This window comes from Nicotiana sylvestris, chromosome 11 (assembly GCF_000393655.2).
Source record: "Nicotiana sylvestris chromosome 11, ASM39365v2, whole genome shotgun sequence".
NCBI lineage: Eukaryota > Viridiplantae > Streptophyta > Magnoliopsida > Solanales > Solanaceae > Nicotiana > Nicotiana sylvestris.
Window position 1 is genome coordinate 57,968,697 of NC_091067.1, and position 72,089 is coordinate 58,040,785.

Consider the following 72,089-nt stretch of genomic DNA (forward strand, 5'->3'; position numbering starts at 1 on the left):
GAAATACAACCCAAGCAAGAAGCGGTTCAGTGGAAACTGCTACAACTATGGAAAAACCGGACACAAATCTACGGAGTGTCGTGCTCGGAAGAAAGACAAGAAAAGGGGTCAAGCAAACATGGTAGAAAAGCATGATGATGTTGATGACTTGTGTGCCATGCTTTCTGAATGCAACCTGGTAGGAAATCCTAAGGAGTGGTGGATTGATTCTGGAGCCACTCGCCATGTTTGTGCTATGAGGGAAGCATTTTCTACCTATGCTTCTGCTGGACCCGAAGAGATACTTTCTATGGGAAATGCTGCTACAACAAAAATTGAAGGATATAGGAAGATATTTCTCAAGATGTCTTCTGGCAAGGTCATGACTTTGAACAACGTCCTTCATGTTCCCGAAATTAGGAAGAATTTAGTCTCTACTGGACTTCTTGTAAAGCACGGTTTCAAGTGCGTTTTTGTATCCGACAAGGTTGTAATAAGTAAGAATGAAATGTTTGTAGGAAAAGGTTACCTCACCGAGGGCCTTTTCAAGCTCAATGTAATAGTTGTTGACAATAATAATAAGACTTCAGCTTCTTCTTACTTACTTGAGTCACATGATTTATGGCATGTACGTTTGGGTCATGTCAATTATAAAACCTTGCGGAAAATGATTAACTTGGAAATATTGCCTAAGTTTGAATGCGAAAAATCAAAATATCAAATATGTGTGGAATCTAAGTATGTTAAACATCCTTATAAGTCGGTAGAAAGGAATTCAAATCCTTTAGACTTAATTCACACAGACATTTGTGATATGAAGTCAATACCATCTCGCGGTGGAAAGAAGTATTTCATAACTTTTATTGACGATAGTACTCGATATTGCTATGTTTACTTACTTAATAGTAAAGATGAAGCAATAGACGCATTCAAGCAATACAAAAATGAAGTTGAAACGCAACTTAACAAGAAAATCAAAATGATAAGAAGTGATAGGGGTGGTGAATATGAATCTCCTTTTGAACAAATATGTTTAGAATATGGAATTATTCATCAAACAACAGCCCCTTACACGCCCCAATCCAATGGGATTGCGGAAAGAAAGAATCGTTCATTAAAGGAGATGATGAACGCATTGTTGATAAGTTCTGGATTGCCACAGAACTTGTGGGGGAAGCTGTTCTTACGGCTAGCCGAATACTAAATCGAGTACCCCATAGTAAAACACAATCCATTCCATATGAAAAATGAAAAGGAAGGAAGCCCAACTTGAATTATTTTAAAGTGTGGGAGTGTTTGGCAAAAGTACAAGTTCCTAAACCTAAAAGGGTAAAAATAGGACCGAAAACAGTTGATTGTGTTTTCATAGGATATGCGACCAATAGTAAAGGATATCGATTTCTGGTTCATAAATCAGAAAATCCTGACATTCATAATAATACGGTTATAGAATCAGATAATGCTGAGTTCTTTGAAAATATATATCCATATAAAAAGGAATGTGAGTTGTTTGGTGAAGGATCTAAACGACCTCGGGAAGAAACAAAAGAAAGTACATTTTATCAGGAGGATCTAAGACGTAGTAAACGTCAAAGAACGTCTACTTCGTTTGGACCATATTTTGTGACTTTCTTATTGGAAAATGAGCCTCGAACATTTAAAGAAGCTATGTCTTCTTCGGAATCATTGTTCTGGAAAGAGGCAGTCAATAGTGAAATAGAATCCATATTGAACAACCATACATGGGAATTGGTTGATCTTCCTCCTGGAAATAAACCTTTGGGTTCTAAATGGATTTTTAAGAGAAAAATGAAAGATGATGGCACTATTGATAAATTTAAGGCAAGACTTGTTGTCAAAGGGTATAGACAACGAGAAGGTCTTGACTACTTTGATACATACTCCCCAGTTACAAGGATTACGTCCATACGGATGTTAGTAGCATTAGCTGCAGTGTATGGTCTTGAAATTCATCAAATGGATGTTAAAACGGCCTTCTTAAATGGAGAGTTGGAGGAAGAAATTTACATGGAACAACCTGAAGGGTTTGTGGTTCCAGGTAAAGAAAATAAGGTATGTAGACTTGTTAAGTCCCTTTACGGACTAAAACAAGCACCCAAACAATGGCATGCGAAATTTGACCAAACAATGTTGTCAAATGGTTTTAAGATAAATGAATGTGATAAATGTGTGTACATTAAAAATGTTCCAAATCACATAGTCATTGTTTGCCTATATGTGGATGATATGCTGATAATGAGTAATAACATTGCCAACATAAATGCTACTAAGCGTATGCTAACTAGCAAGTTTGATATGAAGGACTTGGGAATTGCAGATTTAATTCTGGGGATTAAGATCCAAAAGACTCCTCAAGGCCTGGCATTGTCACAATCTCATTATATTAAGACAGTACTTGAAAAATTCAAGCACTTGGGCTTTAAAGTTGCAAAGACTCCAATTGACGTGAATCTTGCACTAGCAAAGAACAAAGGCCAAAGCATATCACAATTGGATTATGCTCGTGTGTTGGGATGCTTAATGTACATCATGAATTGTACACGACCAGATATAGCTTGTGCTATAAGTAAACTAAGTCGATACACGAGCAATCCAGGCCAATCTCACTGGATGGCAATGAAACGAGTTTTGGGATACTTAGAACATACCCAAAACTTTGATTTGCACTACAGTAAATATCCTGCGGTGATTGAAGGATATTGTGATGCAAATTGGATCACCGGTTCAATGGAGGCTGAGTTCATAGCCTTAGATAAAGCCAGCGAAGAAGCTGAATGGCTCCGGAATTTCTTGGAAGACATTCCATTTTGGCCTAAACCGTTGGCACCAATATGCATACATTGTGATAGCCAAGCAACAATTGGAAGGGCTAGGAGTTTTATGTATAACGGTAAATCTCGTTATATACGACGAAGACATAAAACCGTTAGGCAACTACTCTCTAGAGGAATTATCACGATTGACTATGTAAGGTCAAGTGATAATGTGTCGGATCCACTTACAAAAGGCCTAACTAGAGAGGTAGTTGAGAAATCATCGAGAGGAATGGGACTATGGCTGAGAACAAGTCATTGTGGCGGTTACTCTACCTAGAAGACTGGAGATCCCAAGATCTATGTTCAAGGAGATCAAACAAAGTCATTAATGACGATTAAACATTGTCAACAAAAATTTTTAGTCCATTCTCGTGATGAGACAATGTTCAGTACCAAGGATAAAGCATTAAGGCTTTTTAATGATTTCTAAATTTGATACAGGGTATATCAAATAGTGTATCTACGGGATGACACGTTTAGGAATCACCTATGTAAGTGTGAAGTGTTAGCCGCTTCAAGGAGAATTTTGCAAGGCCAATTCTCTACGCACTTATGAAACCAGGCAGTGTTCATGGCTGAAACGAACACAACAATGAGAACCAAAGACGGTTAAGGGATTGATTGTGTGACTTATGGTTGTCTAGGTATACACTAAAGTTCGACGGTTCAAAGATATCAAATCTACCGATTGACCGAGTATATCCGACATAAGTTAACTACGGAAAGTTCAAAGGGAAACCTACTTATCCAGATGCAATTAATCCTTGCTTACAAATCACACAAGTTTTTCATGCATACTTCCATGATATAGCCATTCCCCATTCATGTGGGGGATTGTTGAGTTTCTTTTTAATATAGAAAGGTATTAAAAAGAGGGTGAATGGGAAATGGAGGGAAATGAAAATTTTGAGTAAAATTTTAAGTTTCCCTCTCCTTTTAATGAGACATTATCCCTCATTGGTAGAGGAAAAGGAGTTTGGTGGGTTTATATACAAATGCACTTCATGTAGCTCTTAAAGAGTTAGGAAGAAGGCAAGCCTCGCGCCGTCGTCATCGCTCGCTCGCTCGGCTCGGCTTCGGCTACGACTACGACTTCGGCTTCGGCTTCGGCTTCGGATTTGGATTTGGATTTGGATTTGGATTTGGATTTGGTCAAATGATAGATTGATTGATTAATTTTTTGGACCAAATTTATTTGTTAATAGTAAATATTAACGTAATAATATTCGTGTTTGTAACGGATATGTTCCAATCTGTGGATTTGTGCGTCTCCCACCATTGCCAAATGCTTGCTCCATAATAGCAAGTGATTGCTCCATTAGTTAGCAGCCTGGTGCTCCGTCCACCATGGCCAAGTGCTCCACTAAATGAGTGGTAGTGGGTCCGTGTTTAGCAGCTAACTGCACTATAAATAGATGGTGCAAGTAGCTTGTTGAAAACACACCGAAACAGAATTGAGAGCTATTGATCTTCTCTTCACCAAAAACTCAACGTTGGCTATAATTTGCATTCCTTCCTCTCAGAATTTCCATTCGACTTCTGAGTTTTCCTCCCTTGTTCTGCATTGTTTTAAACTACAAACAAAGCATCCGTAAGTATGATTTGCTGCCGAACTTTGTATTCGCTGAAACACTGGGGTTTGAAGTACCGCTACATCAGTGTGTAATTCGTTCTATCCTGGGAGGAAATAATCCATAACCTTGGGTACTAGGAGGGGATTAAATTCCTTAAGGAAACACTGTGAATTCAGTGGGCTCGAATTAATTTTTGTTTCAGTTATATCATTTATATTTACGTATGTTACTGCTGTATTTACAAATACAGGCATAATAATAACAGGTTCTTTTCCTCGTTGTTTTCTTTTTGTAGGCGTCTTTATGTATTGTAGGTGTCTCATTGTAGTTTTTTTTTAAAAATTTAATATGTTATTAAAATAATAAGGGTAAAAAGGTATTTTAACTTTTTAATTAATGGGCTCTTGCTTTTCATATAGTACTAGTCTTTATACTCGTGCGTTGCACGAATATCTCAAGTCAAGTATTATATAATTTGTAAAAAAGAAAATAAAATTTTTATCGTTGTTATAAATATATTATATTATGGATGTTCATTTAGTACTCCGTTGTAAATAATCTTCCTGAAGAAGCTTATCCATATGGGACTCCACCGTAAATATGTTTATCTATTTAGTACTCTATTGGAAATAAGCTTCTTGAAGAAGCTTATCATTTCGGTACCCGGTTATGGATAAACATTACCCTAGGTAGAAGATTATCCATACCCGGTATAATAAGCTTATCCATTCAGTACTCCGTTATGGATAAACATTGCTCTCAGTAGAAGATTATCCATATCTGGTATAGTAGCAGCTTACACAGCAACTTGCAGTAGCAGCTTACACAGCAACTTGCGTAGCAACTTACACAACAGCTTGTAGTAGCAGCTTATACAGCAGCTTGCGTAGCAGCTTACACAACAACTTCCTTTCTTCTATAAATAGAAGAGATTTCAGTTCATTATGTATATCAGTTTGAATTCGAATAATATATCAGTTTCTCTCTATACTTGTCTTTACTTTATAATCTTTATTTTATAACACGTTATCAGCACGAGACTCTGACATCTCGAGCAAATAATTTGAAAGTATTAGAGGTAAGAACATTCTTTTCCTAAATAATATCAAATCTTTCTAAACTTGAATTTGTAGCCTTGGATATATCGGGCAAAAGCTACATGTCTTGGGTGCTTGATGCTGAAATTCATCTTGATGCGATGGGTCTGACAAACACCATCAAAGACAAAAATCAGGCATCAAACCAAGACCGTGCCAAAGCAATGATATTCCTACACCATCACCTTGATGAGGACCTGAAAATGGAATATCTTATTGTTAAAGATCCAGTCATACTGTGGAATAATTTGAAAGATAGATATGACCATCTGAAGATGGTCGTTCTTCCACATGCACGATATGATTGGACTCATCTAAGGCTACAAGATTTTAAATCTACCAGTGAGTATAATTCTGCTATGTTCAGAATTATTTCCCAATTGAAATTATGTGGTGATAATATTACTGATCATGATATGTTGGAGAAAACTTTCACCACTTTTCATGCCTCAAATATGCTCCTGCAGCAGCAATATCGAGAGATGGGATTTAAAAAGTATTCTGAACTTATCTCACATCTTCTTATTGCAGAGCAACATAATGGGTTATTAATGAAAAATCATGAAAGTCGACCTATTGGTTCTTGTCCATTCCCTGAAGTGAATGAGACGAACTTCCACCAAGCTAAACGTGGAAGAGGTTGTGGCCCCAGTCATGGTCATGGCCGTGGTCGGGGAAGAAACCCCAATCATAGTAATAATAATGCACCAAAAAAGCCTCCTCACCACCAGCAGTGGTAAAGGAAGGAACAAAAGCATGAAGCGGTGCAAGCGCCAAATGCAGAAAATGCATGCTATAGATGTGGAGGAAAAGGGCACTGGTCACGTACCTGTTGTACGCCAAAGCACCTGGTTGAGCTTTATCAAGCCTCCCTGAAGAAGACAGAGAAAAATGCTGAAGCAAATTTTATTTCTGAAGATAATTTAGACTTCATGCATTTGGATGTAACTGATTACCTTGCACTCCCAGAAGGAGAAACAAGTCATGTAATCGGTGGTGAATCTGTAGAAATGTAAATATTTTAATTTTTGTTATTTGTAATAGATAGTATGGTTATGTAATTGTTGTACATAAAGAAAAATTATGATTTGATAATGATGTTTACTATAATATATCTTATTTATGTCATTTTAAAGAATATGGATAATATTATTAGATCAACTTAAACTCTAGCAGAGTTTGCAAGAAATATACAACCACCAGAAGTAGTTATATTTCATATATCTCATTGTAATTATATTTTGTTAACCACCAGAAGTGGTATATGTCTATGATCACCAGAAGTGATAATTTAGGCTTTCTATGGTTACAATTGAAGATAAGCTACATAAATATTCTCTATATTAAATGCACGCCTCGATTTGCTCCTGAAGTAGTAAATATTTTAAAAGAGGTTGAGGCATCACAATTTGATGTGATTAATGCGCATTCAGATAATTATGTTCGATTTCCTGAAGGATGAGAACTTTTGATAATATTAATCCATTCCCTGAAGTGAATGTGACAATACTAATAAGTCGGGTAAATATGAACGCGCTCTTGATGTGAATACATTACAATTCACCTCCAGAAGAGTTAATATAATTGAGAGAATATATACTCAATATTTCGTATTTTAAATTTGCTCCTGAAGAAGTAACACAATTGAAATTGCCTCCTGAAGTGGAAAAATATTATGAAGAGGAGTTTTCGTGTGCTTAAACAATTGTTTTACATTGTTTATTTGATTGTGATTTTCTCTCATGACACCAGCAGTGTCTGAGCAATATTTGATAGTACAAAATGTATCAACAACTCCTGAAGAGCTAAATGTTTGCCTAAAGAATACATGACACCAGTAGTGCCAGATAAATATTAGATTGTGGATAATAAATGAAGGCTCTCGAAGAGCTTATATACAAATATGTCATTCATATTATATGATTATGGTCAAAACATATGTTGTAGTAAACCTGAAGTTTACTAATACAAATGGCTATCATATTGAGACTACAAATGATTGGAAGATTGATAATCTTCATGTTTCCACAATCATAGGGGGTAAAATAATATGTATGTGAGAAGTTACCCGCCTTATTCTTTAATTTGTACTATATCATGTATCACAGTAAACCAGAAGTTTACTAAAGCAAAAGTTTATGCCATAGTAAACCAGAAGTTTACTAAGAGATAGCACATGACATGATAAACTTGAAGTTTTCATTTGCCATTTTTAAATGAGCTATTTGAGAATTCAGATAAGCATATACTAAAGAACTAGAAGATTCTTCAGGAATTCTCATGTGTTGCTTGTTCTCATAATGAATTGATTATACCAGCTAAAGTTGGGACTAAGACCCCTGATTCTGAAATATATAAAAGGTGAATATGGGCCCGTTCACCTATCATGTGAACCACTTATAGGTGCATATATGAGATGGTTACATGTGTAATTATTGTCAACCTGCAGTTTGGCATTTGGAATTGCTTTTCTCGATTAAGAGCATAATTTTCAGATTATGAAATCAAGACAGTTCATCTTGATAATGCTGGTTTATATCCAAGCTGGTTTAGCATTGAATACCTCCTATTAATGGCTAAACCATTGCTTATGAGAACAAAGCTTCATGTGTTGGTCTAAGATTTTCTAAATTGCATATAGCAGCACTTGTATGCATCAGATCAACAATATATGATAAGTCCTCCCTTCACAATTGGTTTAGGATCAGAAACCAAATATTTTTACTATCTTTTGTTGTGTGGTATATGATTAATTTCTCTACCATAATACACAAAGATATGTTTCCCAAAGATGATTGGGGATATATGTTAGTTTTTCTAACATTTGGGGGATGGAATAAACAGTTGAAAAATATGCTATATGAATCGAATTATCATGATCCTCACTTAGAAGATAATTCAAGTCGAATGCCAGAAGCATTTGCTGATCCAAAATTAAATATCATATTTCAGCTGCAAATGCTCCTATTAAAATTAAAGTCCCTGAAGGATAGAGTTTACTGTACGCATGAAGCGTGGTAGACCAATCGGTTCCAAAGGTAACAATCCTTGAAAAATAGTAGGAGCTAATGATCAAAATGAGGAGGAAATAAGCTCTAGAAGAGCCCACGACATAACATTTCATGAAACTCCCGAAAAAGTTCAGGTACCTGAAAATAAAGAAAGTGATGAGATCTCCACAAGTTATGTCGCTTCGGAACTGACACAAAATGATCGTCGACGATATATTTAATACAATATAGTGCACAATATTGTAAAAGATTGTGAGGATCGGACTAGCAGTCCAGACACTTGAAGATGTCATACCATTTAGATACAAGTCTTAACCTATATGACTTATTTGGCTAAATCTATATGAAGATCCTTGAAGGATTGAAAATGCCCGAAGCATATAATTCAAAGTCTTGAGAAATGTACTCGATCAAATTATAAAGATCTTTGTACGGTTTAAAGCAATCTGTGCGCGTGTGGTATAATCGCCTCAGTAAATATTTGCTGAAAGAAAGTTACATAAATTATGTTATTTGTCCATGTATTTTTATAAAGAAAATGTCATCAAAATTTGTTACACTTGCTGTTTATGTTGGTGACATAAATCTTATTGGAACTCCGGAAGAGCTCCAAGAGGGTCTTAAAAATACTTTTACATGGACAAAGTGTACCCATTAAGTACACCAATGAATATTCAATCACTTGAAGTGAATAAGGATCCGTTCCAACCTCTAGAAGAGGATGAGGAGCTCCTTGGTCCTGAAATACTCTATCTCGGTGTAGATGGTGCACTTATTTATCTTGCTAATGCTAACAAAAGTGGTGCAGATCGTATTGGTAATGCAGATGCAGGTTATTTATCCGATACCCATAAAGCTCGATCTCAAACCGGCAAGCAGGGAGTGAATATGATTGAGATCAGTGATTCATTCGAGAAACATGTGGGTTGGAATGTGATAAAAGACCCACAATATTATACGGAGATAATGTTTCATGCATAGCACTATTAAAGGGAGGATTTATAAAAGGAGATAGAATGAAGCACATTTCACCAAAATTATTCTACACACACGATCTTCAGAAAAGTGGTGACATTGATGTGCAACAAATCCGTTCAAGTGATAATCCAGCAAATTTATTCACTAAATCTTTGCCAACTTCAACTTTTGAGAAGATGGTATACAAGATTGGAATGCGGAGACTCAAATATTTGAAAACAAGGTTTTCATCAGGGGGAGTAAAATATGCGATGCACTCTTTTTCCCTTACTAAGGTTTTTTCCCATGGGGTTTTCCTTGTAAGGTTTTTAGTGAGGCACCTAGCAATGTGTATTACTAAATATGTGTACTCTTTTTCCTTCACTAGGATTTTTTTTCCCATGTGGTTTTTCCTAGTAAGGTTTTAATGAGACACATTATCTTTTAATGAACATCCAAGGGGGAGTGTTATAAATATATTATATTATGGATGTTCATTAAGTACTCTGTTGTAAATAATCTTCCTGAAGAAGCTTATCCATATGGGACTCCACCGTAAATATGTTTATCTATTTAGTACTCTATTGGAAATAAGCTTCCTGAAGAAGCTTATCACTTCGGTACCCGGTTATGGATAAACATTACCCTAGGTAGAAGATTATCCATACCGGGTATAATAAGCTTATCCATTCAGTACTCCGTTATGGATAAACATTGCTCTCAGTAGAAGATTATCCATATCTGGTATAGTAGCAGCTTACACAGCAGCTTGCAGTAGCAGCTTACACAGCAACTTGCAGTAGCAGCTTACACAGCAACTTCCTTTCTTCTATAAATAGAAGAGATTTCAGTTCATTATGTACATCAGTTTGAATTCGAATAATATATCAGTTTCTCTCTATACTTGTCTTTACTTTATAATCTTTATTTTATAACAATCGTCAAATAATGCTCATTTAGTTGATTGTGTCAAATATTACGAAAAGCGTACAACAAGTAACAGACTTTCAATTGCACAGATATCCAAACCAACTCGTTAAAAATATTTTGACACAATCAAAGGATTACATAGTTATTGTGATTAAAATTGTAAAATTACTTAAATAACGGAACGAAACTTATATTATTTTTGTGATTCAATAATTTACTTTATTTAGATAAGCCTTAAGTTTTTAAGTATATAGAAATCATATTTCTTTAGATTAAGATACATTAATAATGAACAAAATAAAAATAAAGAGTCATTTAGTCGTTCATGTTTCCTATGACATTACTTTTTGCATTCTGTTGTATTGCACACTAATTTTTGTCAATTATAATAAAATTTTATATCTAAATACAAGTATTGAGAAGAAAATCATTTAACTCCCATCAGCATCAATCCAATCTCTAAATTCAACTTCGATTAGGATTAATCCAATCTCTATTCTGATTAATTTTATCTCTAGTTAGAAAGCACGTGATTCTTTCTATGCTTCGTCCACGAATATACTTGCTCGTGTAAATCTAAAGCTCCGCAACACTTGAAGTGTCACGGATGCAATAAAGTAGCTTCAAGTTGATTCACTGTCAAATTGAAGAGTACTCTCAAATTGAATTATTAAAGATAAGTTAATAGCAAGAAACTATTTTACAACATGACACACTGATAAAAAAAATATATAGTCACCTTAACCAACCTCTTCCATTCAGATAAAAAAAACCTTGTCTGCCAAATTAAAGAAGGCGTATACTTAAATCTTTATACATGAAGTTGAGTGAGCATATTTTGAAGTACCTAAGGCATAAAAGGAGAACGTAGTTCAACTAAAATTTGCACACGTGGATGGAAGCAGATATGTTTGGTTTGTATACCAAAAGGATTCAAACTTGTAAAAATATTTTATTTCCGTGTAACTTTTGCTATGGAAGACTCCTCGAACGACTAGACCAGATACGCCCGATTCAGCCTTATGAGTGATGAATCATTGGCATATAATATACCACTTTCAAGCCGCGTTTGACCATGCGAAGTGATTTGATACTTAAACAAGAGTCAGAATAGACTTTATCCTAATAAAGGGGAAGCTATTTAGGGGTCGTTTGGTAGGATGCATTAGATAAAATAATGCATGCATTAACTTTGTGTATTAATAATACCTTGTTTGGTAGATATTTTGAACCTATGCATTAGTTATGCAAGCATTAGTTATACATCCTATTTGGTATTATCCTATGCATAACTAATGCATAGAAAATAATGGTATTAGCAATGCAATGAGTTTTAATGCATGCATTAGCTTAGTTAAAGACAAAATTGTCCTTCAACATTTATGCTTGATTAAATTATGCTAGTTATTATATTGATGGAAGTTTAAAATAATCCAAATAGTGAGAAATAAAATTATAGCTCTAGTAAATAAATAAATACTTAGCATATTTCCTTTTTTATATATAAATATTTAGTTCTATTTTACAATATAGGTAGACAAATTAAATAATTTTTTTAAAACTTTTTTCCATATAAAAATATTTCTCAACATATGTTCCATTTAGAAAGTTAAAGTGGTGGATTGGTTTTGAGGGCATATTTGTAAACAAATAATTCTTTTAGAAATTGCATAATGATTTAATACATCAAACCAAACAATGGATAAGAAATATGTCACCATAACTAATACCAGCATAATTAATGCAAGCATAACTAATACCAACATTACTAATACACTCTATTCAGCATTATTCTTATGCACCCTACCAAACGACCCCTTAGAGATATAGAGGTAAAATCTGAGTTGGTTTCAAACTCATGAGCAATAATCAGAATCACAAATAATACAATTTTGTCCAATATGAAGTTGAATATTTAAAAGAAGGCGAAATATATAAATGGCATCTTTAAGTTGTCCCTAACAAACAACTACTAATCCTATTTTCAATTAGACGTTTCTAATCAATAGAACTATGACTTTTGAATACCTTAGTTGACCTGGCAGATGCGTGTGTTCTACCAAAACCTTTAGCGCGTGAGTGTCTTTTTGTGGCCTAGAACACTTTTCTCTTTCCCTCCTTCCATTGCCGACGGATCCTCTCCTTATCCACCATTAATGCACCATTTCATATATGTAAACACACCCAAAAACACCACTAAACTCTATTCACTGCAACCTTAATCATTAGACCTATTTCAAAGTCAAAAATCTTTAAAGAAATAGAAACTGAAGCTGAAAATTAAAAATATTTTGACTTGCACTCTTTCTCAACAGAAAATATAGAGATTTCATTCTTTGTAAAAATTTTCGCAATTTCTTTTTGTCTCATATGAGTTATGTATTTCAATAGCTAAAAAGTAACTAAATCAAAAATAAAAAAATAAAAAGCTGAACAAAAAGAAATGGGTTATTGTTGTTTTGTTTGAATTACAAAATAAATTCTTGAATAAATAGTCATCGCAGTGACAAGCTCAAGACAAAGGTGAAGAGGGGAAAATGGGGTAGATGTATTGGAGAAGAACAACAGGGTTACGGGTGGTGGGGAGGGCTTGGAAGAAGAACAGAAATGAGGTGGGAGGTTCTCTTTTCTTTTTAAATTAAATATGGTATAATTTTAACTCTTATTGTTAGCCATGTGTCAAATATTAATTGGTTCTTAAAATAGTCTTCGAGTGTGTATTACACGCGATGTGGCTTGACTGAATCAGATATTTACTTGATATACTTTATAGTCACTTGAAGTGTCTAACTGGAAATGGGCTCAGTTGAAGTATTTAATTGATCGTTGGGGACAACTTAAATGGGTCGTTTATGTATTTCGCCTTAAAAGAATACTTTAATCTTTAAAGGGTATAATTGTCGGTCAATATTTCAGGGATATTTTCATCTTCTACATTTAGCATTTTAACATTCGTGCTTTTATAATAATACTAGTCTCAGGGTACACGCTTTGCACGTGTACCTATATCAATAAATACACAAATTTTAAAAATTACATACATATTATTAGATAATTTATTTTATAAAATAAAATTTAAGAATCTTTTTTAAAATAATAAATATTATTCCCATTAGTTAGCTTAACAAATGAAGGAATTTTATTTAAAGTCTTATTGTGATTTAACCAGATTTATGGCGAAACTTATAAAAATTATTGTTTTTATGTGACCTAATACTGAAAATAAAATATAAAAATATTTTTTATCACAATTTTTTTAAAGATTTGACAAATAACACAAATTAAAAATAAATAAAAAAAGTTGGCATTATATCTTCTTAAAATTTGATAATGACAATGTTAAGTTTAAAGAATGACTAATACTGAACTAATATTTTACAAGAAAAAACTTAGTATAAATATTTAGCGAGACACTTTTATTTGTTGGACTGAATGCAAGAAAGAAACAAATGACAATTTATTTATAATCTGGTTGTCTTCTAAAATTTTATCTTATTGCTAATTTGTACTTTTATCGATTTGAATCTTAATTTTATACTATAATTGATTTTGCTATATTTTATGATTTTTTTCACCATCGATACTCTTCTTATAAAAATAAGGCGAAATGGTTTCCTGGCCACTTAAACTTGACGGGGTTTTAAAAGACGATACATAAACTTATAACTTTCCCATTGGAACACTCGAACTTATTTTTTCCATAACTAATAAACATATTTGACCATTGACCATGCCCATGTAGCGTCAGTTGGTCCTAATCAACAGCCCACGTGAGGAACACGACCCACAGGAGCGTGAAAACCCCCCTTTCCAACGCCCAACAGTACAAAATGGGTTGTGTTCTTATTTGTTCCTTCTAAAATACCCCCTCTCCATTTTTAAAATCTGAAGCTCCATTTTCAATTTTTTTTTTTCATTTTTTCAGACCGTGAAAATGGTGGAAAGTTGTATATTTTATCATTGTAGAGTTGAAGCTAAGTTTTGCATCACTTGGACCAAACGAAACTCGATCAGAACAAGATTAACAGATAATAATACTTGAAGGTGTGCAATCCCGGTCATAAGCTTTTCTTCCACTAAGAATCTCTAGCAACACGATCCCAAAGTTATAGACATCAGTTGTCACATCTCCGTTAATATCCTTCTTATTAGGTGTAAGCAATCCAAAATCTACAATACGAGCTCCCCAATCAGCGTCCAACAGAATGTTCGAACTCTTCACATCACGGTGCACAATAGGAGGAGAAACTTCCTTGTGAAGGTACTCGAGCCCCTTTGCAGCCTGCATTACAATCTTCAGCCTAAGGTTCCATCTCAGACAAGAAAGACCGTCGTGGAAGTGGTCGTAAAGCGTTCCGTGAGGCATGATTTTGTAAACAAGAATCTGCTCCCCCATTTCTGCACAATAACCTAACAAATTAACTATACTGCTGTGGCGAACACTGCAGAGGATCTCTAGCTCCATCTCAAATTCTCGGCTGTTGGTGTGTATAATCGTAGCAGCATTGGCTCTCTTTACCAAATCAGGCTCATTCAAAAGGCTTGCATTAAAGAGGGGACCAGGGTTAGGGTTTTTGCTCCCTTGACGTGTAAGACATCCATTGGTCATTTGCTGACTAGATGGACACGTATGTGTATGTGTAATACACGCGCACATGGTCTTTTGTCAGATGCGTTTATTAGTTATGAAAAAAAATGAGTTCGAGTGTTCAAATGGAAAAATAGAAAGTTTATGTATCGGCTTTAAAAAATCCGACAAGTTTAAGTGGCCAGGAAACCATTTCGCCTAAAAATAAATTAAGTGTTTTGTCAATTTATCAAATAACTTTTCTTATATGATAAATTTGTAAAATAATTGAATTGGATTTGCTAATTAGTTAATTCAATAAATTAATTATTTGTTCTCAACGTTAAAAGAAATAAGTTAGTTTTTATTAATTTAAATTCTAAACATTAGCTTATTCTAATTTTTAAATATTTGACAATAATTATATTTTTTCCAATAAGAATTTGATTTTCATATGTTTTGAATCTTTATGTTTTGAGAGTTCATAACTGTTTAGTCAATTGTAAACACTTTAGTCACTTGTTTTAAATAAAGTGTAACTTCGATGACATGGAATTAGAGGAATGTAATTTACTTTTAATTCTATGTTTAGTCAATTGTTTTCTTAATAAAATAAAGTATTCTAAAATTTCTTAAAATAAAAAAGGTAAAAAAGAAAACATTCCTAGATTTCTTAACATAAATAATAAAAGAAAATACGCATCTAATAACGAATCATTAGTTATTTTGGGTTTGACATCTAATATTTAAAGGTTTTATTATATTGCCTAACGAAGAGAAATTTCAATTTAAGGAAGGTCCTAAATTTTAGGCCAAGTATATTAATGAGAATTAAATTTAAAATTCTAAATAGTAGGAAATTAACTTAAATTACAATTTTGTCCAATATAAACTCTATTTTTAGAGGGTAAAAAATGCGAACGACATTTCGCTAAGGGTTTTTGTGCTTTTAATATAGTATAGATATAGATAAATAAATTTAGTAAATAAATCTATAATATTATATAAATAAAAAAGTATATAATGTACGTCATACAATACTATCAACCATACTCAATGTAAGTAAGTCGATAAAAATATTATAGAAGTTAGAAATCAAATATTTAAGCAAAGAAATTAAATATATACATGGAAAAATAACCAGGGCATCGTATAATGATTATAATTAGAAGTAAATATTATTCATAATCATAGACTTTTGTATTCTTAGTTAAGTCTTGTTCACAAATAGTGTCATATTATTACAAGTAATAGTAGCATTTATGAGTGAGGAAAAGGGAAATAAGTGGGAATCATTTACACCCCCGAACTTTGCTTAAAAATTCAAACTCTCCTCCCAACGTTGAATAATAGACATTATCTCTCTAATATCTCAACGGGGTGTTTTTAAATGCTTATTTTATCTTTTATATTACCAACATTTATCTCTTATTTTTAATATTTTTTAAATTATGATACTAATTCATTAACACATCTTTTTATTTTTTCTAAAATTGCAATAAAAAAGGAGTGTTACTCAAATAGTCAGTCAAATTCACTGTTTACTTTTTCTAGCCGATATATATAAATATACATTAATTATATATAGTTATATATATATATATATATATATATATATATATATATATATTATACATCTACCAACTATTATTACTTTAAAAGATTTGGTGGACGGCTATTTTGGTTAATTATTCATAAAAAAGATGAACCATTTTCTAACGTTGTCTTGTTCTGTCACATACTATTCCTTTATTCATTCATATATTTTTACTGTCAGATAGAAATATTTTTACACCTTTTTCTTTTTGCGAGAAAATATTAAAGTAAAAGCTACCAAATACAAGACAACCATTAAAACCAAAATGGTGAGATAATTGTGACTTTAGACGAAAGAATCGATCTTGTAAATCGAAAAGTTCATGGGTAAGAAAGTGTTAAACTTTCTAATCATTCATGTGACTTCAGCAACACATATAGGCACATTATTGCATTTTTTATACATTTATTATTACTCCCATATTTTATGAGGCAATTCATAATGATTACCTTTATCATTAACAGATGATTAATAATTTCAACCAAAAATACTTTAATGTAACAGATTAAGGGGGGAAAAGTAAAACAGCGACAGTAATATAAGTATAAATTTGTATATTTACCGTAAAGAAAATAAGAAAAATACAATATATATATATATATAATAAAGGCATTAACATTAGATTCTACACTTAGTTTTAAATATTTGTTTACCAATTAAAAAGAAAAAGCTTTTTATATAAAAAATAAAAGAATTCAAATTAAATTCTACACTTAACTTTAAATATTTGTTTCCCAATTAGGCAATGACATTTTACAACTTAAATATCTGAAAAATAAAATTAACATGCTAATAAGCATAAAAATTAAAATTTTAATTATAAAAAAAAGAGAAAAAAAAATACCGAGGAAGGGATAATAAGAACAAATCGCGTATTTTTTAGCCTTAGACCTATCTTTGAAAAGCAAAGAACATGAAATCCAAGACAATACAACTCATAAGCAAAATATTAAAAACATAAGAAGTGAAAAGTTCAAAATATTACAAACCAAGTAAGCACAAAGTAAAAACTACTCTGTTAACCAAACAAAAATTGGAAAGAAAACATATCAGCCACATTAATAGGGTTGTTGATATCCAATTTTTCCTATATATTTTTAATATGCAAAATAACTTCAAAATGATATATATATGCATATGTAAGCATATCCAAGTGTTTTATTATTTTTCCATAATTTTTAAAAGTTTTTAAATCAATCTATTTCTCTTTTTATCCATAAAATCTCAATAATTACTTCCAAGATTATTATTTTTTGGTAATTCATCTATTGGATTTTCATTATTTTTTGCCAAAATATAGCTAAGGTAATTTTACATATTTTTACAATCTTATTTAGTATTTTATAAAGCTAACTGCATATAATTGCAATTTTAACCCTTTTTAAAGTTTAATTGTGTTATATATTCATAAAATTAAGCCTTGCATTTTTAAAATTGTTAATTATATATTACAAATAATTTTAATGCTTTCAAGTTATTTCCAGAATTTATTTACTATTTTTTATAAATTTTAAAGGGGAAAATTGGCTATTTAAATAATAGCCCAATTGCATTTAAATTGTAGCCTAAATCAGACCCCAAATCAGACCCAATTTCCCCGACCCAATTTTATTTTAACCCGACCCCTAACCCAGTTTAACCGGCCCAACCCGGATTCCCCACCTACCCTTTTAAATCTAGGCCGTTGATCATTTAGATCAACGACTACCGTTCACCCTTACCATTGTAAACCCTGAACGACCCCTAAACCTAACTCATTTCCCACCACCCGCCGCCTTTGAATCACTTCCCTCTCAATTCTCTCTACAACCTCACATGAACCCTAGCCGCCGCCATCTAATTCCATCCTAATCCACCTCAACCCCTGCCTAATCCATGGCCTCTCATGGCCATTTGAGATGTATATCGGCCTTTTATGGCTCTTGAGTGTTTGTTTCTATGGTTTCATGGCCAGACCTCGAAGGAATCTGGTCCATTCCTTGCTCGACCTCTGTTCATGGCCTTTCTCTGGCCATCCATGACCTCTCTCCGGCCATTCATGGCCTTTCAAGGCAGATCCTTGACTTTCCTGGTTAGATCGGTAACTCTCAAGGTCTTCCGCATCTTTTATGGGTTTTTTGAAACCCTAATCTTTTAGATCTTGCAATTTTCTTCAGATCTATCTTAGATCTATATTTACTACGAACTTCGTAAGTGCTTTCTCGAAGGTTCTTCAACTTTTCTTTCAAAACGACTCTTCATTTTTCGACGATTAGGGTTTTCCTTTAAGTTTTTTCAAAAGAGATCTTCTCCGATTTTAATGTTGTCTATGATTTTGCTATGTTTAAAACGGTTTGCTCATGTTGTTCTTCTATCTATTTCAGCATGTTAAAAACCCTAGTTCCCTTTTTGTAACGACCCGATCGGTCGTTTTGAGCTTTTGCACTTTGCTCGTCAGTTCTCGAGTGTGACCTGCCCCGTGCGATGTATTATGACTTATGTAAATCGTTGGCTTTGGTTTTTAGGGTAATCAGAATGAATTTGGAATAAACAGTCCTCAATTGAAGCTTGAAATTTGAAAGGTTTGACCAAGATTGACTTATTTGTATATTATCTCGGATCGGAATTTTTATGATTTGGCTAGCTCCGTTGGGTGATTTGGGACTTAGGAGCATGATCGGAATGCATTTTGGAAGTCCGTGGAAGGTTTAGGCTTGAATTGGCGAAATTGAGGTTTTGACGTTTTCGGTTGATAGGTGAGATTTTGATATAAGGGTCGGAATGGATTTTCGGAAGTTGCAGTAGCTCCGTTGTGTCATTTGGGATGTGTGTGCAAAATTTCAGGTCATTCAGACGTGGTTTGGTTGGATTTTTGATCGAAAGCGTAATTTAGAAGGTTTTAGAATTCTTAGGCTTGAATGCAATGCGAATTTGGTGTTTTGATGTTGTTTTGAGCATTCGAAGGTTGGAACAAGTTTGAATGAGGTTATGAGATATGTTGGCATGTTTGGTTGAGGTCCCGAGGGTCTCGGGTGAGTTTCGGGTGATCAATCGGACCATTTCATGTTTTGCAAAGTTGCAGAAAAATTTCTGTTCAGTGCTGCAAGCATTTGGCTTTCGCGTTCACGAGTAGTCCCTCGCGTTCGCGAAGGGTTAGCTGGTGAGGTGGAGATTTTAGCCTTCGCGTTCGCGAGGGAGGCTCCGCGTTCGCGAAGGGCTGGGTTCGTCGTGATTGCGTTCGCGAGGGAGGCTCCAGGTTCGCGTAGGGGAAGTAAGCAGCTAGGTTTGAGGATTTATTTGTTCTTCGCGTTCGCGGAAAGGGAGTCGCGTTCACGTTGGGTTAGGGAGCCAAGTCTTCACGTTCGCGAATGGTAGGACGCGTTCGCGGTGAAGAAAATTTGGTCAAAGTAATTTTGTACTTCGCGAACGCGAGGCTTTGACCGCGTTCACGAAGAAGGATTTTTATGCCTGGGCCGAATGATTTAAAAGGGCTATTCCGCGATTTTGAGGCTAAGTACCTCCATTGTTGGGAGATTTTGAAGCTTGGGAGAGCTAATTGAAGAGGGAATTCAAGAGGATTTCATAGAAGTAAGATTTTTTGATCCCTAAACTTGTTTCTATGATGAATTCTATCATTGTAAGCTTGAAATCCATGGAAAAATCAGTAGCAAAAATGGTAATTAAGGCTTGAGATTAAGAGACCTTTGAGTGGGGATTTGAGGGGCCATTTGAGGTCCGATTTTGATGTTCTTGATATGTATAGACTCGTGTAAGCATGAGGATTCCATTGATGTTAATTTTATCGGATTCTGAGACGTGGGCCCGGGGGGCCGAGTTTGAGCAATTTCGGGATTTTGATGTAAAATTGGATATTTTCGAGTGGGCTTCGTTCCCTTTGCATATTTTAATGATTATGTACTGATTGTGTCTAGATTTGGAGCATCCGTAGGTTGATTCGTGCGGGCAAGGCATCCCGGGCTAGAGTTTGGACCGGATCGAGGTGAGTAATGATTGTGTGATGTTCTGAGGGTTTGAAACCCCGGATTGCACATCGTAGTGCTATATTGAGGTGAGGCACACACTTGATGACGGGCGTGGAGTCGTGCACTATTAGGGATTGTGACCTGGTCCATCCCGATTGATGATTTTACCTTATATTTAACTGAAATCTATTTGCTATCATCATTATTTGGGCTGAATGCCATATTTGGGCTTCGTGCCAACTATTTGAACCCTTCGGGGATTTTTGTTGATATTGCCTCACTATTTTGACTTTATACTTGAACTCAGTCATGTTATTTTCCACTGTTTTTCAAAACTCAACCATGTTCACTCAGTTTTAATACTCAAATGATATTTAAATGATGTTTTGGGCTGAGAAACACTGTTTTACTATTGCCCGAGAGGTTTATGTGATTTTTGACTGAGTAAGGCCGAGGGCATGTGTTGTGAGGATATCTTCTGGGTCGGGCTGCATGCCACAACGGTGATACACTGATTTGATTATGAGGCTGAGGTCCTGAGATATGTACACCATGAGGTGGCTTGTTGATATTGATATGAGGCTGAGAGCGTGTTTATGATGCCACGAGGTGGCTTGATATTGCGCTTGGGCCGTAAGGGGCCCCTCTAGGAGTTTGCATACCCCCAGTGTGCGCGGGTACCCATTGTGATGTGAGATATAGCCCGATGGGCTGGTATTGTTCTATGTGATTGCCCGAGGGGCTGGTGTTATTCTGAGATATTGCCCGAGGGGCGGATTGTTGACACTGTGCTCGAGGGGCGAACCTTATGTGCTTATCTTTCTTATTTTCCTGTTATTTACCTGTTTAATTGTGTATATGTGCCCGAGGGGCGGATTTTCTGTGCTTATCTGCACTAATTGTTTGGCATTCATTTGCGTAACCGTTGAAAAATCATTTTCAAAGAAGTTAAACTGAGCTAAGATATTTTTAAGAGATTTTTCAGCTTCATTGCTTTTTTACTGGTTTTGTACTGCTTCTATACAACATGTTGATGCACTTTTCGTGATTTCTTACCATTCAGACTTTAGTTATGATTATTACTCACTAAGTTGGAGTACTCACTTTACTCCCTGCACCTTGTGTGCAGATTCAAGTATTTCTAAACCCGGTAACGAATATTGGCTGACCGGAGGCAGAGTCATCGGAGTTTAGCAGGGTAGCTGCCGGCGTTCGCAGCACTGCTTTTCTCTCACTTTATTTCATTAGTCTATATTTTGTACATTTCAGACTTTTTAGTTGTATTTAGACCCTAGTAGATGCTCGTGACTTGTGACACCCCGGTATCGGGTTGTGTCTGGGCTGCATTCCGCATATTATAAAATCTTTTGCTTAGTCTTTGGTTTATTTACTCATGCTTAGACTGTTTATTAATGTTTAACTGTTTAAAAATTGAATTGGGACTAGTTGGCTGGCCTTGTCTTCACGAGAGGCGCCATCATGACCGGGTCTGGGTTTAGGGTCGTGACAAGTTGGTATCAGAGCCTAGGTTACATAGGTCTCACGAGTCATGAGCAAGTTTAGTAGAGTCTCCTAGATCGGTACGGAGACACCTGTATTTATCCTCGAGAGGTTGTAGAACCTTTAGGAAAAATTTCACATTTTTGAATTCTTATCGTGCGTCCTTGATTCAGCTTGAAAAGTAACTCTTTGAATCCCTTACACGCGTTCGTATGCGCGCATGAGCGCTCGGTATCGGATATGCATCAATGGCTTATGATTCCCTGATCGAGGGGCGAGATGTGATCTCTGTGCGTTGATGTTGGGCCAGTTTGGAGGACTCGAGGCTGGATTTTTGCCTATAGTTTGAGCCTTGAGCTATTAATTTCGTGAACGTGTGTTTCTGGATCCATATATTCTGTTGTGTCCCTATTAAGGGAGGTGATGACTGGATAGTTACATGATGAGTGTGATGTGACTGCGAGATGTATTCATGTGATTTGGAAGCGACGAGAAGGGTCTACTGGAGGATAGGAGGACTATTATGTGCTCGATTTTTATCTTGATTTGAGGTATAGCCCCGAGTTATGGGTGTGTGAAGAATTTTCCCATGTTTCTTAGTTGGGAGTGGAGTAAATTTTATGTTGCAGTCTGAGTTCAGACTCAGGAAGTTTAAGTGACTGCGTAATGTTTATGACGGTGGAAGGTATATAGAAATGTTAGTTTGAGGCAAAACATGTGGGGTTATCTCCTAATCCCTTGTGTCATTTATTGGAAGATCTCTATTACCAGGGAAATATATGTTTTATAATTTGAATTTGGGTTTCTCAAGAGAGTAGGCTTGACTACTACGAGAGTGAATGCAAGATTTGCAGAAGATATAAAGTACCAGATGGTCTGTGTTTCACGAGCTTATGACGGATTGAGTTTAATCTCACTTTGGTATTATGGAAGCAATAAAGTATATGTGTTATGAATTACGGTGTATGTTTTGGTCTATGGCTTCGAGCCAAGTGGGGGAGTCCACTATTAATTAGTTGATTGCGCGGTAATGTGCTATGTTGGTTCCAGTTTAAGGCGTGTGGGTGAATTAGTCATCGGCTCCAGTGCCAGTTAATTCACCACCACCCGCCCAATTAGCTAGGGGTCACCCTAGAGGGGGAGGTCTATCAGGTGGTGGTCAGGCCCATTTCTATGCACTTCCGGGCAGACCCAATGCTATTGCTTCAGATGCTGTTATTACAGGCATTGTTTCAGTCTGCCACAAAGATGCCTCTATATTATTTTATCTCGGTTCACCTTTTCTTATGTGTTATCATACTTTGCTTGTTATTTGGGTGCGCCCCGTGAGTTTCTTGCTTTACTTGTTCATGTATCTACCACGGTGGGCGATACTGTTGTTGTAGACCGTATGTACCGGTCGTGTGTGGTGACAATTGGTGGTCTGGATACTCGAGTGGATCTATTACTATTGAGCATGGTGGATTTTGATGTCATTTTGGGCATGGATTGGTTATCTCCGTGTCATGCTATTCTGGACTGTCATGCTAAGACAATCACATTGGCTATGCCGGGTGTGCCACAGATTGAGTGGCGAGGTGTGACTGATTATGTTCCCAGTAGAGTGATCTCATTCTTGAAATCCCAACGTATGGTTGGTAAGGGTTGTCTTTCATATCTAGCATTTGTGAGGGATGTCGGAGCTGAGGCTCCTAGTATTGATTGTGTCCCAATTGTGAGGGATTTTCCCGATGTGTTTTCTGCAGACCTGCCGGGCATGCCCTCGGATAGGGATATTGATTTTAGTATTGATTTGGTGCTGGGCACTCAGCCCATTTCTATTCTGCCGTATCGTATGGCACCAGCGGAGTTGAAGGAATTAAAAGAACAGCTTCAGGAACTCCTTGATAAAGGGTTCATTCGCCCTAGTGTGTCACCTTGGGGTACGCCGATTCTGTTTGTGAAGAAGAAGGATGACACGATGAGAATGTGCATTGATTATAGGCAATTGAATAAGGTAACAATTAAGAACAAGTATCCTTTGCCTCGCATTGATGATTTATTCGACCAGCTTCAGGGAGCGAGGGTGTTCTCCAAGATTGATCTTCGTTCAGGTTATCACCAGTTGAAGATCAGGGACTCGGATATGCTTAAGACAGCTTTCAGGATCCGATATGGTCATTATAAGTTCTTGGTGATGTCTTTTGGGCTGACCAATGCCCCGACAACGTTCATGCATTTGATGAACAACGTGTTCCGGCCTTATCTCGATTCGTTTGTCATAGTCTTTATTGACGATATTCTGGTGTATTCACGTAGTCAGGAGGAGCACGCGGAACATTTGAGAGTTGTGTTGCAGAGATTGAGAGTGGAGAAGCTTTATGCAAAGTTCTCCAAGTGTGAGTTTTGGCTCAGTTCAGTGGCTTTCTTAGGGAACGTGGTGTCCAGCGAGGGTATTCAGGTTGATCCGAAGAAGATAGAGGCAGTTCAGAGTTGGCCCAGACCGTCCCCAACCACAGAGATTTGCAGCTTTCTTGGTTTGTAGGGTTATTATCGCCGGTTTGTTCAGGGATTCTCATCTATCACATCGCCCTTGACCAAGTTGACTCAGAAGGGTGCTTCATTTGTATGGTCGGACGAGTGTGAGGAGAGCTTCCAGAAGCTCAAGACAGCCTTGACCACAGCTCTAGAGTTTGTTTTGCCATCAGCTTCAGGTTTATATACCGTGTATTGTGATGATTCGAGAGTTAGGATTGGTTGTGTATTGATACAGGAGGGTAGAGTTATTGCTTATGCTTCTCGTCAGTTGAAGCCCCATGAGAAGAACTACCCCATTCATGATCTGGAGTTGGCTGCCATAGTTCACGCGTTGATAATTTGGAGGCATTACTTGTATGGCGTGTCTTGTGAGGTGTTCACTTATCATCGCAGTCTTCAGCATTTATTCAAGCAAAAAGATCTTAATTTGAGGCAGCGGAGATGGTTGGAGTTGCTTAAGGATTATGATATCACTATATTGTACCATCCGGGAAAGGCCAATGTGGTGGCCGATGCTTTGAGCTGGAAGGCAGTGAGTATGGGGAGTTTGGCATATATTCCAGTTGGGGAGAGACCTCTAGCAGTTGATGTTCAGGCCTTGGCCAATCGGTTCGTGAGGTTAAATATTTCGGAGGCCAGTCGGGTATTGGCTTGTGTGGTTTCTCGGTCTTCCTTATATGATTGCATCCGGGAGTGCCAGTATGATGATCTGCATTTGCTAGTCTTTAGGGACAGAGTTCAACATGATGATGCTAGAGATGTGACCATTGGTGATGATGGGGTGTTGAGGATGCAGGGCCGGATTTGTGTGCCTAATGTGAATGAGCTTCGGGAGTTGATTCTGGAGGAGGCCTATAGCTCGCGGTATTCCATTCATCCGAGTGCCGCGGAGATGTATCAGGATTTGAGGCAGCATTATTGGTGGAGAAGAATGAAGAAAGAAATTGTGGGATTTGTAGCTCGGTGTCTCAATTGTCAGCAGGTCAAATATGAGCATCAGAGACTGGGTGGCTTGCTTCAGCGGATGGATATTCCCGTGTGGAAGTGGGAGATGATCACTTTGGACTTTGTTGTTGGACTTCCACAGACTTTGAGAAAGTTCGATGCTATTTGGGTGATTGTGGATCGGCTGACCAAGTCTGCGCACTTCATTCCTGTGTGTACTACCTATTCCTTAGAGCGGTTGGCAGAGATCTATATCCGAGAGATTGTTCGTTTGCATGGTGTCCCAGTTTTCATCATTTCAGATAGGGGCACTCAGTTTACTTCGTAGTTTTGGAGGTGTGTGCAGCGAGAGTTGGGTACTCAGGTTGAGTTGAGCACAACTTTTCACGCTCAGACAGACGAGCAGTCCGAACGCACTATTCAAATATTGGAGGACATGTTGTGTGCTTGTGTCATTGATTTCGAAGGGTCATGGGATCAATTTCTACCACTTGTAGAGTTTGCTTATAACAACACCTACCGGTCGAGTATTCAGATGGCTCCATATGAGGCTTTGTATGGGAAGCGGTGTAGATCTCCAGTTGGTTGGTTCGAGCCAGGTGAGGCTAGGCTATTGGGGACTGATTTGGTGCAGGATGCTTTAGAAAAGGTGAAGGTGATTCAGGAGAGGCTTCGTACAACGCAGTTGAGGCAAAAAAGATATGTTGATAAGAAGGTTCGAGATGTGTCCTACATGGTTGGTGAGAAGGTTATATTGAAGGTTTCACCCATGAAGGGTGTTATGAGAATTGGGAAGAAAGGGAAATTGAGTCCTCGGTTCATTGGGCCTTTTGAGGTGCTTCGGAGGATTGGGGAGGTGGCTTATAAGCTTGTTTTGCCACCCAGCTTATCGAGTGTGCATCCAGTATTTCATGTTTCTATGCTCCGGAAGTATATTGGGGATCCGTCTCATGTTCTGGATTTCAGCACGATTCAGTTGGATGATGATCTGACTTATGATGTGGAGCTAGTAGCTATTTTGGGTCGTCAGGTCCAGAAGTTGAGGTCAAAGGATATAACTTCAGTGAAAGTGCAGTGGAGAGGTCGGCCCGTGGAGGAGGCTACCTAGGAGACCGAGCGGGAGATGTGGAGCAGATATCCTCACCGATTCGAGGCTTCAGGTATGTTTCTTGACTCGTTCGAGGATGAACGTATGTTTAAGTGAGGGAGGATGTAATGAACCCACCGATCGTTTTGAGCTTTTGCACTTTGCTCGTCAGTTCTCGAGAGTGACCTGCCCCGTGCGATGTATTATGACTTCTGTAAATCGTTGGTTTTGGTTTTTAGGGTAATAAGAATGAATTTGGAAGAAACAGTCCTCAGTTGAAACTTGAAATTTGAAAGGTTTGACCAAGATTTGACTTGTTTGTATATGATCTCGGATCGGAATTTTTATGATTTGGTTAGCTTCGTTGGATGATTTGGGACTTAGGAGCGTGATCGGAATGGATTTTGGAAGTCCGTGGAAGGTTTAGGCTTGAATTGGCGAAATTGAGGTTTTGGCGTTTTTTGGTTGATAGGTGAGATTTTGATATAGGGGTCGGAATGGATTTACGGAAGTTGCAGTAGTTTCGTTGTGTCATTTGGGATATGTGTACAAAATTTCAGGTCATTCGGACGTGGTTTGGTTGGGTTTTTGATCGAAAGCGTAATTTAGAAGGTTTTGGAATTCTTAGGCTTGAATCCGATGCGAATTTGGTGTTTTGATGTTGTTTTGAGCATTCCTAAGGTTGGAACAAGTTTGAATGAGGTTATGGAATATGTTGGCAAGTTTGGTTGAGGTCCCGAGGGCCTTGGGTGAGTTTTGGGTGGTCAATCAGACCATTTCATGTTTTGCAAAGTTGCAGAAAAATTTCTGTTCAGTGCTGCAAGCATTTGGCCTTCGCGTTCGCGAGTAGGACCTCGCATTCGCGAAGGGTTAGCTGGTGAGGTGAACATTTTAGCCTTCACGTTTGCGAGGGAGGCTCCACGTTCGCAAATGGCTGGGTTTGTCGTACATCGCGTTCGCGAGGGAGGCTCCGCGTTCGCGTAGGGGAAGTGAGCAGCTGGGTTTGAGGATTTATTTGTTCTTCGCGTTCGCGGAAAGGGAGTCGCTTTCGCGTTGGGTTAGGGAGCCAAGTCTTCACGTTCACGAATGGTAGGACGCATTCGCGGTGAAGGAAATTTGGTCAAAGTAATTTTGTACTTCGCGAACGCGAGGCTTTGACCGCGTCCGCGAAGAAGGATTTTTATGCTTGGGCCGAATGATTTAAAAGGGCTATTCCACGATTTTGAGGCTAAGTACCTCCATTGTTGGGCGATTTTGAAGTTTGTGAGAGCTAATTGAAGAGGGAATTCAAGAGGATTTCATGGAGGTAAGATTTTTTGGTCCCTAAACTTGTTTCTATGATGAATTCTATCATTGTAAGCTTAAAATCCATGGAAAAATCAGTAGCAAAAATGGGTAATTAGGGCTTGAAATTAAGAGACCTTTGAGTGGGGATTTGAGGGGCCATTTGAGGTCTTATTTTGACGTTCTTGATATGTATAGACTCGTGTAAGGATGAGGATTCCATTGATAGTAATTTTATCGGATTCCGAGACGTGGGCTCGGGGGCCCGGGTTTGAGCAATTTCAGGATTTTGATGTAAAATTGGATATTTTCTAGTGGGATTCGTTCCCTTTGCATATTTTAATGATTATGTACTGATTATGGCTAGATTTGGAGCATCCGAAGGTCGATTTGTGCGGGCAAGGCATCGCGGGCTAGAGTTTGGACCGGATCGAGGTGTGTAATGATTGTAAATGATGTTCTGAGGGTTTGAAACCCCGGATTACACATCATAGTGCTATATTGAGGTGAGACACACGCTTGATGACGAGTGTGGGGTCATGCACTATTGGGGATTGTGACCTGGTCCGTCTAGATTGATGATTTTACCGTATATTTGACTGAAATCTATTTGCTATCATAATTATTTGGGCCGAATGCCATATTCGGGCTTCGTGCCAACTATTTGAACCCTTCGGGGATTTTTGTTGATATTGTCTCACTGTTTTGACTTTATACTTGAGCTCAGTCATGTTATTTTCCACTGTTTTTCAAAACTCAGCCATGTTCACTGAGTTTTAATACTCAAATGATATTTAAATGATGTTTTTGGCTGAGAAACACCGTTTTACTGTTGCCCGAGAGGCTTATCTGATTTTTGACTGAGTAAGGTCAAGGGCCTGCGTTGTGAGGATATCTTCTAGGTCGGGCTGCACGCCACAACGGTGATACACTGATTTGATTATGAGGTCGAGGGCCTGAGATATGTACGCCACGAGCTGGCTTGTTGATATTGATATGAGCGTGTTTATGATGCCATGAGGGGTTGGTATTGTTTTGAGATATTGCCCGAAGGGCGGATTGTTGACACTGTGCCCGAAGGGCGAACCTTATGTGCTTATCTTTCTTATTTGCCTGTCATTTACCTGTTTAATTATGTATTTGTGCCCGAGGGACGAATTTTCTGTGCTTATCTGCACTAATTGTTTGGCATTCATTTGCGTAACTGTTGAAAAGTCATTTTCAAAGAAGTTAAACTGAGCTAAGATGTTTTTAAGAGATTTTTCAGCTTCATTGCTTTTTTACTGGTTTTGTACTGCTTCTATAGAGCATGTTGATGCACTTTTCGTGATTTCTTATCATTCAAACTTTAGTTATGATTATTACTCACTGAGTTGGAGTACTCACTTTACTCCGTGCACCTTGTGTGCAGATTCAGGTATTTCTGAACCCGGTAATGGGTATTGGATGACCGGAGGCAGAGTCATCAGAGTTTAGAAGGGTAGCTGTCGGCGTTTGTTGATACCCAATTTTCCCTGTATATTTTTCATATGCAAAATACCTTCAAAATAGCATGTATATGCATATGTAAGCATATTCAAACGTTTTATTATTTTTCCTTAATTTTTAGATATTTTTAAATCGATTTATTGCCTATTTTTACCAAGAAAAACCAAATAATTATTCCTAAAATTATCATTTTTAGTGATTCATTTATTCGATTCGCATATTTATACTAAAATATAGCTAAGATAATATTTGCATATTTTTACAAATTTATTTAGTATTTTTTAAAGCTAAATTGCATATAATTGCAATATTAGCCCCATTTAGATTTAATTACGTTTATATCTATAAAAATTAGGTCCAATATTTTAATTTAATAATTATGTATTTTAATCATTTTAGTACTTATAATTTATTTCCAGAAATTATTTTTACTATTTTTATAAAGTAAATAAGGGAAAAGTGGCTATTTAAATGTTAGCCCATTTTCATTTCAATTTTTGCCGGATTTGGCACCCCAATTAAACCCAACCTGAGGCCCAATTACCCTGATCCAAATCCTAATCTACCAGACCCACGACCCTTTTTAAACAATCCGCCCGGATCCCCATCCAATCCAGGCCGTTGATCAAAATGATCAACGACCACCATTTAACCTTTCCTTTTTAATTCCCCATTACCCCCAAACCCTAGTCATTTCTCATCTGTAGCCGCCTTTGAACCCCCCTTCTCTCCTAATTCTTTCTCAAACTCCCTCTCAAACCCTAGCCGCCACCTTCAACCACCACCCTAAAATCGCTTGAATCAATGGCTTCCAAAGCCATTAAAGGCATGTATCTACCTCCTATGACTTCTACCTGCCTGATTATCATGTTTTCAAGGCCAAACCTTGAAGAAGTTTTGGTCCAGACCTGGGTTGATTTCAGTTCTATGGCTATCTCCGACCTTGCTCTGGCCAGCCATGGCTATTCGAGCCTGATCTTGACTTCTCTTGCTTAGTTCAATGACTTTCCAAGACTTTCTCACCATCTGGGTTCTTCTAAAACCCTAACCTTCGAGGTTCTTCCGATTCTTTTAGATCCGTTGTAGATCTGTGTTTACTCTAAACTTCTAAACATTTTCTCAAAGTTTCTTTCAAAACTTACCTTCAGAACCTTTATCTTTTCCAATTTAGGGTTTGGTTAAGTTATTTAGAAGCTTTCTCTGATCTTTAGCATGTTCTACTGTATTTTTTTAATATTGTTCTTCTACTGGAGTGTGCATGATTAAAAGTCTTAGTTCCTTCTTGAGTTTTCTGATTTTATTTTGTTGATATTTTTGCCCGATTTACTTTTTTTCATCTCTATACTCGAGTGATGGTGAAAACCCTAAAATTTGGGGTTCATTCGAGTCTTGAGACTATTTGCTATGTGATTTACTCGTTCGTCATACTCTAAATTCGATGGGTTTCAAAACCCTAATTCCTTTGGACCTATTCAAGTTTCTGAAGTTGCTTCACCTGTTGCTCGACTGAATTTCAAAATCTTTTGTTTCTTTATATGATTCTGACTTCCTGCTAAACTCTATAAGGTCTTTTACTTGACCCCTTTTGCATGCTATTTGATACTCTCTCTTATCTCTATTACTAGATTACTGAAATTGGCCTATGTGACTACCATGTTTCAGTAGTCCACTACTTACTGATTTTGTGATTGCGTGACACTTCTCTTTGTAATAGATTCAGCCTTGCATGCCTAATGTTTATGCACTCTTTATATGCTGAATTTCCCTTTGAAATGACCTTCAATTGTGGACTGATTTCAAACATCCTTGTGTAATTCTTATTGATTCTTTCCTTGTTTTACTGATTTCCCTGTTTCTTGGACCAATTTGAACACTTTCCTTTGAACTTTCGATCCCTTCCTTTTCTACTCAATTTGATTAATTCCCTTACCTTGATCACATTGGCATTTGATTCTTACAGACCTTTTCTTGATTAGAATTTGATGAACCTAGTCTCTATTACCTATTGTGTACTTATACCGTGCTTAAGTTACTTCCTTAATTGTCATATTCAGCCTTATGTGATTGCTTTCCTTATTTAGTATTTACATGTTACCGTTTAATTTTAACTCCTTAATTAAAGGAAGCTTTTTTACTGATTGATTTTAATTGATACACAGTTCCATAATTATTTTCTTGCCTTACTTTTTTTTCCTGTTTTCACACTATAAATACCCTGCTCTTTCATTAACATACACATGAACACACTTAGTTCTGAAATCACCTACATTCAAACAAATTCTCTTGCTTTACTACTTGTATTGTGGCCTGCCTTCAAAGTCTTGCTATGTGCTTTTACTATATTTTGCTTCTCTAAACTGGTATGTTCTGATTAAGATTTCAGCATCAACAACAATATGTTTACTTAATACTTTTGCCTTCTTGTCAGCCTACTGCTTGTGATCAATTCAGTACTTATTTTAGCATGTTGTAATCTCCTTCTATCTGTTTTGAATCTATTATGTGTCCTAAATCCCTACCCCAATATGTTTGATCCTGATGGCTTGTTTGAGGCATGACAATATGAAATTATCAACTTGTTTATGTCTGTTTCCCAGCACCTCTTTCCCTCTCCTTTATTCCCTCAGAACTCCGTTTCTTCACTTGCACTCTCTCTTAGATTTAAGTTCTGCCCCCATCTTGTGAGCCTTGCCTTGGGACCCTCTGAGCTCCCTCTGAACTTCGACACTTGAGGGCTGACCCTTCCACACTGCACTTGTCCCAATTCTGGTAATACAATTTGGGTGTGAGCACTGTCCGAAGTCCCATTGAGGCTCTTATTGAACTTTGACACACTCAAATTGGAGAAAGGCTTTGGATCAATGGTTTTTGAGGTTGTTTATCTTATAACTCAGAGAGGAAGTCAAGAATCAGGCCTCCTCTGGTTGTACTTTCTTTGTATTTTTTTTTCTTTCTGATGTAATTTATTCTGGTTTGTAATAAGTTGTAATAAACACTTGGGGCTGGCTAGTGAAAAAAGGTGGGTGACTATGCATGCAAAGGGTAGAAATCATGCCTATAGAATTGTTCTAATTCTGCATATTCAACTACATATAGAAATCACGCCTATAGGACTGTTCTAATTCTGCATATTCAACTACATATAGAAACCATGCCTATAGGAATGTTTTAATTTCTGCATACTCAAATACATATAGATACCATGTCTATAAGGCTTCTACATATAGATACCATGTCTACAAGGTTTTTCTGCATTTCGACACTACGTCTATAAGGCTTTAAAATCAGCAATGCATAGAAAACATGCCTATAAGAGTTTCTAAATGAATTTGATTCGCTTCACTCAGTGTTAGCTATAATCAGTAATGGTAGATGCTATAACCTACAGAATCTGCAACCAATTTATTTAATTTTGTGCATTCTGCATCTCTTTTAATAATCTGAGTCCCTAACTTAGCCAGTTTAACAAGTATGCATATAGGATTTCAAAAATTTCGTTCCAAGTTTTACTGTCTCATTACCTTCTGAATTCAGTAGATATCATACCTATAGGACCCCGTATAAACACTTATGCAATCCTTAGAGCAATAATTGAAACTGAATCTGTTTCTGTTAATTATTACAACCAACAGGCAGACCCAATTCAGACTTCTTATCTGAGTTATGCAATAAACTAAAACTGCCTCAACAATATCATCTCCCTCGTCTTTAATGCTTTTAAATCAGACCTAAACAGTACATGCAAGACATGCTATTTTATGTGTTTTGAGGAGGTATACATGAGCCTCTGTTTGTTTATATGTTTCCCCCAAACATGCATATGTGTTTTGTATGTCGCTTTAGAATTTTTACCTTTGAAACTCCAAATAAGCCCAACATCCCTCCCTTTCAGAATTAGTAGTCCTAAGTGCCTCCGGGATTGATAGGAATGGGATGGGTAATAACATGCAATAACTAATCGAGACCAATCCGCACTTTAATACTTTAACGGGGTGAGAAGGGTAGATATGGATATGGTAACCATGCGATAATGTCACGTGTAGCCCCTCATTGAGGAGTGATTACCGGACATTGTGTGGGGTGATCCATATTTTTAATAAACCTAGGACCCCCCCTCTTTATTCTTTAGCATTTCAATTCTTTCTTTTAAAAAATCATCTTTTCTATTTGTTCTTTCAAACTTTGTTTACTTTCAAACCATTATGTGAAATCCCCTCTTATTTGAGCCTTATTTGTCTACATATTAATTGCACCAAATTTACAATAATTGTCTGGCCGGGAACCACACTAGTAGATTCTGAGGGGTGCCCAACACCTTCCCCTTAGAATAATTTCAAGCCCTTACCCGATCTCTGGTTATTCAAATCAAACTCTTTTGGTGTCCTAATGCACCTTAAATCATTAGGTGGCGACTCTTCAAAATTCAAACCTATTTCCCAAAAGGAACGAGTTGTCCTTCCAAATGTCATAAACACGGTTTTGCGAGAAAAAGGGGGCGCGACAGCGTGGCGGCTCAATTGGGGATTTTTTGGCTTTTACCATTTCAGACTATTATTGTGAATTTATGCTTCTTTATGCGCAATTATTTGTTTATTTCTTTTAAGAATTCAATTTTCTTATCGATTGCAAAACTGACTTGTCTTTTTGTTTCTTTCCCTTACTGCTTTCCTTCATTATCGCTTTAAATTATGAAATTGTTGTATTTACTTCTTTCTTAAACGTGCAAATACGTGACAATATGCCTTTAATTGTTGCATAATCATGCTCAACATCATATTCCACTCGTGCCAAACAAATCCTATAACAACGCTTATAATGAGTGGTTGCGCTCTTCCGATATTATCACCCCTAAATCCAGAAAAGGCGGATTTGCGGTAAAAATAGTCGATGAATGGTGTAGTCCACGGTTCCGTGCCTTTCCACCTTGAGTTGTCTGCTCAAGGGTACTGGTCTAAAACCCCATAGAAACCTTACTCTGTTTAAAATATGCATGCATCATGGTCAAACCTAGCTGAGTCAGTTATGTTGTCCGCATAATGACTCTTTAAGATAGCCTTGTCCAAAGTCCACTGGGTTTCCCCAAAATCCAAATGGACAATACCACGTTCTGTGCATTAATTTGGAGAACTAAATGTTTTCATGCTAATTGTTGATATTAAATAGTCGAGTCCGGTGGGGGTATGGTCTTATCCCTTTTGTTTTGCAGGAAATGAAGAACGAGGTCTCCAGCTTCGGTATGGTTAGCACACCCTCACTTTTGCTATACTGGTGGAGGAGTCTTCCATCAAATGACCAAATCAATGAGTGGAAAGAGAGGGTCGCCAAAGCTAGCAAAAAGTTGGAATATCTAGAATATAGTCTGTTGGAATTGGAAGGAAAAGTGAGGAAGAGAGTCGCCGACTGCCAGAACGCTGAGGAAAATGAAGGAGACCTGGCAAAAGCATTTTTACTGGTGAAACTATGCCGAGCTGGAGGATTTGATCAACGAGAGCATTCAACCCGAGGAAGGTCCTTCTAGGACCAAATAGATAGGAGTTTTTCTTTTCGCTTTATAAAATGTAATAAGGCCAATGGTCATTAATGATTTTCATTTCCTATTTGTCTAGTGTCGATTTGGGATCCGTATACTTTTATCAATTAGATGAGGCATTTAGCATTTTAAGTTCTCCAAATCAATTTGTCACTAGGTCTATCTCGGGCACAAAGAGGTCCCCCAAATTAGGACACGATTTTACATTCTTGCACTATGTGTTTAAACATCGCAACATTTTCTTATAATCCTCACTAACTTGTTACCTTTTTGTTTTTACTTTTTGTTTATCCATTCCCCTCCCCAAAGGTTAGTTCGTGCATTCTGGCAACATCATCTTATCTCACGAGATCCGGGGGCCCTCCACCCGCTCCTCCTCTTAGTCCTGTCAAAAACAAGAATAAAGGAAAAATGGAAGATTTGAACAATGCCAGAAAGGAGAACTCAACTGAACGGGTAGATGTCACTCATGGTCATGGTACTCTGGATCCTAAGGAAAATCCATCCCAACTTGAACAGAAGCTGCTAAAATTCCAAGAAGAACTTGATCAGGTTTGGAATCTGGCAAACCTGTCATTTTCCCTCACCACTCCCGATGTCAATTTCCCAAATGCTCAGAACCCCACACCTCCACAAAATATCCCAAAGCCGCAAAACCCTCCTGCTCCTCACCACCACTACAACACCTGCCATACTTCCAACAATACCCCACTGCTCATCCCGGAACCCTAAAACTCTACAAATGACCACTTCCACACCCATCACAACACCCCCATCTATGTGGAGACCATGCCACACTCCACCCAACCCATCTCAAGTACACCTGAGTCTGATGATAAAGACTCACTCATCATGAATCTGGCCGAAGAACTTAAGAAATTGACTTGCCAGATTCAAGGCATTGAAGGAAGCAAGGGAATTGAAGGGCTAAACTACGAAGATCTTTGCATACAACCCGATGTCGAACTGCCCGAGGGGTACAAACCTCCTAAGTTCGAGATGTTTGATAGTACATGGGATACGAGGGTCCATTTGAGAACATACTATGACAAGCTGGTTGGAATAGGGAAAGTCGAGAGAATCCGCATAAAGCTTTTCATGAGGAGTCTGAAAGGAGATGCTCTATCTTGGTACATTAGCCAAGATCCGAAGAAGTGGTCAAGTTGGGTAGGCATGGAGTCCGATTTTATGGATAGGTTCAGGTTCAACACGGAGAATGCGCCGGATGTGTTCTACATTCAGAATCTAAAGAAGAAACCTACAGAAATGTTTCGCGAGTATGCTACTCGCTGGAGGTCCAAAGCTGCTAAGGTCAGACCTGCCTTAGAAGAGGAACAAATGAACAAATTCTTTGTCTGGGCTCAGGACTCGCAGTATTATGAAAGACCGATGATGATTAAGAGCCACAAATTTTCTGACATTATCAAGATGGGTAAAAGGATTGAAGAAGGCATCACAAGTGGTATGGTTACGAACCTCGAGGCCTTGCAAGCTACAAATAAGGCCTTACAGTCCGGTGGTATGTCCAAGAAAAGGGACGTAGGAGCCGTAATGGTGGCACAGAGAACCAAATCTCCCATCAAATACCAAACCTATCCAATGCCTCCACTCACATATCTGCCTACTCCAAACTACCAAGCACCCTCACCCTCTTACCAAACTCCACCACCCACTTATCAATCATCTCCACCACCCATATATCAACCTACTTCACCCAGATATTCTGAAATCGCACATGTTTACCAAGCCTACAATGCTCAACCATCCCACCATCAATCACCTCCTACACGCCAAAACTTTCCTAGACCTCAACCAAAATTTGACCGCAGACCTCCTAAACAGTATACAGCCATTGCCGAACCCATTGACCAGTTGTATGAGAGACTCAAAGCTGCTGGTTATGTCACCTTTATCCCTGATATAACCCCTGAGAACCCTTCTCAGTGGGTTAATCCAAACAAATCCTGTGCATACCATTCCGGCATGAAGGGACACACCATCGACGAATGTCATTCTCTGAAAGACAAGATCCACGCTCTGATTGACAACAAATTATTATGGCAAAGGAACCCGCTCCGAATGTCTGCAATAACCCTCTGTCAGACCATAAGGGTGGAGGCGTTTACATGATTGAGGATTATTGGGATCCCAAGGGGTATATCGGGTTGATCGCAGAAGGTGATGACCCAAAGAAGCCAATAATTACTCTTAAACCGATCGTGGTCCAAATTCAGCCCTCGGGGAACACTGAGATAAATATGTCCGTTCCACTTGAGTTTGAAACCACGTCATCTGCAAAGACACCAGCGCCAATTGAGGTCGAATTCGTGTCTCCAACGAACGCACCTACGCAATTCGAAGTTGCAATTTTTCCACCCAAGGCCCATGCTCCATTCAGAGTAAAGATAGCAGCGCTGATCCCAGTGGCGATGTCGATCGTTACACTATTCCACACAAAGGCTATACCATGGGACTATACAGGTGAGGCAAGGAGGAAAGACAAGGTTAGGTTTGAGGAAACTGTTGCCGCATAGGGTATGACAAGAACTGGTAGGGTCTATACCTCGGAACACCTAGCTGAGTCAAGCAAGCAAGCCTCTAATCGGTTGCCCATCATTGAGACGGGTCCAGACAATCTTTGGAGAAAGATACAGGCCAAGGAATACTCGATCATTGACCAGTTGAACAAAACACCGGCGCAAATCTCCATACTTGCTTTGCTATAAAATTCTGAGGCACACAAGAATGCTCTGTTGAGGGTGCTAAGTGAAGCATATGTGTCAAGCAATATTACTGGCAGGGAAATGGACAACATGGTCGGACATGTATTGGAAAGTCACGAAATTACTTTTCATGAAGATGAGCTACCGCCTGAAGGGTTGGGACACAATAAAGCATTGCACATCACTATGTAATGCGAGGACTACTTTATCACCAGGATCCTGATCGATGGGGGTTCTAGTCTCAATATTTGTCCACTGGTAATACTCAAGAAGTTGGGTAAGGGACTGCATGTGATAAAGGACAGAGCTATCAACGTGAAAGCTTTCGACGGTTCCCAAAGGTCCACCATTGGGGAAATTAGTCTGTGCTTACAAATGGGACCAACTTGGTTCGATGTTGATTTCCAAGTGATAGACGTACCATCATCTTACAATCTGCTATTAGGACGGCCATGGATTCATGCTGCTGGGGCCGTAGCATCGACACTGCATCAGGCGGTAAAGTTTGAATGGAATCACCGAGAGGTGATCATTCACGGCGACAGTAGCAACCCCATATACAGTCGCCAGACCATTCCATCAATTGAAGGGATAAATAAGCTAGGTAGAGAGACTTACCATCACATTGAACGGGTGAATGCTGTTGACAAAGACAAATGGTGGGATAACAAGATCGATAGTATACTAAATTGGAGTGGGTATGAACCTGGCAAGGGGCTTGGCAAGAACCTCCAAGGAATCTCTAAACCCATAAAACTCAAGAAATATGGTACTACCTTCGGTTTAGGATATGGATACACCTGGGAGGAATTCAATAGCTGGTCGCCACCATGGCGTGATCCTTACTATCCACTAGAGCAGCCAATACCACATCTGGAGTAGACTTTCCAACCGACCAATATTATTTATGGGACAGATGAAGAAGAAGTACTAGCAGCGATGAAGAACTTGTTCTTAGAAGACAATGACATGGACCGTTGTGTTGTTCTCGAGGAGGAGGGGGAGGAAGGCCCTTCCATACAAGCTGTAAGCAGAGGGGCACGCCTCAATAACTAGACCATCAGGACAACTAGAGCCCGACGAGCATCAGGGTAGCAAGGCTAAAACAAGCACCGTCTTATTTACTAAAAGATTTTTATTTCTCGCATGTTTTCAATTCCTGCAATAAGATTTCCAATGTTCAAAACGATTATGCAATTTATCAAAGTATTTGACTTTTCTTACAAATCAACACTCATTATTATTTTTTCTCTCATTACTTTACTCACACAACATTACTTATCTTGATGAACCAATGACTGTGACATGCAACGAGACAACACAACAAACAAACATAGATTCAGAGGAATATGACATAATAGAAGAGATTGTTAAGGAGGTTGAGAACTTTGAGAACAAGCCTAAGTCCAACCTGGACGAGACTGCGATTGTTAACCTGGGAGATGCAGAAAACTCAAAGAAACACGAATCAACGTCCACTTATCGCCATCAGAAAAGAAGGAATACATAGAATTTCTAAGGGAATATGAGGATATATTCACCTGGTCATATGATGACATGACTGGTCTAAGTACGTCTATTGTGGCTCACAAACTACCAACTGATCCAATATGTCTGCCGGTAAAGCAAAAGCTCAGGAAATTCAAGCCTGAAATGAGTCTGAAAATCAAGGAAGAGGTCACTAAGCAGGTCAAAGCTAAGGTTCTCAGGGTAGTAGAATACCCGACATGGTTAGCTAACATCGTGGAAGTACCAAAGAAGGATAGGAAGGTCAGAGTCTATGTCGACTACCGGGATCTCAACTAGGGCCAATCTAAAAGATGACTTCCCCTTGACAAACATACACATCCTGATTGACAATTGCACCAAGCATGAGTTGCAATCATTTGTAGATTGTTTCGTTGGGTATCATCAGATCTGGATGGATGAAGAAGATGCTGAGAAAATGGATTTCATTACGTTGTGGGGAATGTACTATTACAAGATGATGCTGTTTGGGTTAAAGAATGCGGGGGCCACCTACATGAGGGCCATGACTACCATTTTCCATGATATGATACACAAGGAGATAGAGGTGTACATAGATGATGTTATTATCAAGTCCTAGAAAGCCACTGATCACATGGAAGATTTGAGGAAGTTTTTCAATAGACTACGAAGGTATAACCTGAAACTGAATCCCGCAAAATCTGCATTTAGGGTTCCTGTCGGAAAACTACTTGGGTTTATTGTGAGTCATTGAGGAATAGAACTAGATCCATCAAAGGTCAAAGCTATTCAAGAATTGCCACCGCCAAAGAACAAGAAGGACATGATGAGTTTCTTGGGGAGACTCAATTACATTAGCCGGTTCATAGCACAGTCTACAATTATCTATGAGCCAATATTTAAGATGTTAAAGAAAGACGCCACTACCAAATGGACTGATGACTGCCAAAAAGCTTTTGACAGAAGAAAAAAGTACCTGTCAACACCACCGGTTTTGGTCTCTCCCGAGCTAGGAAAACCTCTATTACTCTACATTGCAGTATTGGATGGAGCTTTCGGTTGTGTTTTGGGGCAGCATGATGAGACGGAGAGGAGGGAGCATGCCATCTATTATCTCAGCAAGAAGTTCACCCCGTACAAGGCCCGATATTCTCTTTTAGAGCGCACCTGTTGTGCTTTGACTTGGGTAGCTCATAAGCTGAGGCACTACTTCTGTGCTTACAATACATATCTCATATCAAGGATAGATTCTTTGAAGTACATCTTTCAGAAGCCCATGCCCACTGGCAAGCTAGCCAAATGGCAAATCCTATTGAGTGAATTTGACATTGTTTACGTGACTTAGAAGGAAATCAAGGGACATGCACTAGCAGATCACCTTGCTGAAAATCCCGTGGATGGAGAGTACGCACCCCTGAAAACATATTTTCTTGACAAAGAGGTATCGTTCATAGGAGAAGACATTGCAGAATTCTATGATGGTTGGAGAATGTTTTTCGATGGAGCAACAAATTTCAAAGGAGTTGGCATAGGAGCAGTCCTAGTATCGAAAACCGATCAACATTACCCGGTGTCTGCCAAACTTAGATTCCCGTGCACCAACAACATGGCCGAATATGAAGCTTGCATCTTAGGGCTCAAGATGGCCATCATCATGAACATTCAAGAATTGCTAGTGATTGGAGATTTAGACTTGCTTATACATCAGGTCCGAGAAGAGTGGGCAACCAAGAACTCCAAGATACTCCCGTATTGCATCATGTACAGGAATTGAGAAAGAGGTTCAGAAAGACGGAATTCCAACATGTTCCCAGAGTCCAGAATGAGTTCTCCAATGCATTGGCTACCCTATCATCCATGATACAACATCCAGACAAGAACTTCATTGATCCCATTCCAGTAAAGATCCATGATTAGCCAGCTTATTGTGCCCATGTTGAAGAAGAAGCAGAAGGAAAGCCTTGGTCTCATAATATCAAGGAATATTTGGTAAAAGGCGAATACCCAGAACTTGCAAATCCTACTCAGAAACGAACACTTTGGTGGTTGTCCAATAATTTCTTTCATTGCGGAGGAATCCTATATAGGAGGACTCCCGATTTGGGATTACTAAGGCGTGTCAACGCAAAGGAAGCATCCAGGCTACTAGAGGAAATTCACGTTGGGACCTGCGGTCCATATATGAATAGCTTTGTCTTAACAAAGAAGATACTCCGAGCTGGTTACTTTTTGATGACTATGGAGACGGACTGCATCCAGTATGTCCGGAAATGCCACCGCTGCTAGATACATGCAGACATGATAAAGGTACCTCCGAATAAGCTTAATGCAACAAGCTTGCCATGGCCGTTTGCCGCTTGGGGAATGGATGTTATTGGACCAATCGAGCCTGCTGCTTCCAACGGACATATGTTCATCCTAGTAGCCATCAACTATTTCACCAAATGGGTCGAAGTAGTATCTTACAGAGTAGTGACTAAAAAAGTTGTGGCAAACTTTGTCCGCGACCGCATTGTTTGTCGATTCGGAATTCCAGAGTCAATCATCACTAATAATGGCTCCAACCTCAACAGTGACTTGATGAAAGCTATGTGTGAAACCTTCAAAATCAAACACAAGAATTCCACAGCCTATAGGCCGCAGATGAATGGAGGTGTAGAGGCTGCCAACAAGAATATTAAGAAGATACTAAGGAAAATGATATAAAAGCATAAGCAGTGGCACGAGAAGCTATCATTTGCCCTATTGGGGTATCGCACCACAGTACGCATATCAACCGGGGCAACCCCATATATGCTGGTTTATGGTACAAAAGTCGTCATTCCCGCCGAGGTGGAAATTCCTTCATTAAAAATCATACAGGAAGTAGAGCTCGACGATGCAGAATGGGTGAAGAGTCATTACGAACAACTAGCTCTTATAGATGGAAAGAGAATGAATGTAGTTTGCCACGACCAGCTTTATCAGAACAGGATGTCTAGAGCCTTCAGCAAAAGAGTCAAGCCGAGATAGTTCACACCGGGGCAGCTGGTGTTAAAGAAAATTTTCCTGCATCAAGATAAAGCCAAAGGGAAGTTCTCTCCCAATTGGCAGGGTCCATACATGGTTCACCAGGTCCTGACAGGAGGAGCCCTCATACTTGCAGAAATGGACGGAGAAGTCTGGCCAAAACCGATCAATTTAGATGCAGTCAAGCGTTACTATGTGTAATCTTATGCTTTCCTATATGATGTAAATTGAACTACGCCTGACCCGATTCCCGTTTAAGAGGGGATACATAGGCAGCCCTATGGGTTCGGTCACAATTCAATACAAATTTTCATTTCCCCCTGCGATTGGAAACTGGGGCAGAATTTTGTGGAGGACCCTCAAAATTCTGAAGTTGATTTCAGCCAATTATTGCTGGCAGTATCCAGAAGTAGCAATCTAGTAAACTGGGGTAGAATTTTGAGGAGGACCCTCAAAATTCCGTAGCAAGAAAGGTTGCAATGTCCTGAACCACGTCACAGTCGTCGGTTCATCTAAAGAAAACTATTCTTAATTATGTACTTATGAAATGCTTTTACTAAATCATGAATGTTTATTACTAAAATTGCCTTGTTTAGCAATGCTACCCCAGTGATATATACAGTATCGCCGGATCAAAACCGAGTCGGTTAAGCAAAGCCAACGGGGATACGAACTAACCTTCCCCCTCTACAAAACTCACGATTTTTCTTTGGATGCAGGCACTTGGGTTGCAAAATCATCAAAGATACTATACCCTTATATTGTTCAGGAATACAACTCTCAGAACCGTTGCATTTACTCACAGCTGCTATCCACACACAATAGTGGTCTTCCGTATGTCATAATGTCCCCAACAATCTCAATATCGCAATTTGTTATCAGCTAGGAAAGCTTTATTACCATTTCCTATTTGTACTTTTTGCATAAGGCTACCATTCTGCCTTCCGATACTAAGCTCTGTCTCCATCTGCTGCATTGCATAAGGCTACCATTTTGCCTTCCGAGACTAAGCTCTATCTCTATCTGCATTTCTGCATTGCATAAGGCTACCATTCTACCTTCTGAGACTAAGATCTATCTCCATCTGCATTTCTGCATTGCATAAGGCTACCATTCTGCCTTTCGAAACTAAGCTCTGTCTCCGTCTGCATTTCTGCATTGCATAAGGCTACCATTCTGCCTTCCGAGACTAAGCTCTATCTCCGTCTGCATTTTTGCATTGCATAAGGCTACCATTCTGCCTTCCGAGGTTAAGCTCTACCTCCATCTGCATTCCTGCATTGCATAAGGCTACCATTCTGCCTTCCGAGGTTAAGCTCTACCTCCATCTGCATTCCTGCATTGCATAGCGCTACCATTCTGCCTTCCGAGGTTAAGCTCTACCTCCATCAGCATTCTTGCATCACATAAGGCTACCATTCTACCTTCCGAGGTTAAGCTCTACCTCCATACCACATTTGCATGGTTGAAAGATCGCTGCCTTATTTACATTTGCATAGCTGAAAGAATGCCACCTCTACATTTGCATGGTTGAAAGATCGCCACTTTTACATTTGCATGGCTGAAAGATCGCCACCTTATGCATTGCATAGGCTAAAAGATCGCCAAACTCTGCATCTCATGGACTGAAAGATCGCCAAACTGTCCAAGGGCATCATTGTTCGGAGGCACCATTTTCATAGCCCGAGAACACCATGCCATGGCCTGAGGACCCCCTTTTTTAATCTTTTGCATATCATTATTCAAAGGCATCATAGTTCGGATGCATCATTCTCATAGCCCGAGAGCATCATTTTCATGGCATGCGAATCCTTTATTACATGCTTCATGGCCCAGGACATCATGGTCTAAGGATGTCATCCTAATTGTCCAAAGACAAACATTCATGGTCCAACGGGAATTCGCATCATGTTTAAATTTACGCACAATATACGCTTGCATTACTTATTTGCAGGTGAATTGGCGAGTAACGACTATCTCGGCAGGAGCAATTCTGCTCCAGTTCCCGCAGCCCTATCAGACTTCAACCATTCGCCCCGTCCTAAATATTGCGTCCGTTCTTGAAAGTCTCCATCGGCATACTCCGCCGACGGATCCTGAACTACATATGACCTTATTCCTGTAGGACCAGGGATATGTAGGCAGCTCAGAAACCAGAGCATGACCTAAGTCTCCTCGAACCATTTCGTTCAGTCAAAATTGGCCATCATATCTTTACCCGACAACTCTTTCATCCTTCTCGGATAAAAAGGGGCAGCTGTTGATACCCAATTTTTTCCTGTATATTTTTACAAATTTATTTAGTATTTTTAAAGCTAAATTGCATATAATTGCAATATTAGCCCCATTTAGATTTAATTACGTTTATGTCCATAAAAAATTAGGGCCAATATTTTAATTTAATAGTTATGCTTTTTTAATCATTTTAGTACTTTTAATTTATTACCAGAAATTATTTTTACTATTTTTATAAAGTAAATAAGGGAAAGTGGCTATTTAAATGTTAGCCCATTTTCATTTCAATTTTGGCCGGATTTGGCACCCCAATTAAACCCAACTTGAGGCCCAATTACCCTGATCCAAATGCTAGTCTACCAGACCCACAACCCTTTTTAAACAACCCGCCCGGATCCCCATTCAATCTAGGTTGTTGATCAAAATGATCAACGACAACCATTTAACCTTTCCTTTTTAATTCCCCATTACCCCTAAACCCTAGTCATTTCTCATCTGCAACCGCCTTCAAACCCCCCTTCTCTCCAAATTCTCTCTCAAACTCCCTCTTAAACCCTAGCCGCCACCTTCAACCACCACCCTAAAATCGCCTGAATCAATGACTTCCAAAGCCATTAAAGGCCTGTATTTACCTCCTATGACTTCTATCTGCCTGATTATCATGTTTTCAAGGCCAGACCTTGAAGAAGTTTTGGTCCAGACCTGGGTTAATTTCAGTTCTATGGCTGTCTCCGACCTTGCTCCGACCAGCCATGGCTATTCGAGCCTGATATTGACTTCTCTTGCTTAGATCAATGACTTTCCAAGCCTTTCTCACCATCTGGGTTCTTCTAAAACCCTAACCTTCGAGGTTCTTCCGATTCTTTTAGATCCATTGTAGATCTGCGTTTACTCTAAACTTCTAAACATTTTCTCAAAGTTTCTTTCAAAACTTACCTTCAGAACCTTTATCTTTTCCGATTTAGGGTTTGGTTAAGTTATTTAGAAGCTTTCTCTGATCTTTAGCATGTTCTACTATGTTTCTTTATGTTGTTCTTCTACTGGAGTGTGTAGGATTAAAAGTCTTAGTTCCTTCTTGAGTTTTTTGATTTTATTTTGTTGATATTTTTGCCTGATTTACTTGTTTTCATCTCTATACTTGAGTGATGGTGAAAACCCTAAAATTTGGGGTTCATTCGAGTCCTGAGACTATTTGCTATGTGATTTACTCGTTCGTCATACTCTAAATCTGTTCGTCATACAGAATTTCAAAATCTTTTGTTTATTTATATGATTCTGACTTCTTGCTAAACTCTATAAGGTCTTTTACTTGACCCCATTTGCATGCTATTTGATACTCTCTCTTTTCTCTATTACTAAATTACTGAAATTGGCCTATGTGACTACCATGTTTCGGTATTCCACTACTTACTGATTTTGTGATTGCGTGACACTTCTCTTTATCATAGATTCATACTTGCATGCCTAATGTTTATGCACTCTTTATATGCTGAATTTCCCTCTAAAATGACCTTCAATTGTGGACTGATTTCAAACATCCTTGTGTAATTCTGATTGATTCTTTCCTTATTTTACTGATTTCCCTGTTTCTTGGACCAATTTGAACACTTTCCTTTGAACTTTCGATCCCTTCCTTTTCTACTCAATTTGATTAATTCCCTTACCTTGATTACATTGGTATTTGATTCTTACAGACCTTTCCTTGATTAGAATCTGATGAACCTAGTCTCTATTACTTATTTTGTACTTATACCGTGCTGAAGTTACTTCCTTTTTGGTCATATTCAGCCTTATGTGATTGCTTTCCTTATTTAGTATTTACATGTTACCGTTTAATTTTAACTCCTTAATTAAAGGAAGCTCTTTTACTGATTGATTTTAATTGGTACACAGTTCCATAATTATTTTCTTGCCTTATTTTTCTGCCTGTTTTCACACTATAAATACCCTGATCTTTCATTAACATACACATGACCACACTTAGTTCTGATATCACCTACATTCAAAAACATTCTCTTGCTTTACTACTTTTACTGTGGCCTGTCTTCAAACTCCTGCTACCTGCTTTTACTATATTTTGCTTCTCTAAACTGCTATGTTCTGATTAAGATTTCAGCATCAACAACAATATGTTTACTTAATACTTTTGCTTTCTTGTCTGTCTACTGCTTGTGATCAATTCAGTACTTATTATAGCATGTTGTAATCTACTTCTACCTGTTTTGAATCTATTATGTGTCCTAAACCCCTACACTAATATATTTGATACTGATGGCTTGTTTGAGGCATGACAGTATTAAGCATTGTTGTCTATGACTCACACTTGATTCCCCTGACATCATAACCTCTGTGTTATCATTATGTGTTCTGTATTCTGGTTGATTTTGTAAGCATAACAACACTTCTTATTGCTGTGCATGCCCAGAATTAACTAATACCTAAGTACATAGGCTCTCTGCAAGTTCCCAACCCCTGAATCCCTTTTGTATGAAATTATCAACTTGTTTATGTCTGTTTCCCAACACCTCTTTCCCTCTCTTTTATTCCCTCAGAACTCTGTTTCTTCACTTGCACTCTCTCTTAGATTTAAGTTCTGCCCCCCTCTTGTGAGCCTTGCCTTGGGACCCTCTGAGCTCCCTCTGAACTTCAACACTTGAGGGCTGGCCCTTCCACACTACACTTGTCCCTATTTTGGTAATACAATTTGGGTGTGAGCACTGCCCGGAGTCCCATTGAGGCTCTTAGGGAACTCTGATACACTCAAACTGGAGAAAGGCTTTGGATCAATGGTCTTTGAGTTGGTTTATCTTGTAACTCAGAGAGGAAGTCAAGAATCAGGCCTCCTCCGGTTGTACTTTCTTTGTTTTTTTTCTTTCTGATGTAATTTATTCTGGTTTGTAATAAGTTGTAATAAACACTTGGGGTTGGCTAGTGAAAAAGGGTGGGTGACTATGCATGCAAAGGGTAGAAATCATGCCTATAGGATTGTTCTAATTCTGCATATTCAACCACATATAGAAACCAAACCTATAAGACTGTTCTAATTCTGCATATTCAGCTACATATAGAAACCATGCCTATAGGAATGTTTTAATTTCTGCATACTCAACTACATATAGAAACCATGCCTTTAGGAATTTTTTAATTTCTGCATACTCAACTACATATAGATACTATGTCTATAAGGCTTCTACATATAGATACCATGTCTACAAGGTTTTTCTGCATTTCGACACTACGTCTATAAGGCTTTAAAATCAGCAATGCATAGAAAGCATGCCTATATGAGTTTCTAAATGAATCTGATTCGCTTCACTCAGTGTTAGCTATAAAATCAGTAATGGTAGATGCTATCACCTGTAGAATCTGCAACCAATTTATTTAATTTTGTGCATTCTACATCTCTTTTAATAATCTGAGTCCCTCACTTAGCCAGTTTAACACATGCATATAGGATTTCAAATAATTCATTCCAAGTTTTACTGTCTCATTACCTTCTGAATTTAGTAGATATCATACCTATAGGACCCCGTCTAAACACTTATGCAATCCTTAGAGCAATAATTAAAACTGAATCTGTTTCTATTAATTATTACAACCAACAGACAGGCCCAATTCAGACTTCTTATCTAAGTTATGCAATAAACTAAAACTACCTTAACAATCTCATCTCCCTCGTCTTTAATGCTTTTAAATCAGACCTAAACAGTACGTGCAAGACATGCTATTTTATTTGTTTTGAGGAGGTATACATGAGCCTCTGTTTGTTTATATGTTTCCCCCAAACATGCATATGTGTTTTGTATGTCGCTTTAGAATTTTTACGTTTGAAACTCCAAATAAGCCCAATCCGCGCTTTAATACCTTAACGGGGTAGGAAAGGTAGATATGGATATGATGACCACACGATAATGTCACGTGTAGCCTCTCATTGAGGAGTGATTACCGGACATTGTGTGGGGTGATCCATATTTTTAATAAACCTAGGACCCCCTCTCTTTATTCTTTAGCATTTCAATTCTTTCTTTTAAAAAATTAGCTTTTCTATTTGTTCTTTCAAACTTTGTTTACTTTCAAACCATTATGTGAAATCCCCTCTTATTTGAGCCTTATTTGTCTACATGTTAATTGTACCAAATTTGCAATAATTGTCTGGCCGGGAACCACACTAGTGGATTCTGAGGGGTGCCTAACACCTTCCCCTTAGAATAATTTCAAGACCTTACCCTATCTCTGGTTATTCAAATCAAACTCTTTTGGTGTCCTAATGCACCTTAAATCATTAGGTGGTGACTCTTCAAAATTCAAACCTAGTTCCCAAAAGGAACGAGTTGTCCTTCCAAATGTCATAAACTGGATTTCGCGAGAAAAAAAGGGGCACGACAGCGTTCGCAGTACTGTTTTTCTCCCACTTTATTTCATTAGTCTGTATTTTGTACATTTATGACTTTTCAGTTGTATTTAGACCTTAGTAGATGCTCGTGACTTTTGACACCCCAGTATCGGGCTGTGTTTGGGATATATTCCACACATTATAAAATCCTTTGCTTAGTCTTTAGTTTATTTACTCATGCTTAGACTGTTTATTAATGTTTAACTGTTTAAAAATTGAATTGGGACTAGTTGGCTGGCCTTGTCTTCACGAGAGGCACCATCACAACTGGGTCCGGATTTAGGGTCGTGACACTTTTGGTCTTATCCGAGTTCTGAAATTGTTTGCTTAAATGTGTGCTTATTTTAAGTTCTTTGTTTATGACTCTCTTTTCCTTGTTTGACTTATCTGATTTGAGTTCTCATCACCTCTTAAACTCGACTACTGTTGAAGCCCTAATTTCTTAGGAGTTTTACCTCACTTGTTACTGTGAGACCTTTACTTATTTCTGACTCTCTTTACCTGTTACTATGTTCTTCTTCAGTGTTGATTCTATGTAACTACTTGACCTACTTGACTATTGTGCTTCGAATATTGTCTTGCTACTGAACCCTAGCTTACCCCCACTGCTACTGTATGTTTGTGTTGCTTCTTTTTGTCAACATGTTTAACTCTGCATGCTTATTCATCCCTTGCTATTTATCTAGTGAAGTGCAGAATCATGTTCTTTTCTTGATTGATCTTGATTTCCTCAATCTTCTGACTATTTGTAAAAGGTTTTCTTATGAGCCCTAATTTTTACTCATTTGTTTAAAATTAATTGATTCCTTTCCTTTACTGTGATGTTTTACCTTGCTGAATCCTTTCCCAAAATAAGCCTATTTTGTACTTAGACTTGGTTATTTATTCATACTTTTACTGCCCCCTTATATGGCAATAATCAATCTATCCCCAAACTGATTTCTTCCCTTAATTAAACCTGTTACTACCCGTTAAATAGTTATTCCTTAATTAAAGGGAATCACTTGTGTTAATTGATTCTGATTGTGATTATTTCCATGTTTGTGTTTAAGACTTTACCTCTTCTTCACTCATTTTCAAAACTATAAATACCCACCCCTTCTTCTTTCAAAGACGAACAATTTGAGTTCAAGAACACACACTTACACTCAAAACTTTCTCTCTTTTCTCTACTACTACTTGTGCTACTGCTTTTGTATAGCTGGCTGAAAGCCAAGGCTAGACTGTGGAATTTTTCTTACTTTTCCTTTCTGCACTTTGCTTCTCTACTGGTATGTCCTAGTTAATTTTCAAGCATAAAAAACAACATGTTTCTTTAATTGTTCCAACTTCTTTCATTCTTGTCTACTTCTGCTTATGTTTCTGCAGTCAAGTTACATTAATAACATGCTGAAATATGTTCCCTTCCTCTTTTGAATTAATGTTCTCCTATGTGTATGAATCCCAAATCCTATATCCCCTCTATGTGTTGGTGTTCCTTTGGTTGGTTTATGACCATGCTAGCATCACCTATTGCTGTGCATGACCAAACCAGACCCCTGCTGGGTCATGTGCTTACAAGCAATGTATTCTCCAAACCCTTTTGACCCTTTTTATGACTATTAATTCTGTATTTTGATCATTACCCCAACTGATTTTAAACACTTTTGCTACTGATTACCTTAAAAAAAAATAGACTTACTAGTCCAGTTTTAAACAAACTCTTTTTTTAAAAAATAAACTATGTGTTCTGCACTTCCACTATATTCTTAGAACCTGGGTTCTGCCCCTCTTGTGTGAGCCTTGCCTTGGGGCCCTTGAGCTCCCTCTGAACTTGGACACATAAGGGCTGGCCCTTCCACACTGCACTCATCTCTGTTTGGTTATGCAAACCTGGGTGTAGGCACTGCCGGGTCCCTTGAGGCCCTTAGGGAACTTTGACACACCCAAGTCTGAGAAAGACTTTGAAACAACATTGACATTTGAGGTAGTTTATTCCATAACTTAGAGAGGAAGTCAAGAATCAGGCTTCCTATGGTTGTAACTTCTTACTTTTGCACTTTTCTGATGTAATTCAGTCATTTTTGGTCTGTAATAATTTGTAACAAATATTGGGGTTGGCTAGTGTAAAAGGATGGGGTGATTATGCACGCTTTAGCTATTAGAAGGGTAGATAACATGCCTATAGGATTTGTTTAATAAATTCTGCATGTTTTGCTTCCACACTTAGACACCATGCCTATAGGATCTAAATGGCTATAATCAGACATCATGCCTACAAGGTTAAAATCAGCTTTGAAATTAGATGTCATGCCTATAAGATCAAAAATCAATTTTTCATAGAAATCATGCCTATAGGAATTTCGATGTGATCAAATGAATCCTTCCTGCTTCACTTCATGTTCAATTAGATACCATGCCTATAGGACCAAAATCAGCCTTTAATACTTAGATACCATGTCTGTAGGAATTAAAATTGGCTATAATAGAGATCATGTCTATAGGATCTAAAACCAGTTTAGTTAAAAAACCAATTTGACTCGTACTGTTTTGAACTAGTTTAAATAACCCGCTCTTTTGAATTAATACGGTTAGAAAGCATGCATATAGGATCCAAATCTCTCGTTTCAAATTGTTTATTGTTTTATTACACCCCTAATCAGTAATAGATATCGTTCTCACTACTGCGCCGAGGCAAGCCTTAGGTAATAATGATAAAACTAAACTCGCCTGTGTTTAATTAACACTACTACAACCAGCAGGCATGCATGATTCGGACTTCTTATCTGATTTTTGTAATAAATTGGTCTGCTTCAACAACTAAAACACCCTGCCTTAGTACTTTAAATTCTGACCCTAACTGTGTTTAAGTCATACTATTTTTATGCATTGTCTGTGGAGGTATATATGAGCCTCTTAATTATTTATGTGTTTCCCCTTTATATGTAGTCCTACATGTTTTTGTCTGTCGCCTTAGCCTTTTACCTTTAAAACCTAAGAGTCAGCCTAAATCCTCCCTCTTATAGGAATAGTAGTCCTAAATTCCTCCACGACTGATAGGAATAAGATGGGTAATAGCATGCAATAGAGGTCGAGTCCAATTCGCGCTTTAATACCTTAATGGGATAGGAAGGGTAGACATAGATATGATGACTGGTGCGCTAATACCACGTGTATCCCCTATTCTAAGGAGTTTCATAATGTATTGATGTGATCCATATTATGAACAAACCTAGGATTCCCCCCCTCCTTATTTTATATTCTCAAGTATTTGTAAAACTGTAACTCCTTTTTAAAATTCACCTTTTAATGATTGTTTTCAAACTCTTATGTGTTTAAAATTAAATTCCTTACTATTTGAGCCTATACTTATCTATTTGCTAACTGTAAAAATTCACAAAACTATCTGGCCGGAAACCACACTAGTGGATCCTGAGGGGTGCCTAACACCTTCCCCTTAGGATAATTTCAAGCCCTTACCCTATCTCTCGTTATCAAACAAACTTAGGAATGAACCCTATAGGTGTCCTAATGCACCTTAAATCATTAGGTGACGACTCTTCAAAATGAAAACCCCGTTCTCAAAAGGAATGAGTTGTCCTATACCCAAAAATGTCATAAACTCGATTTTCCGACAAAAAAGAGGGAAAAAGGGGGCGCGACAACATGGCGACTCCGCTGGGAGTTTTTTTAGGCTTTTACCATTTCAGATTGTTCTTGTGAATTTGTACCCCTCCTTTATGTGCAATTATTTGTTTAAATTCCTTTAAGCATTCAATTTCTTTTTCAAAAGCGAAACTGACTCATCTTCTTTGTTTCCTTCCTTTATTGTTGCTTTAAATTATATAACTACTGTATTTTTTGCTTTCTTAACGTGCAAATACATGTCAACATGTTTTTTTAATTATTGCATAATCATGCTCAACATCATACTCCACTCGTGCCAAACAAATACTATAGAAACGCTTATAATGAGTGGTTGCTCTCTTCCTATATCATTACCCCTAAATTCGGAAAGGAATATTTGCGGTAAAACTTGTCGATCAGCGGTGCAGTCGACAGTTCTATGCCTTCCCCCCTTGAGTTGTCCGCTCAAGGGTACCAGTCTAAAACCCCATAGAAACCTTACTTTGTTCAAATTGTGCAGGAATAATGGTCAAACCTAGCCGGGTCAGTTATGTTGTCCACATAATGATCCTTTAAGATAGCCTTGTCCAAAGTCCACTGGGTTTCCCCAAACCCAAACGGACATCACCACGTTCTGTGCATTTATTTGGAGAACTAAATGCTTCATGCTAATTGTTGGTATTAAATAGTCAAGTCTGGTGGGAGTAAGGGCCTAACCTTATCTGTCTTGCAGAAATATGAGGCACGAAGTCCCCATATTCGGCATGGTCACCAACGTCCACCCAAGATTGCTAAGCTAGTGGAGAGATTTACCCTCCAGTGACCAAACTCTTGTCCGAAAATATCTGGGAAATCTACCATCCCTCCTGGAGATCCAACCCAACAACATGATCATAGAAGCTGCCACACTGTTCTGGGATTGTGAAAGGGCCGTGTTCCGCTTTGGGGACATTGAAATGACGCCCTTGCTAGAGGAGATAGGAGGACTGGCTGATCTAGTGTGGAAAAATCCGAACTTGCTAATGCTTGAGAACCGCAAAGGCAGGGGTTTCCTCAAAATGATGGGTCTGAAGAAGAACACAGAATTGACATGCCTGAAGGAGTCATACATCCCTTTTAACTATTTGTATGAAAGGTACGGTTACAACAAATCCTACCGTACCTACCCTGACGAGTTTGCCATCACATCCTTGGGGCACATCCATTGAAGGGTTTTCGTCTTCATGTTTTGTTTCCTGGGGCTGATCGTGTTTCCGATGAAGAAAGGGAGAATCCATACCAAGATGGATATGGTAACTAAGACCCTAATAGAGGGGATTGGTGGGCAGCTATTCAGCATCGTGCCCATGATCATTGCAGATATATATCGAGCCTTGGAGAAGTGTCAACGAGGAGCAAAACACTTCGAAGGCTGTAATTTATTACTCCAACTCTGGCTCATGGAACATCTCCACAAGGGAGAATACCAACAAGATATTCAACGAAGGGACTGGGATGATCACATCGCTTTCTATCATCCAAAGCGAATGAATTACATCCCCGATATGTTCGCTCAGCCTAAGAATGCCAAAGAATGGGTTGAACTATTTAATAATCTGACTGAAGAACAGGTTCAATAGATGTTCGAGTAGTTTCCGACCGAGGAATTCATCGACCGATCCAGAGATGAACCTTTCCTAATACTGATTGGTCTGAGAGGAACATACCCTTACGTCCCTCTCCGAGTTATGAGGCAAGCTGATAGGAAGAAAGTTATACCCAGGGTCGACAAGATGAGTCATTTCCGAGCTGACTTCCAAAATGATGATAGTCCCTACAAGTGCCAAGCTCAACATATGTGGCACTGCAAGATCATAATGGGGAGAGATCATTGAACCAGACATGTATCATGCTGGTTGTGCTCCTTTCTACTCAGGTTGGTTGGAAGACAATCATGATGGTCTGGGCCAGCTAGGGTTTGCCCGAGGTCACAGGATTAAAGATGAAAAGGCTGAGGCGTATGTCAAGTACAACCAGCTGCGCAAAAGGATCCGTAAGTACGAAAGCGAATATTGCGAAATAAAAGAGTCCAGCCAGAAGCTGATTGAGGAATGGAAGGACATGGCTGTCAGTGCCAACAAGCGGCTGGGATACTTGGAGCGAGGCATAGAGGAATTGGAGAGAAAATTTCTCAAGAGGGTCGAAGATTGTCAAAATGCTGAAGGGACCGAAGACGACCATCTAGCTAGAGCATACCTGTTGCTGGGACTCTGCAAGTTAGGAAATTTGTTCGACGGAGCCAAGGATGCCGAGTCTGGGGAAGGTCCTTCTGGAACCGAATAGATAGGAGTTCGTCTTTTCGCTTTTATGAATGTAATAAGGCCAATGGCCATTAGTGACTTTTTATTTCCTATTTATTTAGTGTCAATTTGGATTCGTCTTATTTTCTATCAATAAAATGAGGCATTTACCATTCTAAGTTCTCCAAAGCAATTTGTCGCTAGGCCTACCTCAGGCACAAAGAGGTCCCCCCAAATTAGGACACAATTTACATTCCCGCACTATGTGTTTAAATATTGCAATACTTCTTATGATCCTCATTAACTTGATTACCTTTTGTTTTTGTTTTTATTATTCCCCTCCCCAAAGGTTAGTTCGTGCACTCTGGTAACATCATCCTATTCCACGAGATCCAGGAACCCTCCACCCACTCCTCCTCTTAGTCCTGTCAAAAACAAGAACAAAGGCAAGATGGAAGATTTGAACAATGTCAGAAAGGAGAATCCAACTAAACGTGTAGAGGCCACTAATGGCCATGGTGCTCAGGTCCCTAAGGAGAATGTATCCCAACTTGAACAGAAACTGCTGAAATTCCAAGAAGAGCTCGATCAGGTTCGGAATCTGGCAAGCCTGTCATTTTCCCTCAGCACCCCAGATATCAGTTTCCCCAATACTTAAAACCCTACACCTCCTCAAAATATCCTAAAGCAATAGAATCATCCTGTTCCTCACCATCACACTATTCCACCAAAAACTTAATGCAACACATGCCATATCCCAAATAATACTCCACTACTCATCCCAGAACCTCAAAACTCCACAAATGACCATTTCCACACCCACATACCAGGCCACCATAACACCCCCATCTATGTAAAGACCATGCCACACTCCACCTAACCTATCCCAAGCACACCTGAGTCCGATGAAAAGGACCTACTTATTAGGAACCTAGCAGAGGAGCTCAAGAAACTGACCAGCCGGATTCAAGGCGTTGAAGAAAGCAAGGGAATTGATGGGCTGAACTATGAGGATCTTTGCATACAGCCCAATGTCGAACTGCCCGAGGGGTACAAACCTCCTAAGTTCGAAATATTTGATGGTATGGGTGATCCAAGGGTCCATCTGAAGGACATACTACGACAAACTGGTTGGAGTAGGGAAATACAAGAGAATCTTCATGAAGCTGTTCATGAGGAGTTTGAAAGGAGATGCATTGTCTTGGTACGTCAGCCAAGATCCAAAGAAGTGGTCAAGCTGGGTAGGCATGGCGTCCGAATTTATGGACATGTTCAGGTTTAATACAGAGAATGCGCCTGACATGTTCTATATTTAGAATCTAAAGAAGAAGCCTACAGAAATGTTTCACGAGTATGCTACTCGCTGGAGGTCCGAAGCTGCTAAGGTCAGACCTGCCTTAGAAGAGGAACAAATGAACAAGTTCTTTGTCCAGGCCCAAGACCCACAATATTATGAGCGGTTGATGATGATTGAGAACCACAAATTCTCCGACATTATCAAATTGGGTGAAAGAATTGAAGAAGGTATCAAATGCGGTATGGTTACAAACTTCGAGGTCTTGCAAGCTACCAATAAGGCTTTACAGTCCGGTGGTGTGTCCAAGAAAAGGGACGTAGGGGCCGTAATGGTTGCACAGAGGACCAAATCTCCCATCAAATATCAAACTTACCCAACACCTCCACTCACATATCAGCCAACTCTGAACTACCAAGCACCCTCACCCTCATACCAAGCTCCACCACCAACTTATTAGTCACCTCCACCTCCTACATATCAACCTACTTCACCCAGATACTCCCAACCCGCACATGTCTACCAAACCTATAATTCTCAGCCATCCCACTATCAATCACCTCCTACACGCAAAAACTTCCCTAGACCTTGGCCACATTTTGATTGCAGACCTTCAAAACAATATACAACCATTGCTGAACCCATTGACCAGTTGTATGAGAGACTCAAAGTCGCTGGTTATGTCACCCCCATCCCTGCTGCAACCCCTGAGAACCCTTCTCAGTGGGTTAACCCAAACAAATCCTGTGCATACCACTCCAGCATGAAAGAGCACACCATCGATGAATGCCGTTCCTTGAAAGACAAGATCCAGTCTTTAATTGATAACAAGATTATTGTGGCAAAGGAACCCACTCCAAATGTCTGCAACAACCCTCTACCAGACCATAAGGGTGGAGGTATCCACATGATCGAAATAGAAGATGATTGAGATCCCGAGGGATCGATCGAGTTAATCGCAGAAGGTGATGACCCGAAGAAGCTAATAGTTACCCTTAATCCGATCATAGTCCAGATTCAACCATCTGAGGATGCTGAGGTGAATATGTCTGTGCCACTTGAGTTTGAAGCAACGGCATCTGCAAAAACACCCGCACCAATTGAGGTTGAATTCGTGTCTCCAACAAATGTACCCACACCATTTGAGGTTGCAATTTTGCCACCCAAAGCACACACTCTATTCGGAGTAAGGGTAGCCACGCCGATCCCAGTGGCAATGTCGACTATGACACCATTCCATACAAAGGCTGTACCCTGGGACTATACAACTGAGGCGAGGAGGAAAGGCAAGGTCAGGTTCGAAGAGACTATTGCAGCACAGGGCATGACGAGAACTGGTAGAGTCTATACCCCTAAACATCTAGCTAAGTCAAGCAAGTAGGCCTCCAATTGGCCACCCATCATTGAGACAGGTCCAGATGACCTCAGGAGAAAGATACAGGCCAAGGAATACTCGGTCATCGACCAGTTGAACAAAACACCAGCGCAAATCTCCATTCTTTCTTTGCTACAAAATTCTGAGGCACACAAGAATGCTCTGTTAAAGGTGCTGAGTGAAGCATACGTACCAAGAAACATCACTGGGGGGGAAATGACTAACATGATAGGACAAGTACTGGAGAGCCATAAGATCACCTTTCATGAGGATGAGCTGCCACCTGAAGGGTTGGGGAACAATAAGGCACTGCACATCACCATGCAATGCGAGGACTATTTCATCACCTGAATACTAATCGATGGAGGTTCCAGTCTCAACATTTGTCCGATGGTAACATTCAAGAAGTTGGGTAAAGGACTACATGAGATAAAAGACGGAGCTATCAATGTGAAAGCCTTCGATGGTTCCCAGAGGTCCACCATTGGGGAGATTATTCTATGCCTGCAGATGGGACCAACATGGTTCGATGTCGATTTCCAGGTGATAGTTGTGCCAACATCTTACAACTTAATGTTGGGACGGCCATGGATTCATGCTACTGGGGCTGTAGCATCAATGCTGCACCAAGCAGTAAAATTCAAAGGGAATCACCAGGAAGTGATCATTCACGACGACTGTAGCAACCCCATATACAGTCGTCAGACCATTCCGACGATCGAAGAAAGAAGGAAGCTGGCTGGAGAGACTTACCATCACATTGAACAAACCTAAGATTCCCCCCTCCTTTTTTTATATTCTCAAGTATTTGTAAAACTGTAACTTCTTTTTAAAATTCACCTTTTAATGATTGTTTTCAAACTCTTATGTGTTTAAAATTAAATCCCTTACTATTTGAGCCTATACTTATCTATTTTCTAACTGTACAAATTCACAAAACTATCTGGCCGAAAACCACACTAGTGGATCCTGAGGGGTGCCTAACACCTTCCCCTTAGGATAATTTCAAGCCCTTACCCTATCTCTCGTTATCAAACAAACTTAGAAATGAACCCTATAGGTGTCCTAATGCACCTTAAATCATTAGGTGACGACTCTTCAAAATGCAAACCCCGTTCCCAAAAGGAATGAGTTGTCCTATACCCAAAAATGTCATAAACTCGATTTTCCAACGAAAAAAGGGAAAAAGGGGGCACGACAAGGGTGACACTGGACAATAAAATTGATGCTAGCTAAATGGCCTTGTAGGACAAATTTCCTTTTTCCACACACATAACTTTGGATTCCATCTCTCTCTATTGTAAATTCCAATTTAGTACAATACTTTCCATATGCACTGTAGATAATAAATTTGCGTTGAGAAAATAAAATCAAGATTGAAAAATATTGCAACAATCATAGTATTTAATTTTAAATATTTGAGTGTTACAATCTCTACGAATCTTCTGATTCTTCTTTCCAATAGTAAATAAATTCAAAGGCCTTCGAGCTTGAACTTGAATCTATATTTGTTGCCACGAACGATGATCTTGAATTCAACTAGCACGAACTTTGATTTGAACTCGTACTCCTTGAATCTTAATTTGTTCTTCATTTTTGAGCTTGAACTTCATTTGTTCTTCGTTCTTGAGCTTGAACTTGATTTCTCAAACTTGAACTTGATTGCTTAAAGCTTGAAACTTGTGGAGGAATTTACAGCATTTGATCCACGAGCTCTTTCTTGCTTCTTGTTATAATTTCTGGTCCATTTTCTGAGTTATGAAAACCCCTATTTATAGTTGTGGAAGGGAGGAGTTATGATAAGAACAAACTCTTTTCGACCAATTAAATTGAAGCGTGACATGGCCGCATTTGATTAGCCAGAACATGTCACTTGCACATGTGGCGCGATTTCATTGGCCTTTTAATCTGACCTGGCATGCCTTGTCATTTTGATACGTGGCATGATCCTATTGGCTCTTCCGTTTGAATTGGCGTCCCACGTCATTTGACATATGGCACCAAACTAGGCCTCTAGAAAGATGGCATATTGGGCCTAATGAAGTGGGATCATCATTCGCAACCTAATTAAATGGGTTAGCCCAGTCAATTTTATTAGACTTAAATAATTAATTCAATTAAATTAGCCCATAATATTTATTTGAACTAATATCTTGAATTTAAAATATAGTCCAAATTATTTTATAGATTTATTTTTAATAAAATTTATATGCCTAAAAATACCCGCTACTTCAAAATTTATCGAACATAACCTTTAACTTGAAGCGATAAAATCTTGAAGTAAAAGTGAAGCATTAGACATTAGCCTCGAGTTAAACGATGTTCCAGGGGAAAGAATCCAACCAATCAATTAGTTCATAAATTTTGCAATTTGATAGATATTTTGAACAAGAATAAGACCAAACAACAATGACTGCACTTGCATTTTACGTGTTGTCCCACTATATTTGTGTGGCCTTGTAATGCATAATGGATTTGGTTGGAAGTATTTACTTGTGGCAAAACGATCCTGTTTGTCTGCAATAAGGAAATGTTGTCATGACTATTAAGCTTTTAGGAGTCAACTACAATTACTGATTCCCTTTTCGTGTTGGGAACAAATTCTCGTTGCAGCCGCCTTAGCAGTTGATCCCACATCGGGAATAAATCTTCCATGCCATATTTTTTAAACCTATATAAACTCATGTGATCGTATTTGTTGAGCATCAATTCACAGTATTTGCAAGTCACTTGAGTCTGCTTTTGTGAACTCGAAAGCATTAACGCGGAGGTAATTTCTTCTTCTTTTCTTGTGCTTTTTCCTTTGTTATTTTTTTTTCTTTTTGTAGGCCAAGAAGAGAAAAGTCATCGAGTGTCAAGTTGATGGGCAATCCAGTGATGTACCATAGAAGGATAAATTTCATTGCTGCATATATATGATCAAATCCTCAACAACATATAGAAGGCCAAATCCATATCGACATATGTCTACAGATCCACATCATCATATAAACGGGAAAATTCACGGCAACATATAGAATTCTCAACAACATATTGAAGGATCAAACCGCAACAACATATAGAAGGACAAGTCCATGGCAAACTATAGAAGGACAAATCCTCAACAACATATATATGGATCTAATCAGTGATGAGACCAATTTAAGGTATAAAGGGACTTAAATATCAACCTTAAAATTGGAAAAGCACAATTCCTTTTAAGAAACATATCTGCGAAGAGGCCAATTTAAGGTGCAAAGGGACTTAAACATCCATCTTAAGATTGGAAAATTAGAAAGTCTCAAACTTGAAGACTTGGTGGATTTGCAAATTTCAACTCAAATACCAACAAATTTGATGGTTGACGGAGTTGAAGATTTGGCGGACTTTGACGCTTCTGCTTGAAGAGTGGTACTCTTTTAAACATTAACTTGAAAATTAGAAGACTTGGTTCAACTTGAAGACTTGGAGGGCTTGAATACTTCAGCTTAAAAAGTTTACGAACTTGAAGACTTCAAATTGAAGGCATAACAGACTTAGAGGGCTTAAACATTTCAACTTGAAGACCGACGAGCTTGAAAACCGACGGACTTAAAGACTCGGTAGACTTTAAATACTTCAGCTGAAGGCGTAGCAACCAAGGTGAATTCAACTTGACTTGGCATTAAAGACTGCAACTTGAAGATTTGGCCTTCTACTAAAAAACTACATCCATCCATTAAAGATGCCAATTTTCTAAGGAGACTTGCCCCCATTGAACCATCAATCTTTGATAAGGCACAAAGTTCAATGAAGGAATACATGTAAGCCCAATTTTTTTTTAAGTCCCAATCAAGTTGATTATATTCCATCATGCTTCATTCGAACAATGATTGGGGCAATATATATCTTTTGAACTCATGCGACTAAACTTAGAAGAAAACTCCAAGGTACCTACGTACCTTGGTGAAGAGGATCAAGTCATGTCGTAGTTCAAAATGGATGAGTTTCTTTTTATTTCTCTTTTTTTGGGTCGTACACAGTTTATACTCTTGTGGGCCAGGAATAACATGCAGTTCATGCTCTTACGTTAAGGAGCGTAATAACTTGCAGTTTAAGCTCTTATTTTAAAGAGCTTTGCGACTTGAAGATTTTGCTCAAATTTGAAGAGCTTCATGACATGCAGTTTAGGCTTGTATGTCCAGGAGCATAACGACTTTTGGTTTAAGCTCATATTTTGAGGAGCTTTGTAACTTGAAGATTCTGCTCTAATTTTAAGTGCTTTGCGACTTAAAGATTTTTCTCAAATTTGAAGAGCTTCATGAAATGCAATTTAGGCCTGTGAATCCAGGAGCATAGTAATTTGAAGAAAGCTCAAATTTTAAGAGCTTCACAACTTGAAGTTCAGCTTGAATTTGAAGAGCTTTGCGACTTGAAGTCTTTGCTCGATTTTGGAGAGCTTTTGACTTGAGTCTTTTCTTGAATTTGAAAAGCTTTGTGACTTGACGTGTTTTCTCGACTTTAAACAGTTTTTGACTTGGTCTTTGCTTGAATTTGAAGAGCTTTGCAACTTGAACACTTTGCTCGAATTTGAAGAGTTTTACAACTAGAAGACTTTGCTCGAATTTGAAGATCTTTAAAATATTAAAGATTTAGTTCAAATTTGGGGAGTTTCATGACATATAATGTTGTCTCATATGCCAAGAAGCATTATAAGCTGCAGTTAGGCTCGTGCGTTGAGGAGTATTATAACTTGCAGTTTAGGCTCGTGCGTTGCGGAGCATAGTGACTTGAAATTTAAGCTCGTGTTTTAGGAACTTTGCAACTTGAAGATTTTGCTCGAATTTGACGAGCTTTACAACTTGAAGACTTTGCCGAATTTGAAGAGCTTTATGTCTTGAAGTTTGGCTCGAATTTGAAAAACTTTGCGATTTGAAGTCGTTGCTCGACTTTGAAAAGCTTTCGACTTGAGTCTTTGCTCGTATTTGAAGAGCTTTGTGACTTGAACACTTTGCCCAAATTTGAAGAGCTTTACAACTTGAAGACTTTGCTTGAATTTGAAGAGCTTTACCCCTTAAAGATTTAGTTCAAAATTGGTGAGCAACGTGACATACATTATATACTCATGTACCAAGAAGCATTGCAACATGCAGTTTATGCTCGTGCATCGAGGAACAATATAATTTGCAATTTTGGCTCGTGCATTAAGGAGCATTACGACTTGCAATTTAGGCTCATGCATCAATGAGTATTACGACTTGCAGTTTAGGCTCATGCATCAAGGATCATTACAACATGCATGGACTTTTCAGTTTCATCTTTGGATGAATGGTTTCCCCCATTCTCAGCATCATCTGCTTCTATTTCATCATGAGGCTCAAAGCTAGGAAACCCTTGATCTCCACTTGTAGCCATACTCAATTCCATATCATGTGCACAAGTGCTAGTTCTTCAAATATTTTGGGTTATATGCCTTGTAAGATATAGCAAAGACTCTAATGCATGCCTTGAATGCATATTTCGATGCTACAGGTTTCGCTAAGGCGATCTTTGCAGTCGAGGCTTAAGCTCCTCCGGCGGTTGATGAATTTAATAACTGGCTCATCCTTTTATTGATGAGAGTTTGCTTACGATGCGTCTTATGCTATATAAACTATTTAGAAACTCTTGCTCCAACTGCTTCTAACAATTGATGGAACCATATTCGAGATATGTGTACTAATCTAATGCATTACCTTTAAGAGATCGATCAAACTGTTTGACAAGATAATCACTATACATTCCAGCATTGTTGCAAGTTTCAACAAAGTGTGCTACATGTTGTCTCGGATTTCCTTGCCGTCGAATTGTTGCAACTTAGGAAGTTGATAACCAACATGTATCTTCAAGTTATCAATTCTTTGCCTATACGGCTTTGCATATGTAAGTGATAATTTGGATGACTCAGGTTTATCTTTGATAAACTCTATGATGAAGTCCTTTAATTTCTCAATGGGAATCAGACCTTTAGCGGAGACTTGAATCTCATTGGTTGTCGTTGCTTGCTTTTCGGAGGAGTCTTCTTTCTCTTGTGGTCTTTGAAGATTTAAAGGTGTTTGTGTCGATTCTCCTTCTACTATGCTATCCAATGTATCTGTTAACTTCAAAAGTTTAGCATCTTGATCTTGCATGTGCTTTGATAAGCTTTCATCAAATTTGCAAGTTGTTCTTCTACAGTAGAAACTTCAATAACCATTGCTTGCATGATCGCCATTGAGGATGAAGAATACTATGGATCTTTGTTGGAATAGAGCTTAGAGGTCACATGAGGAGATCCAACGCTCAAGTCAACATTATTGGTTTGCATGAAAGGTTTCTTGGACTTAGATAAACTAAGTTGAGCAAGAACCTCTTCGATCTTTTCGGTGACATCGTTCCCTTTTTGGGTCGCGCTTGTGGAGGATCTTGTTCCTTTTGAGGATGAAGATCTGACAATAGGGATTTATGCGAATGACACTTGAAGTGTTTGTTGTCCTAAAGAGCTTACTTTGCTCCTTGTGACTGGCCCAAAGCTTCCAAAGGTAATATTGAGGATGTTTTCCACGTTAGTATAGAGCTTGGAATTAGCAGCTCTAGTGGAAGTTGATCTGAAATTGATTTTCTTTGAAGCCATTTTGATGTTCTAGAACTTGGTGATTGAAAATTTGAGATGAGACATAGAGATTGTCCCACTGGGCGTGCCAGAATTTTTAGACAATAAATTTGCATCGAGAAAATAAAATCAAGACTGAAAAATACTACAACAATCGTAGTATTTGATTTCAAATATTTGAGTGTTACAATCTCTATGAAACCTCTGATTCTTCTTTCCAACAGTAAATAAATTCAAGGGCCTTTGAGCTTGATCTTGAATCTATATTTGTTGTCACGAATGATGATTTTGAATTCAACTAGCACGAACTTTGATTTGAACTCGTACTCCTTGAATCTTGTTTTGTTCTTCGTTCTTGAGCTTGAACTTGATTTGTTCTTCATTCTTGAGCTTGTACTTGATTTCTCGAACTTGAACTTGATTGCTTGAAGCTTGAAACTTGTGGAGGAATTTGCAGCATTTGATCCACGAGCTCTTTCTTGCTTCTTGTTATAACTTTTGGTCCCTTTTCTGAGTTATGAAGACCCCTATTTATGGTTGTGGAAGGGAGGAGCTATGATAAGAACAAATTCTTTTCGACCAATCAGATTGAAGCGTGACATGGCCACATTTGATTGGCCAGAACATGTCACTTTCACATGTGGCACGATTTCATTGGCCTTTTAATTTGACTTGGCATGCCTTGTTATTTTGCTATGTGGCATGATCCTATAGGCTCTTCCATTTGACTTGGCGTCCCACGTCATTTGACACGTGGCACCAAACTGGGCCTCAAGGAAGATGGCATATTGGGCCTAATGAAGTGGGCTCATCATTCGTAGCCCAATTAAATGGTTTAGCCCAGTCAATTTTATTGGACTTAAATAATTAATTTAATTATATTAGCCCATAATATTTATTTGAACTAATATCTTGAATTTAAAATATAGTCCAAATTATTTTATGGAATTAATTTTAATAAAATTTATATGCCTACATGCACAAAGTAACTCAGTAAGAAAAACTCAAGCAACATGGAATAAAAATCGGAAAGAAGAGTAAAAAATAACCATAAAATGGTAACAGAAGAGGAGAACTTGTTTCTTCATCAATAATAATAAAACTGAAGTGTGATGCAAAGTGAGTAAAAAAGAAGAAGAAAAAAATGCAATTTATAACACATTAAATAAATGGGGGTTATGGATTCAAAAAGTCACAACCCAAGATGCAATTATAACAAATTAAACAATTGGGGTTAGGAACTTGAAAAGTCACAATGAATGAAGAGGTTGAGTTGAATAAGTCAAGAAATGAGGAAAAAAAATAGAATCCCTACGATATGCCCCTCTTTGTGCGGAAACTCGAAGAGTTTTCGTACAAAGATAAAGTGAGCGGACACGAGCGATTTTTGCCCGTTCGAATACTCCGTGGGAAGCATTTTTAGAAAGATTTGACCGAACCTCTGCTTCAAAGGTTTCCTACATATCCTTGGCTATAAAGGAATCAGGTCAGTGTAGTTCGGGAATTTTTGGGTAGCTGGGACTACCGTGGGACTGTGATGTTACTGCTGCTTCATGCTGTTTTTACTGCTTGCTGACCTCCTTATTACACCTTACTTTAAAGGAAATACAAAATTAAACTAGACTATGGTACATGAATTATAAAATCTTATCTAGATCATGCCCTTGCGTTTCTTGTTGTCTTGATATCTTGGTGAATCTTGGGCATTTGGCTTATTCCGTATTCCTCTTGGAACTCTTGTTGTTTCTTGCTGGGGATTCTGTTGGATTCCTCTGCTTTATTGATTCTAAGTGTGCTCCTTTCTCACGTGAGTGGGCTTTTGGTTTCAACACTTTAATTGCATTCCCTCGTTCTTCAGGTGGGTGCCTCGACTGCTTTTCTTTCTTCCTTCATCCTCGTTCTCCAGGTGGACGCCTGTTTTCTTCAATTCTTTGTCCTCATTCTCCAGGTGGACGCCTGACTTCTTCTTTCTCTTTATCCTCATTCTCCAGGTGGACGCCTGACTTCTTTAATTTTTTTATCCTCATTCTCCAGGTGGACGCCTGACTTCTTCTTTTTCTCATCCTCATTTTCCAGGTGGACGCCTGACTTCTTCTTTTTCTCATCCTCATTTTCCAGGTGGACGCCTGACTTCTTCAATTCTTGGTCCTCATTCTCCAGGTGGACGCCTGACTTCTTCTTTTTCTTTATCCTCATTCTCCAGGTGGACGCCTGATTTCTTCAATCCTTTGTCCTTATTCTCCAGGTGGACGCCTGACTTCTTCTTTTCTCATCCTCATTCTCCAGGTGGACGCCTGACTTCTTCAATTCTTTGTCCTCATTCTCCAGGTGGACGCCTGACTTCTTCTTTTCTCATCCTCATTTTCCAGGTGGACGCCTGACTTCTTCAATTCTTTGTCCTCATTCTCCAGGTGGACGCCTGACTTCTTCTTTTTCTTTATCCTCATTCTCCAGGTGGACGCCTGATTTCTTCTTTTCTTTGTCCTTATTCTCCAGGTGGACGCCTGACTTCTTCTTTTCTCATCCTCATTCTCCAGGTGGACGCCTGATTTCTTTTAATTTTCATCCTCATTCTCCAGGTGGACGCCTGATTTCTTCTTTTTCTTTATCCTCATTCTCCAGGTGGACGCCTGATTTCTTCAATCCTTTGTCCTTATTCTCCAGGTGGACGCCTGACTTCTTCTTTTCTCATCCTCATTCTCCAGGTGGACGCCTGATTTCTTTTAATTTTCATCCTCATTCTCCAGGTGGACGCCTGATTTCTTCTTTTTCTTTATCCTCATTCTCCAGGTGGACGCCTGATCTCTTCTTTTTATTTATCCTCATTCTCCAGGTGGACGCCTGATTTCTTCTTTTCTTTGTCCTCATTTTCCAGGTGGACGCCTGACTTATTCAATTCTTTATCCTCATTCTCCAGGTGGACGCCTGACTTCTTCTTCTTTTCCAGGTATTTCCAGACACAAATATTGTATTTGCCCCTGTTTTAAATCAAAGAAAACTTCGTTAGTTTAAAGCAGGGTGGCTGGTTGTGGTATTCTTGCCGATGGTGATGTTTCTCTTCGTCTTTCTTTATTGCCTTGGAATGATTGAAAAGACTGTTTTGTCTTTGTAATTGATCCTTGACTATAGGATTTCCCTCTGTGTGTTTTCCTTCAAAATCTTTCAACTGTAATCATGTGCTTCTTTTGACTTTGCTGATCCTCTTTTGATTTCATCTTTCTTACACCCGTACTTTTATCTCCCACCTTTCGTGGCTGTATTTTGTAACCTTGAATCTTGGTAGTATACCTTGACATTCTTTCTTATTTGTTTAGAATAAAATTTATCTCAAAGCTTGGAGAAAGTAAGATTATTAGTAGCGAAATACGCTGATTTCGACAATTATAGAATGAAAAGAAAAATCCAATTTTTGGATGACTGTTGGAAAAGGAATAAAAGACTTATCTGATTGGAATTACTGGCACCAATGATCAGGGTATGCATTTCGGATTAATCAACCCAGTCTTTTAATCAATCTCCTTTCAATTGTCTCAAGGAGTTTTCATTGATCAATTTTCCTCATTTTTCACTTCTCCACTTCCCTTTCGCCTTATGGTGCCTGCGAAGGTTTTCACCAATAAGACTCTCTCATTTTACTTTTCTCTCAACTTCCGTCGCCTTATGGTGCCCGTGTGGGTTTTCACCTATAAGACTCGCTCATTTTTACTTTTCTCTCCACTTCCGTCGCCTTATGGTGCCCGTGTGGGTTTTCACCTATAAGACTCTCTCATTTTTACTTTCTTTCCTTGTTTGTACCACTTCATTTGCTTGCATCAGCATTTTTCTAAGATTGATCGAAAGGTCTTTTTGGTATAAGGTTAGGAATGGAAAAGGTATTAAAAGCTAAATAGCTGTGGTATGGGTTTAAAATTACAACTCTTGGAATCTTTTCTTATTTCCAATACAATTCCTGCCCCAGTCTCTTGATTGGGGTCTCTTGATATTTCTTTTCCGTGCACATTGTGCATGTTGTGCACCCTATGACCGAGCCGTGAGGCGCCTACGTATCCTTCTTTGAGGAATCAGGTCAAACGTAGTTCACTCCATAATAGTGAAGATTTTTTTTTATTTTTTTTATATTATTATTATTATTTTTTTTTTTATTGATTCCAAGAGAGGTTAGGAAAGAAACAAGTATGGCTCAAAGGGGAAGCAAATGGTATAGTGTTTGGATAGCAGAATAAATTGCCTTTGTCATTTCAATCTTCGAAATAGTGCTAAATACAAACATTCAAAAAGTTATGCATAATATCTCTTTACCGCGTCAGAATTGATCGCCATATCTATGCATTTGCCTTCAATATCTGTTAAACATAGTGCACCATTCGATAATACTCTGGTCACAATGAATGGTCCTTGCCAATTCGGAGCAAATTTGCCTTTTGCTTCAACCTGATGTGGAAGAATGCGTTTCAGCACATGCTGACCTACTTCGAACTTCCGGGGACGCACCTTTTTGTTGTATGCTCTTTCTATTCTTCTTTGATATAATTGACCATGGCATACTGCGGTCAATCGTTTTTCATCAATCAAATTTAACTGTTCTAGACGGGTTTTGACCCATTCATCATCATCAATCTTTGCTTCGGCAATGATCCGAAGGGAAGGAATCTCAATTTCTGCAGGAATTACTGCTTCGGTGCCGTATACCAACAAATAAGGAGTTGCTCCTACTGAAGTGCGAACAGTAGTGCGGTATCCCAATAATGCAAAGGGTAATTTTTCATGCCATTGTTTTGAACCTTCTACCATTTTCCGCAGTATCTTCTTTATGTTTTTGTTGGCTGCTTCTACTGCTCCATTCGCCTTGGGCCGATATGGGGTAGAGTTACGATGTGTAATCTTAAACTGTTGACATACTTCTTTCATTAAGTTGCTGTTAAGATTAGCACCGTTATCTGTGATGATCACCTTCGGGATTCCGAATCGACATATGATATTTGAGTGGACAAAATCGACCACAGCTTTCTTGGTCACTGATTTGAATGTCTTGGCCTCAACCCATTTGGTAAAATAATCAATAGCTACCAGAATGAATCTGTGCCCATTGGATGCTGCCGGTTCAATTGGTCCAATCACATCCATGCCCCAAGCAACGAAAGGCCATGGTGCCGACATTGTGTGCAACTCGGATGGTGGAGAATGAATCAAATCTCCGTGTATTTGGCATTGATGACATTTGCGCACAAAATTGATACAATCTCTCTCCATGGTAAGCCAATAGTAACCAGCTCGGAGGATTTTCTTTGCCAACACATATCCACTCATGTGGGGTCCGCAAATTCCTGAATGTACTTCAGTCATGACAGTTGTAGCTTGTCTGGCATCTATGCATCTTAATAATCCAAGATCTGGTGTTCTTTTATACAAAACTCCTCCGCTTAAGAAGAATCCATTTGCTAATCGCCTGATGGTCCTCTTTTGATCTCCTGTGGCTTGTGCGGGATATATGCTCATCCTGATATATTCCTTGATGTCGTGGAACCATGGTTCTCCATCAAATTCTTCTTCAACCATATTGCAATAAGCGTGCTGATTGTGGATTTGAATATGTATTGGATCCACATAAGCTTTGTCTGGATGGTGCAACATTGATGCTAGAGTAGCCAATGCATCAGCAACTTCATTATGGATTCTTGGAATATGTTGGAATTCCACTGATTGAAACCGCTGACAAAGATCATGTAGACATTGTCGGTATGGTATGAGCTTCAAATCTCGGGTTTCCCATTCTCCTTGAATTTGATGTACCAAAAGATCCGAATCTCCCATGACTAAGATTTCTCGGATACCCATGTCTGCAGCTAGCCTTAACCCCAAAATGCAAGCTTCATATTCAGCCATATTATTGGTGCAATAAAATCGTAGTTGAGCCGTAACAGGATAGTGATGCCCTGTTTCAGAAATGATTACAGCTCCTATTCCGACTCCTTTCATGTTAGCAGCTCCATCAAAGAAAAGTTTCCAGCCAGGTTTTTCAATTTGATCCACCTCGTCGATATGCATTGTTTCCTCATCAGGAAAATAAGTCTTCAGCGGCTCATATTCCTCATCGACCGGGTTTTCGGCTAAATGATCGGCCAGTGCTTGAGCCTTCATTGCAGTTCGAGTCACATAGACGATGTCGAATTCTGTGAGCAATATCTGCCACTTTGCAAGTCTTCCTGTTGGCATAGGCTTTTGAAAAATGTATTTCAATGGATCCAACCGAGAAATGAGGTAAGTAGTGTAGGATGACAAATAGTGTTTCAATTTTTGAGCTACCCATGTTAGGGCGCAACATGTCTTTTCCAGATGAGTATACTTAACCTCATAAGCTGTGAACTTCTTGCTAAGGTAGTAGATGGCCTGTTCTTTTCTGCCAGTGAGGTCATGCTGCCCCAATACACAACCAAATGAATTTTCCAAAACCGTCAAGTAAAGAATCAAAGGTCTTCCTGGCTCTGGCGGGACCAACACGGGTGGGTTTGATAAGTACCCTTTTATTTTATCGAACGCTTCCTGACACTCATCGGTCCATTTGACTGCAGCATCCTTTTTTAACAATTTGAAAATTGGCTCGCAGGTTGTTGTGAGCTGAGCAATAAACCTACTGATATAATTTAACCTTCCCAACAAACTCATTACTTCAGTTTTGTTTCTTGGGGGTGGCAGTTCTTGGATGGCTTTGATCTTTGATGGGTCTAGCTCGATGCCTCGTCGACTGACTATGAATCCCAGCAATTTTCCAGATGGAACTCCGAATGCGCACTTGGCAGGGTTAAGCTTGAGGTTGTACCTGCGAAGTCTTAAGAAGAACTTCCTCAAATCCCCAACGTGGTTGGTCTGATGCTTTGATTTTATGATTACATCATCCACGTATACCTCAATTTCCTTGTGTATCATATCATGAAACACTGTGGTCATTGCTCTCATATAGGTTGCTCCGGCGTTCTTCAAACCGAATGGCATTACCCTGTAGCAATAAGTTCCCCATGGTGTGATGAATGCCGTCTTTTCTGCATCTTCTTCATCCATTAGAATTTGATGATATCCGGCATAACAGTCCACGAAAGATCCTATATCATGCTTGGCACAATTGTCGATCAAAATATGGATATTGGGTAATGGGAAATTATCCTTTGGACTTGCTTTGTTGAGATTGCGATAGTCGACGCATACTCTAATTTTGCCGTCTTTCTTTGGCACAGGAACGATATTAGCTAACCAAACAGGATATCGAGTGACTCGAATGACCTTTGCTTCCAATTGTTTGGTGATTTCTTCTTTAATTCTCACACTCATATCAGGCTTGAATTTTCTCAACCTCTGCTTGACAGGAGGCACTGTTGGATCGGTGGGCAATTTGTGGACCACTAAATCAGTGCTCAAGCCCGGCATGTCGTCATACGACCATGCAAAAATATCTTTGAATTCTATGAGTGCTTTAATTAACTCCTCTCGGATTTTTGGCTCGAGATGGACACTTATTTTAGTTTCTCGGACATTACTCGTGTCCCCTATATTGACATCCTCGGTATCATTCAAGTTAGGTTTGATTTTTTCCTCAAAGTGAATTAACTCTTTACTAATCTCTTCAAAAACCTCATCTTCATCATATTCTGATTCATAATCACAATATGTTTCTTGAATTAATATTTCGGAATCAGATTGATTTTTAAGACTGGGCTGAAGATTCCTCATGCATGCCATATCACTAGAGCCAGCATAAAAAGAACTGTACAAAAAAGAAGAAAAAGAAAAGAAAGCTATTAGGAATGATAATAAAAAGGAAACTGCTTTTTATTGGATAATGAAAGATAACAAGGTTTTGCACGCTTCAAACCAACTGTAAGATAAATTTTGGGATTACAACCTTGAAATATCCCAAACAAACTGAAAGAAAATCAAAATAAACTACCAAGACTCCTTTCGAATTGGGAGAGGAGTGGCTTTCCAATTATTGAGCTTTGTTTCTGGTCCAACGAATTGAACTTCTGCGTTGCTACACCCTTCTCCGTCTTCCAGCATATTTACATCACTAAACAATTTCTCGAACCTTTCAATTAATTCCTCCTCAGGATTGACCTGGGATTTAGGAATTGTTGTTATCGGGCGATTTTTAGCACCGGTCTTGACAAAAGACTTCAACAGCTGTGGTACTGGTTTTGGAAGAACCCATGCTTGGTGTTTCAACCTCCTGGCTCTTATCACGTCA

General features: G+C 38.5%; 1 protein-coding gene across 1 annotated transcript; it reads right to left on the bottom strand.

The window, feature by feature from the left end:
- Positions 1–14,406: 14,406 nt before the first annotated feature.
- LOC138881072 (serine/threonine-protein kinase-like protein CCR1) lies at positions 14,407–14,994 on the bottom strand. The gene has a single exon (XM_070161272.1). The coding sequence runs from the start codon at positions 14,992–14,994 to the stop codon at positions 14,407–14,409; it is 588 nt and encodes a 195-aa protein (XP_070017373.1).
- Between the last annotated feature and the right edge of the window lie 57,095 nt (positions 14,995–72,089).

Bases quoted from the DNA above. Each gene is read 5' to 3' on its own strand.
- LOC138881072 (XM_070161272.1), bottom strand. From the start codon at position 14,994: ATGACCAATGGATGTCTTACACGTCAAGGGAGCAAAAACCCTAACCCT.